Source organism: Erpetoichthys calabaricus, chromosome 3, assembly GCF_900747795.2.
Source record: "Erpetoichthys calabaricus chromosome 3, fErpCal1.3, whole genome shotgun sequence".
Classification (NCBI taxonomy): Eukaryota; Metazoa; Chordata; class Cladistia; order Polypteriformes; family Polypteridae; genus Erpetoichthys; species Erpetoichthys calabaricus.
In genome coordinates this window covers 311,999,209-312,071,297 of record NC_041396.2, presented here as the reverse complement: position 1 = coordinate 312,071,297, position 72,089 = coordinate 311,999,209, and positions in this window count along the sequence as shown.

Sequence of the window (72,089 nt, the reverse complement as noted above, 5' to 3'; positions counted from 1 at the left end):
CGAGAAAGGCGGACAAAAGAGGGCGAGAAGAGGCGGATGAGGGGCCGCGAGAGGCGCAGGCGCAAAAAGAGTCCGCGAGAGTCGGAGAAAGGCGGAGAAAAGAGGGCGACAAAGGCGGATGAGGGGCCGCGAGTGGCGGACAAGACCACAGAAAAAAGGAGTGAGCACATACAAAAAGGAGAAATGAGGCGCAAAGTCAAACGCAGGAAAAGCACGAAAACACATTGCACACGAAACTAGACCCGAAAAAAAAAAAAAAAAAAAAAAAAAGAGGCTCGCGCACAACAGCAAGGCACCCCCCCCCCCCCTACAGGCACCGGACGGGACACACACCAAGAGGGGGATTCAACAAGCCCATGGAACACAAAAAAAAGAACACAAAACCACCCCACAGACCCTACAAGCGAGGGACGGGACACACACAAAGAGGGGGATTCAACAAGACACAGGAACACAAAAAGAAAGAAGACGCTCGCGCAACAACAATCCTCAACAATCCCCCCCCCCACCCACATCCATAAGAAGTCACACCCAAAGCCACATATTCTAAAGTGAACGTCAGCACCTTCACACTAGACAGCATAGGTGTCAGCATTGGTGGATCTCCTTACAATAAAGCACTATTAACCGTTCAACTGCAGAAAAGGAAACATATTAACAGTGACTGCGACCCTCCTTAGAAAGAAACAAGTCATGAATACACGGTCACGGGTACAAAACGAAAAGGAAAGGATAACAGGAACAAACACACGAACACGAAAGAGACAACAAAATAGACGGCTATGCGGCATAGGTGGATCTCATTACAATAAGGCACTATTAACCGTTCAACTGCAGAAAAGGCTCCATATTAACAGTGAGTGCAATACTCCTTATTACTTATCCATATTTCTAAAAGAAAAAATGTCTCGACTCCAAAAACGCAAAGCTCAACTAAAGCTTCTAACTAACGATGTACCTAAAAGTAAAAACTTTATGAACTGCGTTAGATCCTACAATAGTTCATTTGCTTTTAGTAAATATCAGGCCACCAAAAGGCAATGGCCCATACTGCTTTCCCATATGTGCACAAATACTGCATCGCATTGGAACAGTGCACCCTGAAACAAATCAACAACGCAAATATGCACAAATCTACATCCTGGATCCACATGATGCAAACTATCAATCAAAGTGCTGCATCGCAACAGGCACAGATTCAAAATGAAACACCTCCCGTCTCAGACATACGTTAACGGCAAGGAAGGCTACAACGGGCTTCTCACACAGCACAGGCAAATCGATTACAGCTCCAAAACAACACGTCCCAAATACTACACATGCAACAACGCGCCTCTCAAACGGCACAAGCAAAACATACACCGGGAAAATTCATTCGGATTAATGAATGTCATTTGCAATCATTGTCATTCAGTTCACTTCCCTGAAGAAACAACTGGCAATACAAGTAATACATTTAGACGTTGTTGTCAAAAGGGTCAAATTAGACTGCCTTCTTTACATTCATATACTGAATATCTACAGAAGATTCTAACTGACGATGTACCTGAAAGTGAAATCTTTATCAACTGCATTAGATCCTACAAATCGGTATCCACTATGAACATTAACGGTGGCACTGCACGTGACATCCGTCTTGAAAAAATGTTGTTTATTGATGAATGTTCAATGGCATGAAGTCACTTACTCAACACCATTCATAAACTTCTACAAACGTTTATGAATAATAATATTCGATTTGGAGGAAAGGTACTTTTATGAGGAGGAGATTTTAGACAGTGCTTAGCTATTCTTCCAGATGCCATGCACTCAGCTATTGTTCAGTGCACCTTAAAATACGCAGACAATTGGCATTGCTTTCAAAAGATACAGTTAGTAAAAAAGATACGATGTCCAGAACCAGATCATAACAATTGCTTATTACAACTGAGAGATGGTACACTCACCAATACAGATGGACTTCACCCAGATATTATTACAATTCCTCAAGCCTTTATCTGCGACGACTTAGTTACAGACAGATTTGGAACAGCAATCTCATTAGACCAAATGCCCCTTTTAACACAACGCACTATATTATGTCCAAAAAATATTAATGTGGAAAACATAAATACCCAAGTCATTCCATTACTTCCTGGAGAGACACAACTCTTTCTAAGCTCTGACAAAGTTGACTCTGATCACGATAATGACCATCTTCATTGACCTTACAAGTTCTGACCTGGAATTACCTTTTACACTTAAACGGCGTGTACAAAGAAATTTTCCAATAAACCTTTACACTGTGCCACACACTTTATTGTTTGCTTTCTATTTGCATCATCTACACCGTCACACTATTCTATATCTCATTCATACATCACGCTCTTTGTCATTCCCAACACCAGGGGTTGGCGAGCGAAGCGAGCAGGGGGCGGAGCCCCCTAGTACTGTATATATTACACACATATATACAGTATGTATACAGCATATGTCTCCACCTTAATGGTGCAGTGCAGATGTTAACGCTGAGGTCTATTTAGATTTCAATATATCTTAGATGGGCAGTATAACTAGTACTTATATACATATATATATATATATATATATATATATATATATATATATATATATATATATATATATATATATATAAATATATATACACACACATACATATAAACTAGGGTATTCCCCCTTGCTTGTTTTGCTCGCCAACCCCGCTGCTCGCTTCACTCGCCAGGCACTTCTTGTCTCTGCCGCTAGCATTGCGAACAGGGGTGCTGAACTCACCCCAAGGAGACGAGGTCGCTCCTCCAAAACCCGCTCTTACATGGTGACATAATGGGAAACAAATACAGTTTTTTTTTACCTCCTCTTTGCTCGATCAGCTGCTGGATTGCTGCTGCTGCTGAGCTGCGTGATCTGCATCGGCCCCGGGTCTGGTTAAATCTTTTGGCAGAAAGTTCTGTCTCGCAAGAAGTGAGTTCTTGATATTTTTTAGTTTATAACTTTAAAATTTAATAAAAATCTGAAATTCTAACAACATCACATTAAAGTTCGATAAATTCTGAAAAGAATGATACCAATCATATATTTGTAGGTTTTAAAATAAGCCCAATTTAAAGCGTGACAAAAAACAACATTAAAAATATCATCATTGCACTTTTAGGCTTAGGATTTTATATATAGAGAGTAGATATATGTATAAATATATATATATATAAACAGCTGTGTGTTTTTTTCTCTTATTTTCTTTTCAGAAATGTGATATGACACATACAGTATACATGATATGAAGAAAGGAATGTTGTGTTGTGCTTTCAAAGTGTAACCACCACAATGTTCAATAGCCAAACAAAAGAAAGTGAATGAAAAAAATGATGAAATCTGTGGTTTTACTCATTTTATGTGACCAAAGTAAATTAAGGTCAGGTCAGGTGAGGTTGGGGAGCATGCATTGGTAAGGAGTTGCCGCACCCACCACACAACGAAACAGCCCAGGATCCTGGTTGTCAACCCCCCTGGTCCCACCCTCCAGAAATGACCATCTATCTGCATGTGAATTTCCCATTGGGATTAATAAAGTATCTATCTATCTATCTATCTATCTATCTATCTATCTATCTATCTATCTATCTATCTATCTATCTATCTATCTATCTATCTATCTATCTATCTATCTATCTATCTATCTATCTATCTATCTATCTATCTATCTATCTATCTATCTATCAGCCAAGTGTTATTTGGGCGTCCACTTGGCCTGGTCCAGAAGCTCGTATCCTCAACAATGAGGATTCTGTGAACTGGATCACCCTCGGAGAATCAGGCCACATAGTCGTAATGCCGTACCCGATGCTCTCTCACAATGCAGGTAATTTGCCTCATTCGGGACTTCATGAGCAACATAAAGACAAACCAGCAGTACCCAAGGATTCTCTGAGGAGACGCAGTACCGGAGGAGTCCAGTACTGGACCTTTGTCCTTTTAAATAGATATCGGGAGCACCACATACCCCTTTCCAATGAACTCATGACACCCCATGCTCTCCCAATCCATCTACTGACTTCATAGGAAGAGTCACTGCCGAGGTAAGTAAGCCTCTCGATGAGGTCGACACTCTCTCCGCATACAGACAAACTGCTGATGGCTGTGCCTAAGTGGTCATTAAAGGCCTGGATGTTGATTTTTATCAGGACACTCTCAAGCCCAGACACTCAGACTCCATGCTCAGTTTCTTCGCAAAGATCACAGCATCGTCAGCAAAGTCAAAATCAGTGAATCTTTCTTCACCAACAGATGCCCCACAGCTGCTGGACCTCACGACCTTGCCGAACATCTAGTCCATACAAGCATTGAACAGAATAGGAGCAGAACACACCTCTGACGAACCCCAGAATCAACTGGGAAAAACATAGAGGTTCTGCCTCCACTCAGCACAGCACTCATAGTACCAGTGTACAAGCTGGCCATGATATCCAGCAACCTCGAGGGGACGAACCCTCAGGATGTTCCACAGGTTAGCTCGATCAACTGAGTCGAACGCTTTATGAAAATCGACACCTGTGACATCTCAGTGAGATTGGGTGGTTCACAGCTAATTGGACGATCAGCCTCAAGGACCGTGGACCCAGAGATATCCAACATCCTAGCCAGAGAATCAGCTTTGAACAACTGCTCAAAATAGCCAGCCCAGCGAGTCACAACTGCAGTGTCATCCGTTAGGACCGTTCCATCAGCTGCCCTGACTGCGACACTCCGAGGAACAGATTCAGATGTGCATAATTCTTCGTTTCCTCTGTAAGCAGGACGTGGGTCGCTAGACCATAGATGGCGTGTAACTTGCTCACAGTTTCCTCTAACAAATGCCTCCTTATATGCCCACAGAGCCCTGGTAGCCATCCTTCTCAGTTCCCGGTACAGTCCAGAGTTGCCATCAAGCTGTGTGCTGTGACTCCTCTCGATGATATCCAGGTTGCCCTGCGAAATAAAACACCGGCAACACCAACACAACCCTCAGCAACCTTCAGTGTCTTGTCATGGTAGGTATCCCTCATCACTTTAGGATCAGCAGTCACACCCAAATCTGTTAATCTATTCCTCACACAAACTCGTTAGAAACAGCCTGGTCTTGGATTCTGGCCTGGTTATTGTTAACTGGTTAAAAACAGATGGTTAGAAAGGGTAGAAAATGCATGGATTACTGCATAAACAACAAATTCACATCACTGTGTGTACATCATGCTTTTTATCTATGGTACTGTATGTATGATCAGCACACACTACTGCACAGTCTCTCTTACATCGCAGTACTGGAGTTAAAGGACATTTTGGCTCAGGCTCTGTGGACGTATCAAAAACACTTGAAATTTAAAAAGCCATATTCTGTTACGTCCTAGAAGAGGTGACATCTTTGATACATTGTGGCATGTGGTAACGTACTTGGTGTGAATTGTTAATTCAGCTGAACACTCAAACAATTTGACAACTCTGAAGTCTTTTTTAGACACAAAATGAAGAGTGACCTCTAGTGGTGAAGGTACCAGGGGTGGTTGAGACGTTCTGAGCCGCTCCTCTCAACAGAAGCACCAGAACAATAAAACAGTTTTGTTTTTCAATTTACAGTCCCTGTGGTCAGCAGTAAGATGTTTGTTATAACGTTCAAAAGCTTTGCTATGCCACTCAAACAAAATATTTTTCTTGGATGAGGTAAAACTTCAATTGAGGTTTCTTTATCTATGGCGAGTGCAGGCTGGGGATGTGAAGTTCACAGAACAAAAAGACAATTTCAGATAAATTTACAAATGACTAATTACACAACTGCACACACAAAGACGCAGATGGGTTTGAACCACATGTCTGTAACAGACGTCATGTCAATTGTTAACACAGCCTGTCCCACAGCAATAGCCCTTTATGCTGGGAATACTGGTAGACCCTAGGTACTGGGTACTGGGCCAGGTCAGGGAAAGCGGATGAGTGTGTGATCTGTGCAAGTCCTCAGTTTCACACAACAGCCTTCAGAATAGCAACAACAACAACAACATTTATTTGTATAGCACATTTTCATACAAATGATGAGCTCAAAGTGCTTTACATGATGAAGAAAGAGAAAAAAGACAAAATAAATAAGAATTAAAATTAGGGAACACTAATTAACATAGAATAAAAGTAAGGTCCGATGACCAGGGAGGACAGAACAAAATAAAAAAAAACTCAAAAAAAAAAAGAGAAATCTGCAGAGGTTCGAGGCCACAAGACCACCCAGCCCCCTCTGGGCATTCTGCCTAACATAAATGACCTCAATCAGTCCTCGTGGTATTCAGGGTTTTCATGGAAGAATTTGATGATGATGGTCATGTGGATTTCTGGCCTTTAATCCATCAATGTACGGACATCATGGTGCTTTGATTAGGTGGTGGTGGCACAGATCTCCACCTTAGAAAATCGGAAAAAGAACAGAAGAGAAAGTAGGGGTTAGTAGGGATTATGAAGCCACCATTAATAATAATGATAATTAATTGAATATACAGAGCATCAGGATTAAACTAAAATGAAGCTATAAGAAAGCCATGTTAATGTGTTTTTAGCAGTTTTTTAGCCTGGTGAATTCCTATTGGCAATCCATTCCAGATTTGAGGTGCATAACAGCAGAAGGCCGTCTTCACACTTCTTTTAAGTTTAGCTCTTGGAATTCTAAGCAGACACTCATTTGAAGATCTAAGGTTACGATTTGGAGTGAAAGGTGTCAGACATTCCAAAATATAAAATGGAGCAGATTATTGAAGGTTTTGTAAACCATAAGCAGTATTTTAAAGTCAATTCTAAATGGCACAGGTAACCAGTGTAGTGACATCAAAACTGGAGAAATGTACTTGGATTTTCTTTTCCTAGTCAAGATTCTAGCAGCTCCATTCTGAACTCGTTGTAATCGATTTATGTCTTTTTTGGGTGGTCCTGAGAGGAGTGCATTACAGTAATCTAGTCAAATGAAAACAAAAGCGTGGATTAATTTCTCAGCATCTTGCAATGATATAAGTGGTCTAACTTTTGTTATATTTCTTAAATGGAAAAATGCTGTCCTAGTAATCTGATTAATATGTGATTTAAAATTCAGGTCAGAGTCAATAGTTACCCCTAAATTCTTTACCTCTGTCTTGACTTTTAATCCTAATGCAGCAAGTCTATTTCTAATAACCTCATTATATCCATTATTGCCAATCACTAAAATTTCAGTTTTCTCTTTATTTAGTTTGAGAAAATTACTACTCATTCATTCAGAAGCACAAGTAAGACATTGTGTCAGTGAATCAAGAGAGTCGGGGTCATCAGGCGCTATTGATAAATACAGTTGTGTGTCGTCAGCATAGCTGTGGTAGCTCACGTTATGCCCTGAGATAATCTGACCTAACGGAAGCATGTAAATCGAAAAGAGCAGCGGACCCAGGAGAGAGCCTTGTGGACCACCATGTATAATATCATGTGTCTTTGAGTGGTAATTACCACAGCTAGCAAAGAATTTTCTACCTGTCAGGTAGGATTTAAACCAATTTAAGACACTGCCAAAGAGGCCCACCCATTGACTAAGGCAATTTCTAAGAATATTGTGAACAGTGGTATCAAATGCGGCACTCAGATCTAAGAGAATGAGAACAGATAAAACGGCCTCTGTCTGCATTTACTCGCAAGTCATTTACTACTTTAATGAGTGCCGTTTCTGTACTGTGATTTGTTCTGAAACCCGACTGAAACTCGTCAAGAATAGCAGATTTATTGAGGTGGTCATCAAGCTGCATGATGACTGCCTTCTCTAGAATTAGTAATATTATAGCAGTATTAATAAGAAGTTGAATCAAATGGAAGTCTATACTTTGATATTTCTACTCCATTATTTAATATTACTGGTCACAATGACACCTGCTATCACTGGGATGTTTGTGTCCTGTGAAGGGGTGGCGTCCCATCCAAGGTTTGCTCCTGTCTTAATTTGCACTGCCTGAGTGTTGCTGTGTGAGACTGGCATACAACTCACATATGTGAGTTCATTAAATGGACGTGTGGACTGTCTGCCACACATAGTGACTGACATTCTAGTGTAGAAAAGAAAAGAACTGAACACGACAGTAGAATGAGCTGTGCCAGTTGGCCAAAATCTCAAACATGCCAAGTTCCGAGGGCTGCTGCAGTTAACTTTTGTGTAAATCAGCATATTTGTAGTGCAACACAAAGATGCTCCATATTTAAAATGTGATGGCTAAACTGACAGGAGACTTTTTAACGGGCGTCTTGAGAAGGTGTCTTACAATGGGTGGTCTGCTTGTACAGCCTGCTGACCTGCTGTCCTCAAAATCAACAGCATTGTGCAGACAAATAACATAAATGAGTGACTAAAGACTTCACAAGGTGCTTCACTGAAACAAGGAGAGACGAGGGGACGTCACGTGAAGTCTGAAGTAACAAGACACAAAAGGAATGGAACACTTTGTGTCAGTTAGGACAGCAACAGGAATGACACAAAGCACACAAACTCTTAGTGACTTAGTGACTCTAAGTCAGACGTATGACATCAATGAGTGGCCTCACTAACTGTTAAACATGAAGAACACCATTTGTTGTTATTGTAAAAAAAGTGCTGATTTAATATTAAATATTGTATCTAAGCACTAAAATATAATTGGAGACTGTTTTGGAAATGTCATGATCTCATTTTCTCTTTATTAAGAAGTTTTATTGTCCTTATAGTGATAATGGCTAACAGACTAATGCAGTGCTGTGCTCCTCTGTGGCTCAAAATCTGACAAGCAGCCGTTAACTTTCATCATCATTTATTCATATCATTATCACATTTAGTAATTAGAAGATTTGTGAAACAAAAAGACCTACTCCGAAAATAAGCCCATGTTTTTCAGGCTGCTCAGTAATATAAGCCCTACCCCAAAAAATAAACCCTAGTCAAGATCGTCAGCTGAAACGTAAGGCGCCTAAGGCCAGGTTTATACTTCATGCGATGCAATGAAGTTCCCAAAACATCCATTAAATTCCGAGTACACCTTGCCACAATATCTCCGAAAAGGATGTTTAATGATTACATCCATCAGTTCGGGGATGTGCCCTTTCCAGCAAGCATCAGGCGCAAGACATAAACAAAATCCCTGGACTGGGAACACAAGCACACAGACATACACTGGTGTCATTGTAGCTTCACCAAATCCCCAACCCTTCATGTCTTTGGATGGAAAACTGAGCCCACTGTGGAAACCCACCAGGAAAACATGCAAACTCCAGGCAGGGAACACAAGGGACGTGACTCCCTGCGAGACAGCAGTGCTACCGCTCTTCCACCGTGCCACCCTGTTAACTGTAGGGGGCGATAGCTCCCTAGTTGGAATAACTTCTTTTGTAATTATTGTATTTTAAGTAACTATATAGATATAATATTAAAAGGCGATATCCCTCCCATAGTGATATGACGGTAAGAAATCACATAAGAGAAAATAACATAGCTTTCTTTAATGACGATTTACGCGGCATTACAGATGGGAAGCCATGACAAGACTTTATCAATATCTTGATGTATATAGTCTGCCATTTTTCGTTGCTGTGTTGGAAGGCTTTTCAGGACGGATGACAATATCACCAATCTGTCCGTCGGCTTCGAGGTGTTTTGGCTGCTGTCCAAGTCTTTTATACTGGTTCCTCCACGTGCAGGCCCTTACTTAGGTTCCCAAAAAGGTAAGGAGAGGATTCAATTTCATCTCTAACATACAGAAATAGTACAATGCCCATTTTCGTACCTTCTCTCTTCAAATGCTTTCCTAGCAGTTCTACATGCTGAGAGCCCCTGGGTGCTAACTTTGGCCTGCCCTGTACATGTGAGTGGATTTATAAAATAATTTTTGTACAGAGAACAATGACATTAAACTTATATTCTTATTACACACCCTATATGTGTAACTATTAACAGTATTCAATATTTAAACAAAGTTAACGATTTATCTGTAAAATGTAACATACATTACATACTTTAATGCATTTCATCATGAAAGTGATATCAAGTATAAATCTAAGGATTGTAAATGTGCAGAGAGTTGGAATATTATACATTTAATGTGTTCTGTGTGGCGATCTATTGCTGCTTGCCGCTGCTGTCAGGTCAGGAGGAAGCCCCAGAAGCGCCTAATTGATTAACAACGTTTACGACGCTCTACTTTAATGATAAAATAAACTATGAGATTAAATTGGACATCCATCCATCCATTCATCCATCCATCCATCCATCCATCCATCCTCTTCCGCTTAACCGAGGTCGGGTCGCGGGGGTAGCAGCTTGAGCAGAGATGCCCAGACTTCCCTCTCCCCGGCCACTTCTTCTAGCACTTCCAGGGGAATCCCAAGGCGTTCCCAGGCCAGCCGGGAGACATAGTCCCTCCAGCGTGTCCTGGGTCTTCTCCGGGGCCTCCTCCCGGTTAGACGTTCCCGGAACACCTCACCAGGGAGGCGTACAGGAGGCATCCTGATCAGATGCCCAAGCCACCTCATCTGACTCCTCTCGATGCGGAGGAGCAGCGGCTCTACTCTGAGCCCCTTCCAGATGATTGAGCTTCTCACCCTATCTTTAAGGGAGAGCCCAGACACCTTGCGGAGAAAACTCATTTCAGCCGCTTGTATTCGTGATCTCATTCTTTCGGTCACTACCCACAGCTCATGACCATAGGTGAGGGTAGGAACATAGATCGACTGGTAAATTGAGAGCTTTGCCTTATGGCTCAGCTCCTTTTTCACCACGACAGACCGATGCAGCGCCTGCATTACTGCGGATGCCGCACCGATCCGCCTGTCGATCTCATGCTGCATTCTTCCCTCACTCATGAACAAGACCCCGAGAAACTTGAACTCCTCCACTTGAGGCAGGATTTCGCTCCCAACCCTGATAGGGCACTCCACCCTTTACCGGCTGAGGACCATGGTCTCAGATTTGGAGGTGCTGATTCCCATCCCAGCCGCTTCACACTCAGCTACGAACCGATCCAGAGAGAGCTGAAGATCACGGCCTGATGAAGCAAACAGGACAACATCATCTGCAAAAAGCAGTGACCCAATCCTGAGTCCACCAAGCCGGACCCCCTCAACACCCTGGCTGCGCCTAGAAATTCTGTCCATAAAAGTTATGAACAGAATTGGTGACAAAGGGCAGCCCTGGCGGAGTCCAACTCTCACTGGAAACGGGTTCGACTTACTGCCGGCAATGCGGACCAAGCTCTGACACCGATCGTACAGGGACCGTACAGCCCTTATCAGGGGGTCCAGTACCCCATACTCTCGGAGCACCCCCCCACAGGATTCCCCGAGGGACACGGTCGAATGCCTTTTCCAAGTCCACAAAACACATATAGACTGGTTGGGCGAACTCCCATGCACCCTGCAGGACCCTGCTAAGGGTGTAGAGCTGGTCCACTGTTCCGCGACCAGGACGAAAACCACACTGTTCCTCCTGAATCCGAGGTTCGACTATCCAACGGACCCTCCTCTCCAGAACCCCCAAATAGACTTTTCCAGGGAGGCTGAGGAGTGTGATCCCTCTGTAGTTGGAACACACCCTCTGGTCCCCCTCCAGAGGCACTGTCCCTGATGTCCATGCGATGTTGCAGAGACGTGTCAACCAAGACAGCCCTACAACATCCAGAGCCTTGAGGAACTCTGGGCGTATCTCATCCAACCCCGGGGCCCTGCCACCAAGGAGTTTTTTGATCACCTCGGTGACCTCAGTCCCAGAAATGGGGGAGCCCACCTCTGAGTCCCCAGGCTCTGCTTCCTCATTGGAAGGCATGTTAGTGGGATTGAGGAGGTCTTCGAAGTACTCCCCCCACCGACCCACAACGTCCCGAGTCGAGGTCAGCAGAGCACCATCACCACCATATACAGTGTTGACACTGCACTGCTTCCCCCTCCTGAGACGCCAGACGGTGGACCAGAATCTCCTCGAAGCCATCCGAAAGTCGTTCTCCATGGCCTCCCCAAACTCCTCCCATGCCCGAGTTTTTGCCTCAGCAACCACCGAAGCTGCATTCCGCTTGGCCTGCCGGTACCTATCAGCAGCCTCCAGAGTCCCACAGGACAAAAGGGACCGGTAGGACTCCTTCTTCAGCTTGACGGCATCCCTCACCACCAGTGTCCACCAACGGGTTTGGGGATTGCCGCCACGACAGGCACCGACTATCTTACGGCCACAGCTCCGGTCAGCCGCCTCAACAATAGAGGCACGGAACATGGCCCATTCGGACTCAATGTCCCCCACCTCCCTCGGGACATGGTCGAAGTTCTGCCAGAGGTGGGAGTTGAAGCTACTTGTGTCAGGGGGCTCTGCCAGACGTTCCCAGCAGACCCTCACAACACATTTGGGCCTACCAGGCCTGACCGGCATCCTCCCCGACCATCGGAGCCAACTCACCACCTGTGGTGATCAGTTGATAGCTCCGCCCCTCTCTTCACCCGAGTGTTCAAGACATGTGACCGCAAGTCCGATGACATGACCACAAAGTCGATCATCGAACTGAGGCCTAGGGTGTCCTGGTGCCAAGTGCACATATGAACACCCCTATGCTTGAACATGGTGTTCGTTATGGACAATCAGTGACGAGCACAGAAGTCCAATAACAAAACACCACTCGGGTTCAGATCGGGGGGGCCATTCCTCCCAATCACGCCCTTCCAGGTCACTGTCATTGCCCACATGAGCATTGAAGTCTCCCAGCAGAACGAGGGAGTCCCCAGAAGGTATGCCCTCTAGCACCCCCTCCAGGGACTCCAAAAAGGGTGGGTACTCCGAACTGCTGATCAGTGCATACGCACAAACAGTTAGGACCCGTCCCCCCACCCGAAGGCGGAGGGAGGCTACCCTCTCGTCCACCGGGGTAAACCCCAATGTACAGGCTCCAAGTCGGGGGGCAATAAGTGTGCCCACACCCGCTCGGCGCCTCTCACCGGGGGCAACTCCAGAGTGGTAGAGAGTCCAGCCCCTCTCAAGGAGATTGGTTCCAGAGTCCAAGCTGTGCGTCGAGGTGAGCCCAACTATTCCTAGCCAGAACCTCTCGACCTCGCGCACTAGCTCAGGCTCCTTCCCCTTCAGAGAGGTGACATTCCACGTCCCAAGAGCCAGCTTCTGTAGCCGAGGATCGGACCGCCAAGGTCCCCGCCTTCGGCCACCACCCAACTCACAGTGCACCCGACCTCCTTGGCCCCTCCCATAGGTGGTGAGCCCATGGGAAGGGGGACCCACGTTGCCTCTTTGGGATGTGCCCGGCCGAGCCCCATGGGTGCAAGCCCGGCCACCAGGTGCTCGCCATCGAGCCCCACCTCCAGGCCTGGCTCCAGTGGGGGGCCCCGGTGACCCGCGTTCGGGCGAGGGAAAACGCTGTCCAAATTTTTATTCATCATGGAGGTTTTGTTGAACCGCACTTTGTCTCATCCCTCACCTAGGACCAGTTTGCCTTGGGTGGCCCTACCAAGGGAATAAAGCCCCGGACAACAGAGCTCCTAGGATCATTGGGACACGCAAACCCCTCCACCACGATAAGGTGGCGGTTCGAGGAGGGGTAAAGTGGACATTACAAGTTTAAAGCCAAAATTTACACTTTAATCAGAAAATACACATTTTCATTATGTCCTTATTTTTTTTTTTTTGTGTCTCGAATACACTGCTCTACATTCAAAAAGACGGCACAGAAGATGTGAGACTTTTAAAATGTATCGTGTCATTACTTTGGGGAATATGCAACACTTGAATATCAAAGCAACCTGAATACATTAATATGTCGGCATTTTGCTTCACCTCATCAAACCGTTCATCAAACATCAAAGTGCGCACCTCGACCCTGGAGGATCCTAAAAGCAGTTGGAGTAACAAGAAATTCAGGCTGGAATTCAGGGTTGAATGTGGAAAGTTATGACAATATTCCAGAAGAAGATGACATGACTGTATTTGGGTAAATGTATATTGTTGGACATGAATAAATATAAGACATCCCCTGAAAATAAGCCCTAGTGCATCTTTTGGAGCAAAAATTAACATAACTTATTTTTGAGGAAACACGGTGGTAGTGTTGCTGCAATAAAGTATTTTTGTACAAAGTTAGCACTCAATTAAAATGGAGACATTGATTTGTTGATTACATTGTGGCAGGTGGCCGGGTGTGGTCATCAGCCGCCTGCCTATTTAAGGAGCCGCCTCCCCTCACTCAGAGCTGGAGTCGGGTGAGGAGGTAGACGAGGTCGGAGAGGAGGCAGCAACGAGAGACCTGGAGAAAGAGAAAGAGAAAGAGGTGGCTGAAGGAGAAGCCTGGACTTTGGGAGACTGCTGGGGTTTGTGTGTGTGGCGGTGCACTTATAGAGACATTGTAAATATTGTGTAAATAAACGTGTGGTGATGGCTTTAGTCGTGCCTGCCTGTCTGTGTCCGGGCCATCCAATTCACAACATTAACACGGTTCAAGTTGTCCCTTAAGCAGTTTATTGATGAGAACTTCTTGTTAAAACACCGTTTTGAGGATTGTACACTGGCTTAAAGTAAGATTCAGTGTTGTCACGTTGCGGCCTGATAAATGTCTGCAGTTCTCGTGTTCTCCCCGTGGCCTGTGATGGATGAGCACCCAGTGCTTTGGTGGAGGTTTGGGGCTCTGGATTGTCCACTCCATGCCTGCTTCATCCCTTTATGGTGGACATGAGGAGACAAAATGGTCCTCTGTGGTGATGTGAACAGCAAGAAAGTGAAATATTTGCAAAATAAAACAACTATTTTATGTAAAGATGAGTTTATTTCTTTATTTTTTCATGTGAGGTATGAGTCCACCAGTAAACGTGACCCATAAATTGTATTTTAAGGTATTATGGTCTGCACTGTATAAGACAATTCCTGATGGACTCTCAGCTCCTTTATTTCTGCTCTGATCAGCTGATGCTTTACTTGTTCCACTTTAAGAGTTGCCCCCTCATTTCAGACCCCCTTGTGTGTTTATACAGGAGGTATTATGATGTGGTGGTCTGCACTTCTGCCCTTCTGATTTAGTGTTCTTGTTCCAGTCCTTCGCCCGGTCACTGCTGGTGTTGTGTCTCCATGTTCTCTCTTTGCATGACTTTTATTATCCCAGAGGGAAATATGTGAGCAGCAGGAATGACACGTAGGACATTGTTAAATAGGGACAAGTTACTCTAAGAGAGCTGGACAGGGCCCCTCGTAGAAGGTCCTTAACCCATCAGCAGGACTGGTATCTACTCCTTTGGGCAAGGAGGAACAGGATGAGCACTGCCAGAGCCCTACAAAATTACCTCCAGCAGGCAGGCCACTGGTGTGAATGTTTCTGACCAAACAATCAGAAACAGACTTCATGAGGGTGGCCTGAGTGCCCGATGTCCTCTAGTGGGCCCTGTGCTCACTGACCACCCGGCACCGTGGAGCTCAATTAGCATTTGCCATACAATACCAGAACTGGTGCCCTGTGCTTTTCACAGATGAGAGCAGGTTCACCCTGAGCACATGTGACAGACATGAAAGGGTCTGGAGAAGCCGCTGTGAACGTTATGCTGCCTGTAACATCGTTCAGCATGACCGGTTTGGTGGTGGGTCAGTGATGGTCAGTCTGGGGAGGCATATCCATGGAGGGACACACAGACCTCTACAGGCTAGACAACAGCACCGCAGGACTGAGATTAGGTATCAGGATGAAATCCTTGGACCCATTGTCAGACCCTATGCTAGTGCAGTGGGTCCTGGGTTCCTCCTGGTGCACGACAATACCCGGTCTCATGTGGCACCTGACCTCAATCCAATAGAACACCTCTGGGTGGGACATTATGTTTCCGTCTGAGGTTGCACCTCAGACTGTCCAGGAGCTCAGTGATGCCCTGGTCCAGATCTGGGAGGAGATCACCCAGGACACCATCCGTTGTATGATTAGGACGTTGTCAGTCATGAATACAAGCACTTGAGGGCCATACAAACCACTGAGTATGATTTGGAGCTGCTGCAATGACATTTTGGCAAAATAGACTCACCTGCCTGCCGCATCGTTTGTTCCCTTTGATTTTCGGAGTGTCTTTGAATTCAGCCATCTGTAGGTTGATCATTATTATTTCCATCAAGCGATGTGCCACCTTTTCATTCCTAACACATTACCATACCAGTCCATATCAGCAGAGATATCCAGCAGAATTTTTTTAACAACTGAGTTCTGATGTATTTTCAAAGTGTTCCTTTAATTTTTTTTAGCATTATATATATATATATATATATATATATATATATATATATATATATATATATATATATATATATATATATTATAAATGCCACAAGGGCCGGACGGGCATCCTGGCCAGGAGAAGGAGCAGACCTGGAAGGAAGGACCGGAAAGGGTGGATGAACAGCCCATTAAAAAGAGACATTATATATATATATATATATATATATATATATATATATATATATATATTTATCATTGTAAATCTATGGAGATTTTGGCCTATGGGATTTTATGTACATTTTGGACATAATTGTGTTTTGGTATTTGAAAATGTCCGTCTGTGAAAATCTCCGGAAGGGTACCACACTTCTGGGTGGGATACTAGGTCAACCCCTGGATTATGACCAAGTCAAAGGCTTGAGGCCCTACTAAAGGCTGTTGCTGCTGAACTCTTAGGAGGAGGTAGATTTCTGAGAAAGTTTGGGTGTCATCCTGCAAGTCACATTTCATGTCTACTGGTTGCAAGCATATTTTGCCAGTGGTTGACAGAGCACCAGGTGACCACCAAGGCATGGATTCGGTCTATAAGTACTTCCATGAAAAATTTATGCAAGTAAAGGGTTGCATTTGACAGGCACCAGCCAAAAGGGAGTTATGTCGGTCCATTAGCACTTCCAAAAAGTGCCACTTTAGACACAAGGTTAGCAGTTTTGGCACGTATCAGCCACTGGGTTGAGGAGGAAAATAGCAGACCTCCTCAGTTCTTCGCCAGGCATAAAGGGGCCGATTTAACTTTCCTAGCACTTCAAGGGAAGTGCCATATGACCAGATCAGCACTCAAAAATACATTTGTGGGAGAGATACCAGGATGTCCTTTAATTAGTGCCTAGACATCGGTTCGCCATCCAGCATGAAGGGTGCTCTGCCAACCCATGATTTTTCTGCTGAACCAGTGTTTCAGGAGGGTCCATGGGGAGCCCTGGGGTTTGCTCAGGCGTTTTGATTCAACACCTGGCATAAGGAGTCCCCACTCAACCTCTTAGGACTTCAGTGAGAAAGTCACTGATTGCACTTTGCCTAGGACTTAATTATTTGCACTAATGTTTAAAATGCCCATTGACAATGATATTCAGACCTCAACTCCATGAAGTGTACCAGTAGATCCAAGAGACTTACCAGAGAAAAGTGAGGCTCGGCTCAGCTGTAAGGGCGTGACTTTTTTCCCTTAGACCGGGGGTGCATTTGACTGCCACTCTGCTTGAAGGGGCTGTCGCTGACCTCTTAGGACTTCTAGTGCCCCCCTGCCCACGACAAAGGGTCATACAGCTGGAATCTCTTACAATTTGTCTGTTCGTGGACTTTGTTATTTTTTTCGAGATTTTGCTGACCTGACAGGAGGCTCCTGCAAGGGGGTTGGGGGAAGGGGGGTTTAACATTTTTAACATTTTGGACACCTTCACATCTATGACTAGATGCTTTGTATGGCATTTTTAACTTTTCAAGACCCCCCCAACCTAGGTCCTAGGGATGTGAAGTAGGGGAAGAGTAGTGGGGGTGGTTGCACCCTCCAGTGATTCAGTTTGTGTAGCCGATCAGAGTTTAAGGGTCATTTTGAATTCAGCTGCATTATGGGAAAACAGAGTCCCAGTGAGGGGTGCATCTTGTAGAGGGGGCTGAGTCCTGTCATTTGACACCTCACTTGGACCCCCTGCCACTCCAGCCTTAATGTCAAAAACCCCCTTGAAGTATCAGATCAGGTTTAACCGTGACGGTTAGTCCTCATTCTCAGGGCTGTGTTGCCTTGGGGATCAGGCAGAAATGCCCTGAGACTAGGAAGGTGCTAGGCTTAGGAAAATCTTGGGGCTTGGATCCTGGCTGAAGGGTGGGCATTGTAGATGGGCATCAAGCCCAGCTCCCTATGGTCCCGACTCCCACCCACCCTGCCCAACTTTGCTTTACACCACTCTCACCCTGCCTTTGGGGGGAAACATGGCCTTGAACCTTTTAAGATAGATAGATAGATACTTTATTAATCCCAAGGGGAAATTCACATACTCCAGCAGCAGCAGCATACTGATACAAAAAACAATATTAAATTAAAGATTGATAATAATGCAGGTAAAAACAGACAATAGCTTTATATAATGTTAACTTTTACCCCCCCCCCGGGTGGAATTAAAGAGTCGCATAGTTTGGGGGAGGAACAATCTCCTCAGTCTGTCAGTGGAGCAGGACGGTGACAGCAGTCTGTCGCTGAAGCTGCTCCTTTGTCTAGAGATGACACTGTTTAGTGGATGCAGTGGATTCTCCATAATTGATAGGAGCCTGCTGAGCGCCCGTCGCTCTGCCACAGATGTCAAACTGTCTAGCTCCATTCCAACAATAGAGCCTGCCTTCCTCACCAGTTTGTCCAGGCGTGAGGCGTCTTTCTTCTTAATGCTGCCTCCCCAGCACACCACCGCGTAGAAGAGGGCGCTCGCCACAACCGTCTGATAGAACATCTGCAGCATCTTATTGCAGATGTTGAAGGACGCCAGCCTTCTAAGGAAGTATAACCAGGGTTAGGAAAACAAGGGGGCTAGACACATAGTGAGTGGTGGGTTTTGTCGAAGGCAAGGTGCCCTCTTCTTTGACAAACCTCTCCAAAAGGTTTTAAAGCACTTAGTCATTTTGGTGCTCTGCTGTCTTTATGACCATCTGTTCCTGTGGTGACTGTGGTCTTGGGGCACTTATGAAAAAAAAAATCATTTCTGCACCCTTTGGAACTTCCAGGACATGACAGCCTGGTGCCTGACAGGGACACGCATGGCACCCCAGAGCTGGATACGTACATTATAAAATAAACACTAGAGAAAAATATTTCAATCAATTTAAATAAACTTTATGTAAGAAACCCACTAAGAAAGTCAAAATCTACATATTTCAAAACCCAATAGAGGAGAGAAGAATAAAACTGACATTCTCAGCACATCATAACACGCAGACGTCCAGCATCTTCTGGAAATCTGAGCTTTGAGAGAAGGACAGTGCAGGTGAGCCATGGCTGTGGATGGAGGGTTTGCAGTTCATACAACAGGCTGGGAAGAGGAAATATTAGAGACGACATTTCAGATAAACTTGTGTTCATATGTGACACAGTGAGACATAAAGCATGAGTATAACTGAGTCTGGGTGGGCAACAATAACGACATATTGTGTGCCCACTTCATCTTTACCAGCACTGGCATGGGTCTCAATCATGACTGACTGTCACTGTGACCTCGGAAATGCAGATCTGAAAGTCACCAACATGTGGATACCACAGCAGTGCTGCATGATGGGGTTTACTGTGAACTCCACCAGCACGGAGGACTCTGAGGTTTGGTGCACTTTGTTGTGGACCCCCTTTATCATTCTGTTCAGTTGTTAACAGAAACAAGAATAACAACATTGTTTTAGAAATTGACAACATTCTTTATTTTATACAGCAACTTCCAAAAGTGAAGACAAGTGAGTAACTTTACTAATATATGAATAAAGACAATGACTTACATTAACAGAGTTACACACACAGCATATTTAATAAATGTCAGTCAGCCTGGAGTGACGTTAACAGACCTCCTGTACATGTGGGGTTAGCCAGTGTGCTGGGCTTTCAGGTTTAAATAAATGTGACATAAATTGTCATTTCACAGAAAACCAAGTGTCATAAATTTGTGAAGTGACCAGCAGCATGGAGTATAAATAATCCATCAAGAATATCATTTGAACAATCAAACACAGCGAGAAACAAGATACTCCTCGGGAATAAGTGCTTTACAGAGAGTTTAGATTTTAAATATTTACTATATTACATTTATTTTTTAAAGGTGTGTATGACCAGCCCACCAAAAACAGAGGTGAAGGAACTGAAAATCCACAAATATAACAGCAAAGTGAATTCACGTTTACAGATATCTTCATCTTCAAATACATCTGGCTGACCATGGAGTACACTTGTCTGCTGTCACACAGGCTGCTCGCCGCTCACTCACTGACATTTCTCTTTATGTCTCACAGTTTACTGTTTTATTCATCTATGCATTGTCTGAGACTTAACAATAGAAGTAAATCAATGACAAACAAATTTAAATAATGAAAAGTGTTGTGTTTGAAAAGCTTTTTTGGTAAACTGACCTTTTCGACATACTGTAGTGTGTGTCTGGCTGGAATGACCAACAACCAAACGTAAAACTGGCATACAGGAGTCGTTAAGAAAATGGAATTTGAAGAAGCTGCTCAGTGCTGATTATTAATAATCAGAATGTAAAATATACAACATCAATAAATTCAAATTGTCAGCACTGAATATTACTGTGCACTGTCAAGTCATCAAGTTTTAAAACTTATAATAAATTAATCACTTGAGAAGCAGGGCTAAATATTTTAAAACTTGAGATTATTTTAAGTGCTTTTCTGAACCAGGGATAAAAAAAGCATAAATAATTGGATTAACTCCAAAGCTCACCTCACTGACCAGAACTAAGAAGTTCCTTATTTCAACCAAGAGAACTGAATATTCATAGACAGAAAAATCAAAGAAAATGAGAGGTAACCAGCAGACCATAAAGACGCCCACCACCAGTCCGAGGGTCTTTGCAGCTTTTGTTTCAGACGCTTTAGGTGTGTTTGAATTGCTGCTCTCCACCGACTGTGTCTTTTCAATCAAACATTTAATGGCTTTAGAATGTCTTTTGGCAACTAAAAATATTCTTGTGTAAGAACATATCATTACTAAATATGGGATAATAAAAATAAATATTAAAAAAACATAAGCTCCAGAGTCGTGTTCATAAAATGTACATGCTTGTTCACATTCCTCTGTTTCTACATAACCAAAATATACAAAAGTGAATGTAAATACAAATGAATACAACCACATCACCACAATACTGACCTGGGTGACATTCAGAGTTATTTCTGAGCTGTAAAAGAATGGATTACAAACAGCAATGTAGCGATCAATGGATATTAATGCCATATGAGTAACAATGGCCACATCAAACAAATTAGCAAGTGACTGATAGACGTAACAGTAAATCACACCAAAATACCAGCAGGTTTCAATTTGTAAAATCAAAGAAAAGGGCAACACAAACAAACCCACCAAGAAATCAACCCCTGCAAGTGAAAGGAGCAGAAAATTAGTCGGCGTGTGGAGCTGCAAAAAATGAGAGATAGAAATGATGACAAGAAGATTTCCAAAGATAGTGACTGAAGTCAAAAGAACAAAGAAAATATAAAGACCTACATAGACTTCTGTTTCAAAAATTAATTTATGGCATGATATATTATTATTAGGATAGCAGTAACCAAGTTGTGGCATCTTAAATTCCATTTTATTTCCCTCAGCAGTTCCACGTTTACCCACAGACATGCTAAGACTGTTGTGCCAGACCGCAGGCGTCTGCAGGTGATATTTATACAGTCTCTAGACGGATTACAGCAGCCTCTCTGACATCTCATTATTGTCAAACGTTCTTTTCAGACCTAATGAACCCCAGGGGACTGATTAATCCTCAATGTGTGTTTTTAAACAAGTAACCGGTTACCAGCGACACACACACACAGACACTCTGCAGTGCACCCCAAACTGCTGTTATTTGTGATCTTCAGCACTGCTGTTAGTTTTTACAGGCTGACCTATGATACTCAGTGAAAGGCCTGCTGTGATTTTTATATTCAGTATGTATTTGGTGCATGCAGCTTGTGTTTAATAAAAGTGACAGGACACAGCAGGTGTGATGATAAGCGTCCATTGCCTGTCTGTGAACTGAAGTCATTTTCCAGTCTGTGCCCAGCCACACTCAAACATGGGGCAGCGTTTCAAGGCCAACACTCAGCCAGCTCTCTTAACCTGAACTCCATTTCTGTGTACGTCTCCCTGTGAGCTGAGAGCAGCCATTGACCGCTGGCAGCTCCTGTGGATGTGCTCAGACACACATGATTTTCAAAGGCTTTGTCCAGCCTCAGACATATGAGCTTCTCCACCACAGGCGTCTCCATGAAGGAATATTTAGGGCTCACTGGTCACAACGTCTGCTTTCTTTGTTTCTGTCAGGCACTTAGGAGCTTAACTGATCATTTATAGAAATGCAATGAAATCATTAAAGAAATCTCAAAATTACTTGAAGGTGTCCATGAAGCGTTTTAAGAAGTCGCTAATTATTTTAAGGTTTGTTTAAATGATTTAGAGATATTTTTAATAAATTTACAAATATCTATTAATGTATTACAGACGTATTTCAACCAGCTCCTCTTTTTTGAATCATATCTTTAAAGGACTAACAGATAAATTTAAATAAATCATGTATCTTCTTACCACCCCTCCTTATCGTGGTGGAGGGGTTTGCGTGTCCCAGTGCTCTGTTGTCCGGGGCTTTATGCCCCTGGTAGGGCCACCCAAGGCAAACTGGTCCTAGGTGAGGGATGAGACAAAGAGCGGTTAAACAAACCTCTTATGATGAAAAACAATTTTGGACGGCGTTTTCCCTCGCCTGGACGTGGGTCACCGGGGCCCCACTCTGGAGCCAGGCCTGGAGGTGGGGCTCGATGGTGAGCACCTGGTGGCCGGGCCTGCACCTATGGGACTCGGCCGGGCACAGCCCGAAGAGGCAACGTGGGTCCCCCTTCCCATGGGCTCACCACCTATGGGAGGGGCCAAGGAGGTCGGGTGCAGTGTGAGTTGGGTGGTGGCCAAAGGCGGGGACCTTGGCGGTACAATCCTCGACTACAGAAGCTGGCTCTTGGGACGTGGAATGTCACCTCTCTGAAGGGGAAGGAGCCTGAGCTAGTGCGTGAGGTTGAGAGGTTCTGGTTAGATATAGTCAGGCTCACCTTGACGCACAGCTTGGACTCTGGAACCAATCTCCTTGAGAGGGGCTGGTCTCTGTACCACTCTGGAGTTGCCCCTGTTGAGAGGCGCTGAGCTGGTGTGGGCATACTTATTGCCCCCCGACTTGGAGCATGTACATTGGGGTTTACCCCGGTGGACGAGAGGGTAGCCTCCCTCCGCCTTCGGGTGGGGGGACGGGCCCTAACTGTTGTTTGTGCGTATGCACCGAACAGCAGTTCGGAGTACCCACCCTTTTTGGAGTCCCTGGAGGGGGTGCTAGGGGGCATACCTTCTGGGGACTCCCTCGTTCTGCTGGGAGACTTCAATGCTCACGTGGGCAATGACAGTGAGACCTGGAAGGGCGTGATTGGGAGGAATGGCCCCGCCGATCTGAACCCGAGTGGTGTTTTGTTATTGGACTTCTGTGCTCGTCACGGATTGTCCATAACGAACACCATGTTCAAGCATAGGGGTGTTCATATGTGCACTTGGCACCAGGACACCCTAGGCCTCAGTTTGATGATCGACTTTGTGGTCGTGTCGTCGAACTTGCGGCCACATGTCTTGGACACTCGGGTGAAGAGAGGGCTGGAGCTGTCAACTGATCACCACCTGGTGGTGAGTTGGCTTCGATGGTGGGGGAGGATGCCGGTCAGGCCCGGTAGGCCCAAACGTGTCATGAGGGTCTGCTGAGAACGTCTGGCAGAGCCTCCTGTCAGAAGTAGCTTCAACTCCCACCTCCGGCAGAACTTCAACCATGTCCCGAGGGAGGTGGGGGACATTGAGTCCGAATGGTCCGCATTGCCGGCAGTAAGTTGAACCCGTTTTCTGTGAGAGTTGGACTCCGCCAGGGCTGCCCTTTGTCACCGATTCTGTTCATAACTTTTATGGACAGAATTTCTAGGCGCAGCCAGGGTGTTGAGGGGGTCCGGTTTGGTGGACTCAGGGTTGGGTCACTGCTTTTTGCAGATGATGTTGTCCTGTTTGCTTCATCAGGCCGTGATCTTCAGCTCTCTCTGGATCGGTTCGTAGCTGAGTGTGAAGCAGCTGGGATGGGAATCAGCACCTCCAAATCCGAGACCATGGTCCTCAGCCGGAAAAGGGTGGAGCAAGATCCTGCCCCAAGTGGAGGAGTTCAAGTATCTCGGGGTCTTGTTCACACGTGAGGGAAGAATGGAGCGTGAGATCGACAGGCGGATCGCTGCGGCGTCCGCAGTGATGCAGGCTCTGCATCGGTCTGTCGTGGTGAAAAAAGAGCTGAGCCGTAAGGCAAAGCTCTCAATTTACCAGTCGATCTATGTTCCTACCCTCACCTATGGTCATGAGCTATGGGTAGTGACCTAAAGATTGAGATCGCGAATACAAGCGGCTGAAATGAGTTTCCTCCGCAGGGTGTCTGGGCTCTCCCTTAAAGATAGGGTGAGAAGCTCAGAGTAGAGCCGCTGCTCCTCCGCATCGAGAGGAGTCAGATGTAGACCTTCCCTTTCACTCTTGCTGATACCCGTCTGTCACCAATCACTCCTGACACACTTCTCCACCCAATCCACCCTGCCTGCACTCTCTTTTTCATCTCTCTTCCATAATCCCCATTACTCTGTACTGTTGATCCCAAGTATTTAAACTCATCCACCTTCGCCAACTCTACTCCTTGCATCTTCACCATTCCACTGACCTCCCTCTCATTCACACACATGTATTCTGTCTTGTTCCTACTGACCTTCATTCCTCTCCATTCCTCTGTAGAGCATATCTCCACCTCTCAAGGGTCTCCTCAACCTGCTCCCTACTATCACTACAGATCACAATGTCATCAGCAAACATCATAGTCCACAGGGACTCCTGTCTAATCTCGTCTGTCAACCTGTCCATCACCATTGCAAATAAGAAAGGGCTCAGAGCCGATCCCTGATGTAATCCCACCTCCACCTTGAATGCATCCGTCACTTCTACTGCATACCTCACCACTGTCACACTTCCCTCGTACATATCCTGTACAACTCTTACGTACTTCTCTGCCACTCCTGACTTCCTCATACAACACCACAGCTCCTCTCAGTCACCATGTCATATGCTTTCTTCAGGTCCACAAAGACACAGTACAACTCCTTCTGGCATTCCCTAAACTTCTCCATCAACATCCTCAGAGCAAAACATCCTCCTCAGAGCAAACATCACATCTGATGCTCACTAATCATCACCTCACTAACCTTGCTTCCACTACTCTTTCCCATAACTTCATGCTGTGGCTCATCAATTTTATGCCCCTGTAGTTACTGCAGTCCTGCACATCCCCCTTATTCTTAAATATCGGCACTAGTACACTTCTTCTCCACTTCTCAGGCATCCTCTCACTTTCCAAGATTCCATTAAACAATCTGGTTAAAAACTCCACTGCCATTTCTTCTAGACACCTCCACGCTTCCATAGGTATGTCATCTGTTTAAACCAACAAATAGTACATTTTTCTTTGCCTCCACTTGGTATTCGCTGAAATTCTTCTATTTCCCCCCCATGCTTTTGCCATTGGCTTTTCACAGAATGCTGAGCTTAAGGGCTATTTATATTTATTTGCATATTCAAAGAGGAGGAGTTAGGGAGTGGCAGCAGGCACGTGCATGTGCGTTACTTTTCGCACTGACTGGGATTTATGGAGTGGAAAAACGTGGAAGTTGACGTTCGCACAGGTTTATGCATCTGGACTTTTTTGTGCATACGCACATTTCCACTTTTGTCCGTACACCATGTTTTAGTGTGATTTCTATACATGGTGTTATGCATGAGGCCCCTGGAGAGCTACTGTGGCTGCAGGTTTTCATTCTAACCCCTTTTCTTAATTAGTGACCAGATGATGCTGCTAATTAACTCTTTACCTTAATTAATTGATGCACAACTTAATACTCAGGCTCCTTAATTATTTCTTTTGTCCTTAATTAGCAACCAAACAATATTAAGACACAAAATTAACCAACACATAAACAACAACCTGCATCCATCACACAATGACTGAAAATAAAGAAAGGCGAAGGCCTCAGTAATGTTGATCTGCTCAAGTCCACAAAATATTTTGACAGCCAGAGCTCTTAAAGTAGAAAATCAACAGTTTTGGAAATGTCTGTCATGGCAGAATGAGCGCCATGGAATTAAATAACGGATTTAATTAGCAATGAAAATTGGCTTCAAATTAAGAAACTGATTGAAGTGAAGTTGGAGTTTGAGGCCCCAAGTTAGTTGGTCATCTGTTGGCTCACCTCACATCAAATTTATGTTTAAGTGCCGTTTAAGGAAAAAAGAATCAATTCAGCAGTCAGAGTCTCAAGAAAAGTCAATTAAAATAAAGGGAAATAGTTAATGAGTAGTAAAAACTGGTCACTGATTAAGGAAAGAGTTAGGATGAAAACTTGCAGCCACAGTAGCTCTCCAGGACTGGAGTTGGAGACCCTGCTACAGACAGTTTAGAAACTGTAGAGACTGAATTATCTTGTGGTTGATAGAATCACAGCGTGCAATGGGATTGCTGGGTTACTAAAAGTGTGCCAACTTCGAAAAACAGTTGGAAAGCACTACTCTACATACACCTTTGGTCCTGGGATGCTAAAAAAGTTCTTTGTAGCAGCCATCCTGCTTAAAAACTAACACTGTGCATTACTTGGGTGGTAATGTTATGTTCTTTGCATAAATTAGAAAAAGATTCTGCAAACTGGAATAATGAGTAGGGATAATCGTTACACTTCTGTTTCGTAGAATTTTGTCATATTAGGGCGGTCAGCACTGTAATGCTGATTGGTGAGTTAAATACAGAAGTACTAATGACTTATTTAGAGCCACTCAAAGAAAATGCATTTTGCACGTATGTGATATAATATGAATTAGATAGATAGATAGATAGATAGATAGATAGATAGATAGATAGATAGATAGATAGATAGATAGATAGATAGATAGATACTTTATTAATCCCAAGGGGAAATTCACATACTCCAGCAGCAGCATACTGATAAAGAAACAATATGAAATTAAAGAGTGATAAAAATGCAGGTGTAACGGTCTATAACTTTGTATAATGTTAACGTTTACCCCCCCGGGTGGAATTGAAGAGTCGCATCGTGTGGGGTCTCCTCAATCTGTCAGTGGAGCAGGACGGTGACAGCAGTCTGTCGCTGAAGCTGCTCCTCTGTCTGGAGATGATCCTGTTCAGTGGATGCAGTGGATTCCTCATGATTGACAGGAGCCTTCTTGTAGAAACAAGACATGAAATAAAGAGCGTAATTTTTACCGTCACTACTTTTTTTTTGTATTGCTCCAGGACTGCCATAAACTCCACTTCATCCCACTCTCCTGCACCTCCAGTATGTCGGTAGGTTTAAATCAGAGAAATGAACACCAGTAGCACATACTGGCATGTGAAATGTGTAATTGGACACTTTTAAATGTAATTTTATTTAATATAAAAATAATATATATTAGTTTATATGTAGTATATAAATATGGTACTGGATGTGTGTGCAATTCTTTAGGTTAACACTTTTTTTTTTTTTAATATTTTTGTAATATTGATTCTTAATGTGAAAAAAATATATATTAATAATAAAAATAATTTCATGAAATTGCTGTCCTTACTAAAGCATTGCCTGATGTAATTGCCTCATTGCTGGCCTAGGATGCAACAATGTTTTTTTAATGCGTTAAACAGGCCACATTAATCACAAAAGTTAACAGGCCTACTATATAAATATATATAACGTACACGTGTACTGAAGTGACGTTAGCTGCAGGTGAAACCTCCTGTCGCACTTTACACAACTATTGTTAAAGTTCTGCCTTTGTCCAGTAACAGCTCCATAAGCTTTATGACCACAGACTCGGAAAGTCTTTCTCCAGTGGGATGACTGGGATCTTTACCTAAATAAGGAGTGACATTGCACATGGACTTTGTCAGCAGGCCCGTGTCGATCCATCACAGGAATGTCTGCGGATATATTTTGTTGGGTTGTCGTACCCTATCCCAAATTCTTTTACTTTGGTTAAATTCTAGAAAAAAGCACACTTATTTTGTTATACTTGTGTCTTTTGTGTGTGTTTATTTGACATTTGGACTTCACTCTTCACATTTTATACACTTCACTTCAGCATTTGGCCAGTTATTAGTAGAACATGAAAACATTTTCTGTTTTAGTTATGTGTCCAACATTTCTTGCCTCACATTTCCTGTCATCCTACATTTGCACAGATCGTTGCTGACACAGAACGCTGGTGAAATGCATGTGCTCCAAATAAAGAGATATTATTTACCCAATACAACTCCAGGCACCTCACACCCAGATAAACAGACTTGAGCTGGGAGAACTTCAGCTGCGTCGGTGTGGTGATGGGATATTAGGCTGCTTGCTGCTTGTGCTGATCGACACATTTGCACATGGAGAGGTGCAAAGGAATTTAAGGTGGGCCAGGATTATGAGTTTTTTCGTTGGCTTCAGGGATTCTCGTGTTAAAATGATCCACAGTCCAGTAATATGACTCTCCCCTTCTCCACTCCACCAGATGAGCTTTGTCCCACTGCTGTCTTGACTCAGACTCTCTGGGTGAAGCAGAGTACTTCTGGTGCTACCACGTTGGATCCAGGAAGCACTTTTGGGTCAGGCAGAACCTCCCTGTGATAGGAGAATTGGCCTCCAGCAGCTCCTCCTAGCAGCACCCGGTGACCCCAACAGGGCTGTGTGATATCCCGTGTAGTGGGAAAGTGGCCCCAACATAAACTCTGGATATCTGATCGTTCAGGATCAGTGGAGAGAAGAAATACGGACTAACATTGAAGGGTGAGAGGTGCAAGTTCATTTACAAGAGTGCTGTACATCAAAAACACAGGAGTGTCAGGCCGGCTTCGTTTCACAGTCCTTAAGCACTGACACTCCTTCAGAAAGTCAATAAAAACAAAAAGGACAGGAAAATGGTATGTTTACAACAAAAACAGTGCACTCCTACAAAAACTACACACACGCACACTCCAGAAATGAAGGTAGTCTTCCTTCTTTCTTCATCCTGAGTTCAGGAAGCTCCAATGGGGAGAAAATAACGTAAAAAAAAGCACAATAAAAAAAAAAATCAAATGTGTGTATATACAAAAAGAAAAAAAAACCAATTGCACCAATCCCAAAAGAAAAACTATCCTAACACCATATAAGTATATAAACCTCTACCAAAATTATCAAAAAATCTATATTTACAAAGCCGTCAAATAACACAACTGCCCCTTCAATAGCTCAGCAGTGCCTACCTCTGCCTCATGTTTAGGTCCACTGACCACCCCTGTTGGCCGGCAACTCCTTAAATATATCTGACGAGATTATCCAGCCAATCCGCCACCTCCGTCCACCCCACGCACCTATCCAGGTAGACGCTGGCACGTTCACGCCCTGAGCAACTTTCTATTTAATATCGAACCCCTGAGAGTCGTGTGCACGTAAGGACCCACTGGATGGCCAACGGCTACGCTGAGCTCAAACACACCAGTTGTCGACTCATCAGTAAGCAAACCTGATTTATTTAAAACATGGGAGCTCCATCTCTGACTCAACCTCGGTTACAAAAGCAAATGTTGGCTTTCTCTTCCAGGTGTGCCACACCTGTGAGGACCCCGGCGTGTAAAACTGAACGCGTGCAGTGGAGCCCGTACTGTCCATTACAGTGGCTCCATGTACGTCTAGACCCACCGTGCCTCACTGCACACACCCGCCGAGACGGCCCTGCATTCCCGTAGCAGCGCCCTTAACACACCAATGGTAAGCACTCTTCCTTTATGATGGCGTACTTTACCCTTATTAATAATGATATTAGGTTTAGTGTTTCTTTAACTTAAGTTTGGTTAAACACGGAGTCGCGCATTACCACAAGCTGCCCACCAAAGCTCAACTCCCACACAGCCCTGCGTTTGTCCATCACCAGAGGGATGTCGCCATCCGGTTTACTGGCCCTGAGAAGAGGTCTCCCCTGTCCATCCATTATAACGGCCTCCCAAACTCACCATCCAGGCCAGGAGGCCATCCACCCTCACCCTTCCATTCTAATCAGGTAAGGAGCCATCCATCCCAGCCAGAATGTCTGCCAACCTATGTGGCCCATTACACATAATGAAGATGTTTCTGTGTTACCTCCTTTGTGTTTTTATGATTAATGTGCTCTTTGCTTTTGTTCTCCCATTTTCTGTAAAGCTGTCTGTCTATTCCAGGATCTTAATATTTGTAATTAGACATTCAAAAGCATCAAGCACATAAAACATGAAGGTGATGCTGTGCTAAAAACAAAGGCTTTCTTTACAGGAAGGTAAAATAAAACTGCAGTCACAGTAAACCTTGTAGTCGGCACGTTTTTAAATTCCTTTTTCTTTTTACAGGTTTTTGTTTTTGTTTACACTCCACATTCTCTAAGATGGCAGATATAGAATTGAACAGCTGCTTTGATCTATTAATGATTAATGATTTAGAAGGCATTCAGATTAATGGTGACGTGTTAAATATTCAAGCCTTAATGTTTTCTAATGTGTCTCGTTTAATTCTGATATTTACAGATCCACAAAAGATTCATTTTAGAGATTCCAAGGACTGCTGAGAGCAGCTCTGCACAATTTGGTCAAAGGGCAGAGAGAGATTTGTATATAAAGATATGCAGAATTTAAAAGAATTGTCACTGAGCAAAATACAAACCTGACAATTCAAAATGAAACAAATTAAACTAAATTAGGGATTTGATTTTATTTTACCTTTAACTGACACTTGATCCTAAAATGACTGAAAAAATATATTTGACATTTGTTTAGCCATCTAGACAGGCCAAGTGAGACCCTCGAGGTTACACAGAGGGTCTCTGCAGGGAGCTGAACTGGACACTTTGAACAATAGACGGCCCTCCCTGCATTTATTGATTTATATTAATAACAAAATCCTCCTCCTTTGATTTTAATTGTTGAAAGGTTGCTGATGGACAGACTCAAACGTGTTTATGTGTGTGTCTTTTTATTTATTTACAAAAGAATAAACACAATGAACAAAGAGTTTCAACAATCAAATATCTAAAAACAAAGAGATTGTATTTGTGATATTAAAGAGGCTCACTGAGGATGAGTTGTTGTGACATGAAGCCTGCAGCCTGAGAGACTCAAACCCTCAGGCCCAGAGCAGCAGGAGCTGGAAGCGGCTAATGAGCGCCTGGCTGACACCTTTAAACGGCTCCACCGTCACCTCTAATTGACACGACTCTCTGGGTTTGGAGTCTTTGGCTTTTCTTATCATCTTTAGAGCAGGTCAGCTGAAGATGTTTACTGCCTTTGGAGGTCCTCCAGAGCCCACCTGTCACCAGCAGAAGGTGCCACACTTTGGGGTCTCGTTTGTCGACTGCTAATTAAGGCCTGCAGACTCCTTGGTGTATATTCCTTTGTTGTGCTTGCAATTTAAAAATGTATTCTTTAAGATCTGCTGTTGCAGTTAAAGTGTGTGGGGGGGTTAAGCTTATTTGTTTCAAGCATTTTAAGTTATTTCAAAAAAATTACCCTTCCTTTAAACTCTATGAAGTGGGAGACAAAATGTATTTCATATATGCTTAACAAAATAACCTAAAATGATCAAGAAGTACAATCTAATATTTTATTATTTTTTAAACAGATGAGCTGATCATGCAGGCTGATTTTATCAATCAGTCGTCTCCTTAAACCCCTTTGGTAACCCTGACATGACACATTACATGTAGATGCTCTTCTCCTAAGTCTGAGAGGGTGCTGGCCCTCTAAAATGTCACCACGGCACTGGGGACACAGCAGGTCACCACTGTCACAGGTCTGGAGCAGATGGGACAGGATTTACTTTTGGTACCTGCAACAAGGAACTAGTAAGGGGGAGGCAATGCTCCATATTTCAAAGTGGGCCTGCTAGTGTTAGTCAGAATTTCTTAGAACAAAGTGTGAACGTCAGAGCATATCAGGTAGCTGTGGCCCACCACACAAGACAGTGAAAACACGGCCAGCTGTAAACATGACACGTATGGCAGAGTACACTTGGGTTAAGCAACAAGGAAAAAAAAGGACAACAACCCCTCACCTACGCTCACAAAGTGTGTGTGTGTTAATCATTCAGTAGAGCAGGGCTGTCCAACTCCGGGCCAGGTGGGCCGCAGTGGCTGCAGGTTTTCATTCTAACATTCTTCATAATTAGTGAGCCATTTTTACTGCTGATTAACTTGTGTTGCTACTTGACATGACTCAGACCCCTTAGCTGTTTTTTTTTCCTTAAAGAGCAGCCAAACAATAATGAGACATAAAACAAGCTGCCACATGAACAGCAAACCTGAAAATAAAGAAAGGTGAAGGTCTCGGTCATGTTGATCTCCTCAGGTCACCCAAAGATCTTGATGGTGGTCTTAGAAAAAACAGAAAATCAACCGCCTGCTGTGGCAGAATGAGAGCAGCAACAGGTCATGATATTCAATAACGGCTTCTCATTAAGAAACTGGTTGGAGTGAAATTGGCTGGAGGTTGACCTTCCAATTTAGCTGGTCATCTGTTGGCTCGTTTCACATCTCATTTCTGTTTGGTTGTGTAACAGACGGCCGGCAGCTCAGCCCGGCTGGGACGCCCCTGAGATGAAACGACAGGGGAAGGCCGCTTTTGTAGGACACTGCCTCCCCCAAGACGCTAGATGGCAGCTCCCTTGGAGTATAGGGGTGCTCCAGACTCCCACAGGGTATCTTGGGACTTGGAGTTCGCTATTTTAGCCCTGTTGGGTGCCATGGATGCTGCCAGGGGCTGCTATGAAAGGACCTGGGGAGTCATGCTGCACTTATAGCCCGGAAGTACTAGGAAGTCATGAGGACAGAAATCCCAAAGTACTTCCGGGCTGATTAAAGGACTGGGATTCTAAATCAGACCTGGAAGTGCTGGCAGGTCACATGGACAGAAAAGCAGAAGCACTTCCGGGTCAAGGACTATTTAAAGGACTGTTGGGAACCCAGCAAGCGAGCCAGAGTCGGGAGGAGGTGGACAACGCTTGCTGGGAGGTGTGGAGGAGAGATTTGAGATTATTGTGCTTAATAGTCCTCACAGGTGGCGCAGTGGTAGTGCTGCTGCTTTGCAGTAAGGAGACTGTGGAAGATTGTGGGTTTGCTTCCCGGTTCCTCCCTGTGTGGATAGCGCTTTGAGTACTGAGAAAAGCGCTATATAAATGTAATGAATTATGGTGAGATAATTAGTTCTGTCTCAAAATGAAGGAACTCAGAATAATCATTTTACAATAGAAAAAGAAATAAAGCATGAGTTACATCAGCTGCAGGAGTCTCCTACATTTACAGTGCTGTTTATTTCAGATTCTAATAAACAGAAGTTTTTTGAAGGTAAGTATGGTGAAATAAGCAATACTCAAACAGTTGTCACACACATACCTGCACATGGGAGGCAGCTGAACGGCCTAAAGGAGGGTAATTCCACGCCAGACCAGGGGGTGGTGAAGTGCTCTGACCATTTTCCCCTTTTCTCTGCAGACCCATTACAGGAAATTCTACCTGACTCTGATGACATCACTTCCGCTTCCAGCCCAGTTGACATCACCCCTAGTTCCAGCCCTGTTGACGTCAGTTCCTCTGCCTCACTATAAAACCGCCATTTTTGCATTATGAAAGACAGTTCCTTTTCGACCTCCAAAAGATTTGTTTTTCTTTGCTTCAACAGCTACCTACAATACATGAGGCGGCTACCCCAAACCTTTTTTGGCTTCTTTTTGTTTTTCTTGTCTTTTTTGTCTTTTTGTCTTCTTTTTTGTCTTTTTTGTTGTGACATTGACATAATTGGTAGGATGGTGGGCTCCCAGAACTCCCAGGAGCAGGACCTAGAAATCCAGGAAGGACCAACATCCGTTAACAATCAGGTGTGAGAGTACCGTCATCGAGTTGCTGGAGGTAGGATGTGTGCCGCGGTTTGGGAAGACCAGGTGCAACCCCAAGGGTTATAACTGAACAAAGTAGATCCCAAGAGAAGGGTGCGGAAAAGACCCGCAGAATTGGGCTGGTCCAGATGGGGAAGACCCAGGGGACTCTTTATGGCCTCTTGGAGGAGAGTGCTGCCCTCCCCACCAAGGCAGAGCCCTTGACTAAATGTGGGGGTGCCCCAGACAAGCAAGTGAGAATAATAACATGGTGGAGATTTGACCCGGTGCAGCCAACCCACTCACAGACATTCTCTCTATGAGCCAAGGCAGGACATTGGCTAAAAGCAAAAGAAAACAGTGCCCGCCAAATAGTGGACCAGGTCGCCTGCTATTTGTTCCTAAATGGCCTGCCTGAGCATATCACCCTGCCAGTTTGGGGACAACCAAATACAAACATGACCGAGCTGACAGAACTCGTCATAATGTGTGAGGCTTGTCTGTCTCTTAATGGCTGTATGGCTCTGTGTGTTCTGCTTCTCTTCCTTCCTGGTTCTTCTCTTCAGTCCAGCAGATGACAGAATGAATACTTTAACACTTTAAGCTGATGACGTCTTAAAGCCTGTAAGGGCCAATCTGGACACCCCAGCCCCTCTGTGTCTAATGTCACTTTGACAGACCATATCAGTACACATCCATGAGGAACACAAAGAGCGTGGACTATTAGATATGTTTTCAAACAGGAGATGGCATAAACTTTACTGACCATATTTAACTTGCTTCATGTGCCTCAAGTACGACTTTATGACTAAACTTAGACAAATGAAGCAAGATATATAAGCCTTAAGCCACATTTCTCTTAAACAAGAATTTGCATTTTCTTTAATATAATTTTTTTCTCTATTTTTGTGTAAACTGTTTAGCTTTGAAATTTTACTTTTTAATTTAAAATATTTTGTTTGTGGAATTATTTGGAACACACGTCAAGAGCATCACTTTAGTACATGTGGAGAGTGCAGTACATGACAACTCGAACATCACCCTTGACAAATTCCTCATCCACATCAGTGCATCTGGCGAATAAAGCGAATTCTCTGAAGGGAGACACTTCAACAACTTCATCAGTGGAGCGGATTGTGTAACCTGCAACTCGTCAACCTGTGGTTAGGGGAAAAGAAAAGCCATCGGGGGTATAAATTAAATTAAGCTCAATGCGAACTGCAGAAACCTGAGACGAGAACTGACACCAGAGAGTAAAGTCATGGAATTTAACACAAAATGACTTCAGCTGTGTGTATTTATATAATGGCATTTCATCTGAACAGACATCACAATCAGGAAATTCGATGAACTGAATCAAATTTAGGATCTGAGTGGACAGTCACAGCATTGTCTGGGATTACTGACACGACTTGACACAAAGAACTGTCACTTGTTGAAATTAACAAGCTAACGTTTATCTAAATGCACAGATATAAAACATAAAGGGCCTCATATATAACGCCATGTGTAGAATTCACAGTAAAACAAAGTGTACAGACAAAAGTGGAAATGTGCTTATGCACAAAAAAATCCAGATGCATAAATCTGGGTGTATGCCAACTTCCACGTTCTTCCACTACATAAATTCTGGGCAGCATGAAATGTAACGCACGTACATGCGCCGACTCCTCCCAGAATTATGCCTCAGGAACAGTAGCACTGCTTTGACGCTGGGTGCCGCCAGTTTGGAAAACCAACTGGGAAAGTGAGTACGCAAGGGGATGTGCTGGCATGAGAATGTGTGTGGCTTTAGACCAAGTTAAGCGTGGAATCAGGCGTACGCAGCATTTTTGTACATACGCACCGTTTATACATGAGGCCCCGGGTCTTTGTTAATGATCACTTAAAGATACTTGTGTTCAAATTCTCACTAAAGCATTCATTACAAAGAAATAAAATATCAAAACACATGAATGAGCGCACACCTCTGTATTGTGTTGTTAGATTTTTAAATGACTTACCAAGATAGCCGAACACTTTCTGTGTATGAAGTAGCAGGAGCCATTGTGTTCTACAACAACCGTGCAGCCATTTGACAAATGCAAGAAAAGGAAAGCCAGAACAATTTGTGATGTGCCTCTCAAAAGGAATAAATGTAAACTAACGCAATATTTATATGAGCTTAAATAAGAACAGAGAGAAACAGCAGGGCTGAAAAGTGAAGACGTTCAGTGCAATCTGCAGAAATCCAAGAGCAGAACTTGACATCAGAGAGAAAAGGAACATTAAGTGTGACAGTCGCCGTGATGTCTGTAATGCATTTCACTACAATACACGTCAATATGTAATAATCAGGAATTGAGATGAACTGAATCAAATTGATTAATGTCAAAAAATAAGAATGTTCAGCAGATAGTTAAAGCATTGCTTAACATTAATAAAATACAACTAAGAATTCATTTAAAGCATCAAGACCCTAACTTAATAACATCGTTGTGATGATAAATTCTCATGTCGGCTTTTCCTATTCAGTAATTTTAGATAACTTGATGCTTCATTGTTTTATTGATTTTCTTTTTGTGTTTTTCTTCCATCCTTTTTCTAACCTTGTGTTTCAAATAAACAGTGTAAATGTTATTGAATAATATTTAATGGAAAGTTCATGTTGTAGATAATGGATTTTATAATGTGTTACATAACCTTATAAATATATAGTTTTAAATATCTAAATTTAAAAACGTGATGTATATAGTAAATTTACATGTTCCAATTTATTTGTTATTAAGTGACTTTAATATGTACTGTATGTAAAGTAATGTCTCGCGAGAGCGCACTTAGGGGCTATCAGGAGAACATGAGAAGGAACCTGCCCCATGAAGCGCAGGTGGGCGGATGTCTCTCGCGAGGCTCTGCCATGTTGCAAAAAGGGGTTTCATACTGAACCGTCTAAAGCTAAAACCAAAGTGATTTAAGGACCTCTTTTCATGACAAGCGGCCAACGAGGTATTTTATTTGTAAAATGTCCTTTGTTTCATGTTTGCACTAAATGTTTTGTATTTCGTCGTATGTGTATGAAAGTTACTGTGTATTTGCTGATGTATTTTGTACTGATTACTCACTATATAGTTCTCACGGCGTGGAGGCGCGGAGGCGTGACGGAGTGAGTAACAAGGGCCCAAGCAATAAACGCCCGTTTAAAAGAACCGACCTGTGTCTGTGTTGTTGTGAAGAGCTACAGTGAGAACTCGACTGCTCAATACGGGTAGGAGAAACGACGCGACGAGGATCCGATGCAGCAGATAAGCAGAGCCCATAACGCATTGTCCGCATAGTGATTACAAACAACGGTGATTAGACTGTGTTAAAGCGCAAATTTTCAAGCCAAAACCAGTAGGAGCTCTACCACAATAGTAAAGTTGACTTGGTGTGAGAAGTGGTTTAGCTTGGAAACTGCAACTAAGGACTCAGATCTGTTAACCTTGCATTCTGTGCTTAATGTGGAGATAAATCCAATGTGTTTGCATTCATAGTCGTTGCGTGTTATAAAGCTTAAAGAGCAAATGGTAGTAAAGTTAATGATTTTTAGTAAATGTTGAAAAAAGGTACCTCATTACAAGTGAAAACTAAAGATTTCTAAGTAATTTTGAGTTTTATGAGAATTAATCTAGTTTAAGGAGCACTTTCAGTGAATATAAAAGGGTACAATACTGACGTGAAAACCTATTGTTATATAAATGATAAGTTATTTAATGCATTTCTAACCATATTCCTGCTGTGATCAAGGTTTTACTTATATTTGTGCCAAGCAAATATTATTTTTCTTATTTTGTTTTGAAACTAAAGTTAATGTGAAGTTTAGAGAAGTTTAAATTCTGACAGTTATCTTGATGTAAATTTGATGTCTACAATGTATTTGGAAGATTCCTACACACATATGTGAACTTTCATGGCTGTTCAAACTAAGTTTACTGTAGCTTTCACTTACACATAGTGTAGAAGAAGCCCAATTTGAGTTTAATATCTGCATAGTTGTACTACCCTTATCTCAAGATGTCTGACATAAGCACTGAGACCTGCCGTAAAAATGTTAAACCATCTGCTGAAGCTACAGACACCGAATCTACAGAAGTAGAACAGCTACGAAGAAGTGAAAGAATGCGCACCCTAACAGAAAAGGGAAGAGAATTTCAAGGAGAAAGACTGAAGGGAATACAACGTCGATATAAAATTAACTATGAAAAGTGGAGGTGTCATGCAAGAATAGGCAAGGAATTATTAACTGATGATGCTTCTGAGGATGAATTGAATGAGCTTATTGAGAACATGAAACGGACCTGTTCTGATGTGAAGGTCATTTATGAAGAGTTGCGTCAAGTACAAACCCCTGAACCAGACCTGCGGTGCAGGGTTGATACGTGCATATCACTCTCATGTTTCATTATTCAAAGGGCAGAGAGACAGCTTAAAGGGCATAAAGCAGATAAAGACGAAGAACCTTGGCCCGATGTTGGATCAATCTTAGACTCAACAGGTTCTGTATCTAGGCCACTGTCTCGTCGATTAAGATGTAGTTCCAACCACTCTAGCATCCACTCAGTCAAAAGAATAGAGGCTGTGGCTGAAGCTGCTGCATCTCAGGAGGTCTTGGCTGTACTGGAAGAACAAGACAGGGAAGAAACAGAACTTCAAATGCTAGAGGCTGAAAATAAACAACGGCTAGCACAATTTGAATCGGAGAACTTAGCTAGACAACAAGCAATCCAAGATAAACACAGAAAGCTTGCACGCCTAGAAGAAATAAAGAAGCTGAACGCTGCTAGAGCCCGAGTAAAGGTTTATAATGAAGTTGAAGAGAATGTTGATATGACTGACATGTTGTATGATGTGGAAGTAGTAGGAGAACTTCAAGTCCCTAACCCCACAATCCCTCCAGTCACAACCCAAGCTCTCAATGCATCAAGTCCCTCATTCATTCCTCAAGCCACAGTGTTCAGGCCCCAAGAGCAGAATAGCTTAGATCTGGTTAATGTGCTAGCAGAAGCTATAAGTGCTAATCGTCTTCCAACACCAGAGCCTGCAGTATTTACTGGAGATCCCTTGAAATTCAGAGACTGGCAACTATCTTTTGAAACATTAATAGAACGGAAAAACATTCCAAAGAATGAAAAACTTTATTACATAAGAAAGTACTTGGGTGGCACAGCAAAGAAAGCTGTAGAAGGATTTCTTCTATTAGGCACAGAAGAAGCCTATGACTCGGCTTGGAAACTGTTAGAGAAACGTTTCGGAGACCCATTCGTAATCGGGAAGTCCCTCAGAGACAAGCTGCATGCATGGCCAAAGATAAGCTCTAAAGATGCTTGTGAACTAAGAGAATTTGCAGACTTCCTCAAGAGCTGTGAGGCTGCAATGTCCCACATTAAGACACTGGAAGTCCTTAATGATTGCATTGAGAGTCAAAGGATTCTGCTGAAATTGCCAGATTGGTTGGTTTCCAGATGGAACCGTAAAGTGATGGAAGTCAGGCAAGTAAGGACTGCGTACCCACAATTCAAAGAGTTTGTTGACTTTTTATCAAAGGAAGCAGATCTAGCTTGTGATCCCATATCCTCAATACAAGCACTCAGGAGTGTGGAAGGTGAGAAACAAAGGCATCCACGAAATCAAATAATTCAAGCAAAGACTCTGACAACAAACACAAAGCAGTATTCCATCATGTGTCTTCTGCAAAAGGGCAGGACATGTCCTAGACAAGTGCAGGAGGTTCACTGAAAAAACAGTTCAGGATCGCGTCAAGTTTGTGCACACAGAGAAGCTTTGCTTTGGATGTTTGAAGACTGGTCATCACTCAAGAAGGTGTGATGACAAAAGCACATGTGAAAAATGTCAAAAGAGACATCCGACATGTTTGCATGACGACAAGTTCAAAGAATGTCAGAAGCCAATGCACCTAAATGGAAATGACATTTCAAAGGACGAGGCAGACACTACAGAAAAGACTGCAACAGCAACTACCAACAGAGTCATACAAGAGGGCCTATGTACACAAACGTCCTCTATCTTGCCAGTCTGGGTATCATCTACCAAGCATCCAGATCAAGAAGTCCTTGTCTATGCACTCTTAGACACACAGAGTGATACAACTTTCATTCTAGACGAAGTTGCCAAAGACCTCAACACAAACAAAGAAAATGTCAGTTTGCGGCTATCCACAATGTCTGCCAAGTCAACGGTCGTACCATGTCAGAAACTGACAGGTCTACAAGTGAGAGGATACAGCTTAAAGAAAAGAATTCTGCTACCACCTGTTTTCACACGAGAGTTCATTCCAGCAAACAGGTTACATATTCCAACTTCTCAAACGGCTCTAAAATGGCCTCATCTGGAGCAATTATCAGAAAGGATTCCACCACAGTTAGACTGCGAAGTAGGCCTTCTCATTGGCTATAACTGTCAACGAGCCCTTCTTCCAAGGGAGATCCTGTCTGGTGATGAGGATTATCCATATGCACAGCAAACTGATCTCGGCTGGAGCATTGTTGGTTGCTCAAATCCAGCAAGTGATGACAGCGATGCAATAGGAACAAGTCACAGAATCATGGTGCGACAAGTGACACCAGCTGTGCATTCATCAGTCCAGCTAAAGGAAGAAGTACACTTTGTGTGCAGAACTCAAGTCAAAGAGGTAATCCCACTTGACATAATTAAGATCCTTGAATCGGATTTCATAGATCACACTACAGACGATAATCCAGTTTCTCAAGAAGATCTCCTCTTCTTGTCCAAAGTGAAAGCAGGAATAAGGCACAAGGAAGACGGCCACTATGAATTCCCGCTACCTTTTAAGACAGACAAACCTAATCTTCCAAACAATAAACAGTGTGCAGTTCATAGGCTTAGCTCATTAGAGCGACGACTGAGGAGAAATTAACAATATTACAAGGACTATGTCAACTTCATGAATGACATCATAAACAGAGGAGATGCTGAGAAGGTGCCACAGCTTGAACTTGATAACCAACCAGCGTGGTATATTCCACACCACGGTGTCTACCATCCCCACAAACCCGGGAAGATCCGTGTGGTTTTCGACTGTTCGGCACGCTTCCAAGAAACCTCTCTAAATGACCATCTCTTGACTGGTCCAGACCTGACTAACACATTATTTGGAGTCTTGTGTCAATTTAGAAAGGGTCCAATAGGAATAATGTGTGACATTGAAAAAATGTTTCACCAGTTCCATGTTGCAAAGGAACACCAAGACTATCTCAGGTTTCTCTGGTGGAACAAAGGTGATTTGGACTCCAAACCCTCGGTATACAGAATGAGGGTACACCTGTTTGGGGCAGCTTCATCCCCCGGCTGCTCCAACTTTGGACTTAAGCACCTGGCATCACAGGGTCATGGGAAGTTCAGTGAAGAAGCCATCAAGTTTATCCTAGGCTGCTTCTATGTGGATGATGGCCTAACTAGTGTAAAGACACCTGCTGAAGCCATACATCTGGTGGCAGAGTCCAGAGCTCTGTGCAAAACAGGAAATCTGCGCCTGCACAAGTTTGTATCCAATGATAAAAGCGTGATTGCAGCAATACCAGTACAAGAACGTGCCCAAACCAAAGATTTAGACATGGCCCTAGCAGAACTCCGTATCAAGCGAGCACTTGGAGTCTAGTGGTTCGTCGAAACAGATGAATTCCAATTCAGGGTCGTAGTAAAAGAAAACCCACTGACAAGGAGAGGGGTTCTCTCAACTGTCGCCTCAGTCTATGATCCACTAGGGTTTGTGGCTCCAGTCATACTGATCGGCAAACAGATCCTTCAAACACTGTGCAGAGACAAGGTAGGCTGGAACGAACTTCTCCCCGAACACATCTTGCCACAATGGGAGTCATGGCTCAAAGATCTGCCTCATTTGGCAGCTCTGAAGATTTCAAGGAGCTACCTTCCATCAAACTTTGGTGAAGTCGTACTGTATGAGCTTCACAACTTTTCCGATGCAAGTTTCAAAGGGTATGGCGCATGCTCATATCTTAGAGCGATGAGTGAAACAGGACAGATCAGTTGTTCACTTGTCTTGGGGAAAGCAAGAGTGGCCCCTACCAAACTAACAACTATCCCAAGACTTGAGTTATCATCAGCTGTGACTTCAGTTCGCATTGGTGATGTCATCAAACGTGAGCTTGATATTAAAACCCTGCAAGAGTATTACTGGACTGACTCAAAGGTGGTCCTTGGCTATGTGAACAACGATGCTAAAAGGTTTCACACATTCGTAGCCAACCGGATCCAGCAAATAAGATCTAGCACAAAACCTGAACAATGGCGACAAGTCAGCTCTGAAGACAACCCAGCTGATTACGCCTCGAGGGGACTGAGTGCAATTCAACTGAAAGAGTCCAACTGGCTGAAAGGACCCAACTTTCTTTGGCAGCAGATTCTCCCACATGAAGAGAGAATGGTGGGAGAAGTAGAAGCAACTGATCCCGAGCTTCGCAGGGCACACGTTCAGGCAGTTAAGGCAAGAGAACTGAATTCAGTGGTGAACCGCTTTATTAAATTCTCTGACTGGTCTAGAATAGTTAGAGCTGTTGCCAGGCTTAAAAGATTTGTCAGAGAGTTCAAGGGATTTCAGTCAAGAACGAATGAGTCAACTAACCTTGAAGAACGAAGAGAAGCAGAAATCTTCATCATCACGATGGTACAAGAAGAAGCATTTGCTGAAGAAATAAAAAAGATTAAAGGCCTGAAGGAAGACACCTTGAACAAGCACAACAGGCTACGCCAGTTGAATGCCTTTTTGGACAAAAACAGTGTCCTCAGAGTGGGAGGACGGCTATCTCAATCAGCCTTACATCATGATGTAAAACATCCTGTGATACTTCCGAAGAAATCTCATGTTTCAGCCCTTCTCATCAAACATCATCATGAGCGCATACACCACCAAGGAAGAGGCATGACCATGAATGAGTTGCGTGCAAATGGAATATGGATTTTAGGATGTGAAAATGTGGTCTCCTCACACATTTACAAGTGTGTAAAATGTAGGAGATACAGAAGAACAACAGAGGTTCAACACATGGCAAATCTGCCTGAAGAGAGAACTGAAACATCCCCCCCTTTCACTTACTGTGGCCTTGATTGTTTTGGACCTTTCATTGTGAGGGAAGGAAGAAAAGAAATAAAACGATACGGATTGTTATTCACTTGCTTATGTTCCAGAGCAGTGCACATTGAAACGCTTGACGACTTGACGACTGACGCATTCATAAATGCACTTCGAGCATTCATAGCTATCAGAGGACCTGTGCGCCAATTGAGATGCGATAGGGGAACAAATTTTATTGGTGCTAGAATGGAGCTTTCTAAGTTGCTTGGAGGAATGGATCAAGATCGTCAAAGGGCACTTGGTTGTGAATTTGTGTTGAATGTTCCATCAGCTAGCCACATGGGTGGAGTCTGGGAGCGCCAGATTCGAACAATTCGAAGCGTCCTGACTGCTATGCTCGACAAGTCAGCCAGCAGACTTGACACCACAACTTTGAGAACATTGCTCTACGAAACAATGGCAATAATCAACAGCAGACCACTAAGTGTTGAGCATCTTCATGATCCTACTGGCCCAGAACCCCTCACTCCCAACCATATTCTAACCATGAAATCATCAGTTATTCTTCCACCTCCTGGACAGTTCTGCAAAGAAGATCTCTATCTGCACAAAAGGTGGAGAAGAGTGCAGTTTCTGGCCAATGAATTTTGGCAACGATGGAAACGAGAATACCTGCTAAATCTTCAACAACGACAGAAATGGCAGAAGACATCACGAAACTCACAAGTAGATGACATTGTAATTTTACAAGATGACAGTGCACCAAGAAATGAGTGGAAGCTTGCCAGGATTGTGGAAGCTCAACTCGGCGCAGATTAGTGACACTACATTTGATAAAGGAGAACCACTCACTAGATCAGTTTATCTTGAGAGACCTATTCATAAAGTAGTTACGTTACTTGAGGTCAACTAAGTCACACATAAAGGTACACAGACTCACACACTTCTCTTATAGCTTGCCTTTGAAGAAAATCTCTCAATTCAGGTCAATGAGTGATTTTGGTGGGAGTGTAAATGTTATTGAACAATATTTAATGGAAAGTTCATGTTGTAGATAATGGATTTTATAATGTGTTACATAACCTTATAAATATATAGTTTTAAATATCTAAATTTAAAAACGTGATGTATATAGTAAATTTACATGTTCCAATTTATTTGTTATTAAGTGACTTTAATATGTACTGTATGTAAAGTAATGTCTCACGAGAGCGCACTTAGGGGTTATCAGGAGAACATGAGAAGGAACCTGCCCCATGAAGCGCAGGTGGGCGGATGTCTCTCGCGAGGCTCTGCCATGTTGCAAAAAGGGGTTTCATACTGAACCGTCTAAAGCTAAAACCAAAGTGATTTAAGGACCTCTTTTCATGACAAGCGGCCAACGAGGTATTTTATTTGTAAAATGTCCTTTGTTTCATGTTTGCACTAAATATTTTGTATTTTGTCGTATGTGTATGAAAGTTACTGTGTATTTGCTGATGTATTTTGTACTGATTACTCACTATATAGTTCTCACGGCGTGGAGGCGCGGAGGCGTGACGGAGTGAGTAACAAGAGCCCAAGCAATAAACGCCCGTTTAAAAGAACCGACCTGTGTCTGTGTTGTTGTGAAGAGAGCTACAAACAGTCATGTTGAATCCGACTCTATCCTGGCAGCACTGGGCAGTAGCCCGCTGTGAGTGCCTTGTGCCAGGAGGACATCTGCTGGGATTTCAACGTTAGTTATAACAAATCAACTCACAGACATGTCAGACAATTTACAGACACAATCTGACAGAGCAGAGCCAAAGTCACAGCAGTGCTTAACAGTCCTGTTGATTTATTATGGGACTGATTATCAGACATTTTAATAATTAAACGCAATTCATATAAAGAATATCGATGTGGAGTAAGGAACACAAGCAGTTCACCAGTAACAATATGAGAAACAAAAGAGTACAAATTATTAGTACAGAAAATGCTTAATTTACAAAATTGCTGACAATGTACATGTGTTCTGAAGTGACTTTAGCTGCAGGTGGAAGCTCCTGTCGCACTTTACACAACTGTTGTTACAGTTCTGCCTTTGTCCAGAAACGCCTCCATAAGCTTTATGACCACAGTCTTGGAAAGTCTTTCTCCCGTAGGACGACTGGAATCTTTTCCTGAATAAGGAGTGGCATTGCATGTGTAGTTTGTCAGCAGGCCTGTGTCGATCAAACACAAGGAGCTCTGCAGTAGGAAGATAAGTAAATAAATCAAGGTAAATAACATTCGATCTGGCTTTTACATAAGTAACATATACATTTTTTTTATATAAAGACCATCACAAATCAAAATCGCAAACTGAATTTTTCAAGATACGTTGGCGAGCTCTGTAAGCCGTGCTGTTTCGTTTAAGGACAGGTGTGGGGCAGACTGACTGGCAGGATGACGCCGGACCTCATCCTGTATCCAAACGGTGCCATCTTTCACCTTTACGCCTGGTGCAGCTTATATGTTAGTGGATGTTTCTTGTGTGGAGGGTTTCTGTTTTCTTTCTCTGATGTAGAACCCTGATCCTCATCTGAGTTCACCTCTGTTATAGCTCGTCTTTATTTGAAAACAAGCAGTGTCATATTGGGAGGAGCGTGAACACGACTGAGAGAATAAAACTGAATGATGAAACAACATGCTAACGTTTACAAGTGCCATATATTTACAGCGGCTGTTACAGACGCAAATCAAATGTATGTTTTTATTCTATAATAGTCATAATAAGAGATACTCACTACTCAAAAAGCTAAATCTAGGAAGGACCTGGAATCAAACACCCAACCTCTTGATTATGAGTCAGCAGTTCTTACCGCTGCACCACTCAAGCAATCATATCAACGTTGTACCCTAACCTGATTTCTTTTTTCTTCAGTTATATTCTTGAATAAAAGCGCACTTGTTATATTTGTACCTTTTGTGAAACTCTTTATTTGATATTTGGACTTTAGGCTTCTCACATTATACACTTCATGTCTACATTTTGACAATTATTACTAAAACATGAAAAACGTTTCTGATTTAGATATGTGTTCAACAATCCCTGCCTCGCATTTCTTGACATCCTACATTTACACAGATTGTTGTAGACATGGAACACACGTGAAATGTATGTATTCCAAATAATGATATTTTATTTTCCCTCTACAGTTCCAGGCACCTCACACCCAGATAAACAGACTTGAGCTATGAGAATCTGTGCGACTTGAGCTGCATCGGTGGGGTGATGTGCTAGCAGGCTCATTACTGCTTGTGCTGATTGACACATTTACAAAACAAAAGACACAGATGAAGAGGTGCAAAGGAATTTAAGGTGGGCCAGGATTATGAGTTTCTTCGTAGGCTTCAGGGATTCTAGTTTTAACCATCATTTTGTATTTTTAAACAAGTAACCGACTATCACCAAGACACACAGACAGTCTGCAGTTCTGCCCAAGCTGCTGTTATTTGTGCTCTTCAGCAATGCTGTTAGTTTTTACAGTCTGACCTGTAATGCCCAGTGAAAGGCCTGTTGAGGTTTTTATATTCAGTATATTTTCTGTATTGGCATCAGTATGCTGCCTCAACTTTATTAATTTATTCAGTGCAAACATCTCATGTTTATTAAACAAGAGGACACAGCAGGTGTGATGATTAGCTTGCATTGTATGTCTGTGCCCACCGTAACTCAAACATGGGGCAGCATTTCAATGCCAACCCTCAGCCAGCTCTCTTAAATTTATCTTAGAGAAACTCACAAATGAGGGAGGATGAAGCTTATCTCAATTTGCCATGAGGCCAAGAAACTGTCGACCGTGAGCAGCCACTCTGTCACTCTGGTATAATTGAGTTGCTCAGTACACATCTCAAGAGTCGGAGGCTGTGCATTGCTACCAGCAGGGCTTGAACTTAACAGTTACCAGGTCACCATTACCCACCATTTTCAGGCAGGTGGTATCAACTTTTTCAGCCCTGATACCAGGAATGTCAGCCATTATAGTAATGCCCTGATTGGTTGCCATTGTAATGAAATTGGACAGTTACATATTTTTGAAGTAATAGCTCTAATACAAAGTGAGACGTCTCATTGTTCCCACCTTCTTCTAAAAGAAGTCACAGTCACAGTCATGGCATATATGCAGTTCTCATGTGAGATTGCATTGCATAAGGTTATGTGCTTTCTATACATTTAAAAAAAAGACATGGAAGAAATTCCAAATGTGTCCATTTTTCAAACCAAGTCATTTGTTAAGTATTGATATCTTGTGATTACAAACACATTGTAAAGTAGTTTATATATGTTATCTTTGAATAAAAATGATGAGATTCAGTCATTTTAAATGAAAGCCAGCTTTGCGCGATAGCTCAGCATTTTGTCTTTCTGCGCAATGACGTTTCACCCCCCGTGGGTGAGTTCCTCTGAAAAGGAAATGCCAAGGGTGGCACAAAGGCGGAGTGGTGGCTCTGAAGCTAGGGATCTGCACTGGCAATCAGAAGGTTGCCGGTTCGAATCTCGTAAATGCCAATAGGGACTCTGCTCCGTTAGGCCCTTAACCTGCAATTTGCTGAGCGCTTTGAATAGTGAGAAAGGCGCTATATAAATGCAAAGAATTATTATTATTATTAAGCTGGTGTGGTTGCCATGTGTTGAAGTGCCCTGGGAGTGCGTCCTGGAGGACTTTATATTTATGGGACAGCTTAGCTATTAGCTAAATAAATGAGGTTGATGGACTGAATGGTCTCCTCTCGTTTGACAAGTGTCTTGTGTATCTTATATATACGTATGAAAGACCAAATGATAGTAAACATTAAGTTCCACATTGTTGATTTTGTTTTGATTTACGCCCATATTTATGTGAATAGAAAATGTATTCTTACCATGAGAAAAATACTACCAGGAATATGTGATAAAATGATTATGTCCACATTCCTTATGATGTCACAAAAATGTGTTGTAAACATGGACAGTGCAGATCAATAGTGAGCAACTGTCTTGGCTTGAATAACGAATGTATTGGGTACATTTTTTAGTTTTTCCTCCGTGCCCCATACTCTCCATTATAAAGCACCAATAGATGATCTTTGAGAGGAAATCACTAGACTCATTTTCTCTCTAATGTTGTGTTTGTAAAGAGGCTGAAGTGTATGTGTGTGGTGTACCTTACAAGTAAACATTTCATCGTAGTACTCAGGCAAACAACAATAAACAAGGAAATAAATGTCAAATACACTGTAATATTAAAAGGAAACCACATTCTCATCTCCTTAAAGCTAAATAAAATCCAAACTGTGACTTGACACAAATTGATGAGTAACAGATGAACAAGCATGAAACAAAATAAAGTGGAGTCTACCCTTTCAGCTGAGTGTGAAGTGACGTTTTTCCACTTGATTAGATGTTAAAAGCACACAAACCAAACATTCTGAGTTTCACAGACTGATCGTTGCCACGGGGTCTTTGCTGTAGAGCAGGGGTATCCAACTCCGGTCCTGGTAGGCCGCACTGGCTGCAGGTTTTCATTCTAACCCTTTTCCTAATCAGCCAGCAGTTTTTACTGCTAATTAACTCCTTTTCCCTTCATTTTAATAGCCCTGTTTTTAAGGATTCAGTCCTCTGAACTGATTAATTTCTTCTTTAAATGGCAGCTGTAGATGCTAGAGTTTGCTTTTGCCCCTTTAAACCCAACAAACAGATGCACAGGACACAGTTTAAAAGCAATCAGAAGTATTTTAATGCTTCTTCTTCTTTGAATAGTACCTGTCAGCACCACAGCCACCAATAAACAAACAAATATTAATAATAATTCATTACATTTATATAGCGCTTTTATTAAGCACAATAATCTCAAATCTCTCCTCCACACCTCCCAGCAAGCATTGTCCACCTCCTCCCGACTCTGGCTCACTTGTTGGGTTCCCTAACAGTCCTTTATATAGTCCTTGACACGGAAATGCTTCTGCTCTTCCATCCATGTGACCTGCCAGCACTTCCAGGTCAGATGGATAATCCCAGTCCTTAACTCTTTTAGGGCGGATGTCGACTTTTGTCGACAGGAGGGGTTGAAGGCGAATGTCGACAAAAGTCGACATCCAGAGATAGAGGGTGACAATCAGCTGTTAATGGCGACAAATCTCACTGTCACGTCACAGGCATTCCCTCTGTGCTTGGATGAATGCTAGACTCGTTGACTCGGCAACTAAACCTTGCGTGCGCGTGAGTTGCAAAATGTAAACAATGGCAAGATGGCATCGACATGTGAAAAGGGAGCGAAGCAAGTGCAGAAAAGAAAACACTCGGCAGACGATGTTTTGCACATTATCGCGGAGTCGGACTCTTGATTTTTCAGAATCGGATTTTATTGGCAGTGATCAGGAGATCGAGCAAGAGAGTGAGAAGCCGGCATCAGCTCATCAGACACCAGCCGATGCCGCGCCAGCGGATCTGCTGCCAATTGAGTGCCTTCACGCAGCCGATGCATCTACGGCAAGGTTCGCATGGGATAAATACACAGACATTGATCCGTTGAGAGCCGATCTGGCTACCGGAGTTTACAAGACGGCATGGCTTGCTGTTGGACACGACAGATCACCAGCTGCTGTACTTCAGGCTGCTCTCTCCTGATGCTGCTTTTCAGCTACTGTCAGACGAGACAAACAGGTAGGCAGAGATTTTTGTTGAATCGCGGGCTGCGTTTGCATCGCATTCTCGTTTTTCAAAGTGGAAACCCACAACGAAAGACGAGATGAAGCACGCTGTGGCATTACAAATAGAGATGGGACAGAACTGGTGATATAACTTCAGGGAGCATTGGTCCAAACGTGTTTTGTCCCCTGGTGGCTTAGGTACATGCTGCTGCAAAGTTTTATTCACTTCTGTAATAAACAGAAGCAAATCCCATGGTGTGAGCCAGGCTATAATGCCATACATAAAGTTCATAAAGTTTCAGAAGATGAAAAGAGGTGACAATACGGTTTTCATGCAGGCAGAAAACTTGGTGGCAGTGGCATGGCACGATGGCAAATGGGTGACTTGTCTCTCTACAGTACACACTAACAATATATGTTAGAAAGTGCAGCAACAGACAATTGAAAAATAGGCATCAAAGCAACACATATTGTAAGGAATGCAATGTGGCAATGACTGAAATTGGCTGCTTTGAGCGAGATCAGACTTTGCTGTGTAAAATGTATGTGATATGTATGTGAAATCATAGAGTATGCAGGCTCATACAACATGCAAGACAGTAACATTTGTCAAAAGGAAATATTTTTTGTTGATTTGATATGTTAAACAATTGCTGTGTGTTCTTTTTTAAAAAATGTTAGTTTTTGGAAAAATATTCAGCCCTGGGAGAAAAGAAACAAAAAAAAAATTAGCCCTAAAAGAGTTAATGCAAGAAAACAGCCTTTTCGGGAATTTTCCAGTTGCATCTAAAGCACGTTCACTGAATTTGAACTTATGTTTTTAAACAAGCTGTTATGTGCTGAGTGTATTTTGCATTTTTGTCTGTGTCCTCGAGGGTCATGAAAGGCACTTATAAATAAAATGTATCATTAATATTATGATAAAAGAATCTGACAGTCAGTTGTTGGAGTTTCAGGAGGGAGTAGCAGTTCACATTTGTCTTTGTCCTTTTGCTCGTGTCCTGCCACCACCGCCCTCTCAGCATTACATTCACTTGATTGTAATCATTCTGTAACAATATAAGGGTGAACAGAGTGGCCAAACTATTTTAACTTCCATGGCAGCTTTAGCGTTGCTAGAAGACATCGTAAATGGAAGAATTAGAAGCACACCACGCCAGGATGACCTGAGATGCAAACCCATAATCTCTATATTGTTAGGCAGCTGCAATACCTTTGTGCCATTTGTATTGATATCAAAAGTAAAGACTTTCACAAAAGGCCTGAACCCCTTCATAGCAGTGTCATGTGACCTGGTGGCGGTGAACGCACACGTACTGTACAAGACAATCATGGGGTCCACTGAGAAAAGACGATGGTTCTTGGCTCAAATTGCAGAGGAACTTTGTCATTGCTTCCTACAAGAAGGTATAATAAAGTTCTTGGGCTTTTATTCAGTAATAAGACTGAATTAAAAAAAATCATTCAAATGATGTTGTTGTGAAAGGGTCCGATCAGATATACTTGATATGATAAATACATTTCATTTGAGTAATAGTCTGTGTCTGTGCTCTTAAGTCATTATTCACTATCCACTGTACTTTTGTAATTGCATTATTTCTGTTACTGTATATAATTTTGATTTTGCTAGTTAATATATTGTTAACTACTGCTATCAGAAATATTAACATTGTAAAAATCGAGACCTTTCTCCCTGCAGACACATGTTGAAGAATCAGCCTCTGAGGTTCACAGTTTAAATATTTATATTTGAGGAGCATTCAGTTAATAGTTGGGCTTTGAATTATATGTAGCACACGTTAAGTTAGGCCGTCTAGCCACCGAGGCTTCATTCCTCTGGTTACAAATAAAACATTACTCTAATACAAGCGTTACCTAAAGCTTTACAAACAACAGCAAAGAAAAGGCGACTTTACAGTAACTTATAATCAATTCAAATCTTACAGCTAAAGTAATCTCTAAATATTAATAATAAACTGGGGTCAGACTAACAGATCTGAACCCTTATTCCATCATTGGCTAATTTATTTAACAACTATACTCTGATAAAAAACAGTTAAAATAATAACCATAAATGCATAATTAATGCATAAATTAATATTAAGCTTTAAAGACCTACAATTCACAATGAATCAAATTTAACAATCAAAGTCAAACATGAAGCTTTATACTTGTACAGGCTATTTATTCTGCTTTTTTCGACTATACTCAGTTTTTATTTTTCTCCAGCTCTATTGTCTTGCAGGGCCAGACGTGATTCTGAAACAAGAATAAATGCTTGAGGACAACCAGTTAAGAAGTTTGTAGTGAACAGCAGCCAAAGGCTACACCCACGGGGCTTCTCCTGTAAACTCCTGCCTTCAATTTCTCCAGTCTGCGCACTTTAAACCACCACAGGGACATAAAGGTCATACATTCAGTAGCTCAGTAGCACAAGGTAACTGACGCCGAATGATTCATTTGTACTTTTTAACGAGGGCTGTGATAGAAGAGACAGATACTTGGCTCCACGCATTTGAGAAGTGCTTCTGTCTGCTGCAATATCTGCCTGTCATTTTGACGATTGCATCTCTAGATGACATAACAGCAAACAGAGTCTAGATAAGCATTGTGGTCTATAAAGGACATGTTAAAACACTGTGGCTATTCTGACATGGCTTGTTTGTATTTCTGATTAGACAGTAATGTTAACTTTCTTTAGTTATTCATTTAGACGTGTAGTCAGAAGGTGGATTCTGTTGATTCAGGTGTGTTGAGTACAGAAATCTTCATTGTCTGTGACTCTTCTTCATCAACTATCTTAACGATATTCTTTTTAACCTCCTTTTGATTGGCTGTGACACATCGTTTATGTCAAATGCATTTTTTACAATTCATATTTTCATGACTGTGGTAGGCTGGCACCCTGCCCGTGATTTGTTCCTGCCTTGTGCCCTGTGTTGGCTGGGATCGGCTCCAGCAGACCCCCGTGACACTGTGTTTAGGATATAGCAGGTTGGATAATGGATGGATGGATATTTTCATGAACATAGCTGCCTATAATTCAGCCTCACATTGACTTTGACACTATCGTTGTGACTGAACAGCGGAGGCCACACTACGACAACATATCATTCACTTTTGCTGCTAGTCCATTGACGTCTTTTAAAGCCAATGTCTATTCGGAGTGTAAAGAAAGGTTTTTCTCCTTACAACAGGTTACGTTAATTTTTAACACTGCAGTGTGCTCTCTGCACAGACAACACACGTATGGTTCTTATTGGTCTCTTTAGGAGACTTTTTGGCTTTATTCAGATGTTTGCTCTCTGACGGAGCAGTTTAACACGAGCACCGCGGCTCTTTGCAGTTAACAATCATCAGCCCCTAATTTGATTGAGGCATTTGATTGGTTTAGAAATGTGACACGCAGTGAGACGTCTCATTGTTCCCACCTACTTCTAAAAGAAGTCACAGTCACAGTCATGGTATATATGCAGTTCTCACGTGAGATTGCATTGCATAAGGTTATGTGCTTTCTATACATTTAAAAAAAGACATGGAAGAAATTCCAAATGTGTCCATTTTTCAAACCAAGTCAGTTGTTAAGTATTGATATCTTGTGATTACAAACACATTGTAAAGTAGTTTATATATGTTATCTTTGAATAAAAATGATGAGATTCGGTCATTTTAAATGAAAGCCAGCTTTGCGCGATAGCTCAGCATTTCGTCTTCCTGCGCAATGATCTTTCACCCCCCGTGGGTGGGTTCCTCTCAAAAGGAAATGCCAAGGGGGGGCGCAAAGGCGGAGTGGTGGCTCTGAAGCTAGGGATCTGCACTGGCAATCAGAAGGTTGCTGGTTCGAATCTCGTAAATGCCAATAGGGACTCTGCTCCGTTAGGCCCTTAACCTGCAATTGCTGAGCGCTTTGAGTAGTGAGAAAGGCGCTATATAAATGTAAAGAATTATTATTATTATTATTAAGCTGGTGTGGTTGCCATGTGTTAAAGTGCCCTGGGAGTGCGTCCTGGAGGACTTTATATTTATGGGACAGCTTAGCTATTAGCTAAATAAACGAGCTTGATGGACTGAATGATCTCTTCTCGTTTGACAAGTGTCTTGTGTATCTTATATATAGGTATGAAAGACCAAATGATAGTAAACATTAAGTTCCACATTGTTGATTTTGTTTTGATTTACGCCCATATTTATGTGAATAGAAAATGTATTCTCACCTTGAGAAAAATACTACCAGGAATATGTGATAAAATGATTATGTCCACATCCCTTATGTTGTCACAAAAATGTGTTGTAAACATGGACAGTGCAGATCAATAGTGAGCCACTGTCTTGACTTGAATAATGAATGTATTGGGTACGTTTTTTAGTTTTTCCTCCATGCCCCATACTCTCCATTATAAAGCACCAATAGATGCTTTTTGAGAGGAAATCAGTAGACACATTTTCTCTCGAATGTTGTGATTGTAAAGAGGCTGAAGTGTATGTGTGTGGTGTACCTTACAAGTGAACATTTCATCGTAGTACTCAGGCAAACAACAATAAACAAGGAAATAAATGTCAAATACACTGTAATATTAAGAGGAAACCACACTCTCATCTCCTTACAGCCAAATAAAATCCAAACTGTGACTTGACACATATTGATGAGTAACAGATGAACAAGCACGAAACAAAATAAAGTGAAGTCTACCCTTTCAACTGAGTGTGAATTGACGTTTTTCTACTTGATTAGATGTTAAAAGCACACAAACCAAACATTCTGAGTTTCACAGACTGATCTTTGCCACAGGGTCTTTGCTGTAGAGCAGGGGTATCCAACTCCAGTCCTGGTAGGCCGCACTGGCTGCAGGTTCTGACTCTAAACCTTACCCTAATCAGCGAGCAGTTTTTACTGCTAATTAACTCCTTTTCCCTTCATTTTAATAGCCCTGTTTTTAAGGATTCTGTCCTCTGAATTGATTAATTTCTTCTTTAAATGGCGGCTGTAGATGCTAGAGTTTGCTGTTGCCCCTTTAAATCCAACAAACAGACGCACAGGACACAGTATAAAAGCTATCAGAAGTATTTTAATGCTTCTTCTTCTTTGAATAGTACCTGTCAGCACCACATCCACCAATAAACAAATAAATATTAATAATAATTCATTACATTTATATAGCGCTTTTATTAAGCAGAATAATCTCAAATCTCTCCTCCATACCTCCCAGCAAGCGTTGTCCACCTCCTCCCGACTCTGGCTCTCTTGTTGGGTTCCCAACAGTCCTTTACATAGTCCTTGACCCAGAAATACTTCTGCTCTTCCATCCATGTGACCTGCCAGCACTTCCAGGTCAAATGGATAATCCCAGTCCTTAAACCAGCCCGGAAGTACTTTGGGGCTTCTGTCCTCATGACTTCCTATTACTATAAGGAAAGTATGACTCCCAAGATCCTTTCATAGCAGCTCCTGGTGGAACCTACAGCACCCAGCAGGGCTGGGATTGCGAACTCCAAGTTCCAGGATGCCCTGTGGGAATCTGCGGCACCGCTATACACCAGGTGAGCTGCCATCTAGTGTCTTGGGGGAGGCAGTGTCCTACAAAAGCTTTCCCCATCCTTTCATCTCAGGGCATCCCGGCTAGGTTGAACTGCCGGCCGTCTCTAACATTGCCCCTCCCTCAGCTGAGCACCGTAGGGTGAAGCGTCCAGTCCCGCAAGGGTTGTCCTTCTCCAGGAGGGGCTATCTGCAGCAACCGGACTGTGGCTTGTCCTGAAAAACAATAACAGGACAACTGTAAGGAAATATTGCACCATTGCTTGCTTTTAATGACCTCCCCAGTTCTCCATGGTCATTCTCTCCATATATGGCCTGACCAGCGGCATTCAGAGCATAGCCGCCTCCCTCCTGACATTCATACCCCACGGGTTTGGAAGCAGGCTGGGAACGCTTCCTCAGCCCCTCAGCTCACTGAGGGTGGACCGTCTCTCCCCCAACGTGGAGACCATCCTTCTAACAGACGGAGCTCGCAGCTCTACAGGCTGTAATATCAGAAGGTTCCTGCTTTTCTCTGAGGACCTCCTTTTCTATCTGGGGTGTATTGCCAATCTTGTCCCAGCGGGACATCTGGAAGAAGGACGGACCGGGAGAGGGCCACTGTCTTTCCCTGGGTGCAAGAGAGCAGCCCCCCTGGGCGGTATTGGGGCCAGGGAAGCTTATGAGGAGGAGTGGAGGTGGCTGAAGAGTAGAGAAAAGGATTGGGTTTGTGGTTTGTGCACGATATTGTGTGGTGTATAATAAACGGTGCATGTTTTTGTACATCGGGAGTCTGTGTCTGCCGGTGCCAGGATATATAATATATATATATATATATATATATATATATATATATATATATATATATATATATATATATATATAATATATGATTATTTGTCACAACACTACACAGCACAAACACAGTACACAATTTAGCCCAAACACAGCTCACAGTCCTTTTTTCATCAGTCTGTTGCCACCTCCACTCCACTCCTTGCAAGCTCCGTCCTCTTCCACCCAACTCCAACTCCTTGAGTGGTGGCCACAGGCTTCTCTTATAGCCCACCCGGAAGTGCTTCAGGTGGTAATTAGCCTAATTAGGCTGCACTTCTGGGTGTGGGTCCATCACAGCCCAAACAGGCCCGTTAAGTCGTTCCGCTCCCCCTGGCGGTGGCCACGGAACCCAAAAGGCATGAGCTCCGGTGTTCAATGATTGTGGCCCTGATACCGCCCAGGGGGGCTGCTCTCTTGCGTCTAGGGAAAGATAGTGCCCCTCTCCGGGGGCCTCATGCATGACGCCGTGCGTAGAATTCGCACTATAACATAATGTAAGCACAAAAGCGGAAATGTGCTTACGCACAAAAAAATCCAGATGCATAAATCTGTGCATTTGCCAGCTTCCACATTCTTCTGCTACATAATTCCCGGTCAACGTGAAAATTAATGCACGTGCACATGCCTGCTGCCCCACCCCAACTCCTCCCAGAATTACGCCTCTTTGAATATGCAAATCAATATGAATAGCAAAAATAAATAGCAAAAGCACGAGGGAAAATAGAATTTCAGTGAATATGAAGTGGAGGCAAGGAAAAACGTACTATTTGTTGGTTTAAACAGTGGTATAAACAGCAAAAGGAAGTTGATCGAGTGACATAGCGTGATGGAGAAACTCGAAAGCTCAAGTTCACAAAGTCGCACAGTGACCGAAATTGTTAGATATCAAAAGGCGAGTCGTAGCCCACCATCTGAGTGTCATATGAAAGCTTATTAGGGTACAGAGAAAAAAAAAGGCACACAGTGGGAAAAAAACTTGAAATGTCAACTTTAATCTCTAAATTTCCACTTTAATCATGTGGTTTATTTTGTCATTAAAGTAGAACATCATAAACTTCATCTTAAAATTGTGTAATTTACAAGTTTCTCATATCCCATCGTAACTAAAGTAGCATGTTAAATGCTTTGTTTTGTATTTGATCTTCTATCTTTTCTATGTGTGTGAATCACTACATGCTTCCGGGCTTTCTCTTCATCCGACAGGACACAGAATCCATGACATTCGTGATATTACAGCTCTCTGAATAATTAAAATACTGAGATGTATACGTGATATCATTTTCATGAATGTTATGTTATTGAACATTGATTGTTCATGTCTCATGCAAGAAGCTTGCTGCGCCGTGTGCGACCTTCAATGAAATACTTTATTGTAGCAGTACTGTCTCTTTTCAAACGTACTAACCTCCAATTCCTATCCTTACTTTTCTTTCTCCAAATACCCAATCGCCATACCATAACCTCTGTAATAGACGTTAAGCCATCTGTAAGCTTAGAATGCCGATTCTTCAAAACTTTTAAGGAACATTGAAATATCTTCGTAATACGTGTTTAATTATTCTATCCATCTATCCTTCCAGTGATGCGTCAGCACCACAAAGAATACAGAGCGAGGCAGGAAAAATCCGTGAATATAGCACCAGCAGCTCGCTAGTGCTGCAGCACCGCATCATCACATGTTCAATTATTAACAATACAGATTATTTAAATATAGTTAAAGTTTTATCTCTATAATATAATAAACATATTTTGCTACATTTCATTTTAAAAATGATATCGTCATCATATGTAAATACGCGCTTTATAAAGTGGTGCAGGTTGTGCAATATTATAACTATATCGCAAGTTTACAGTGAGGTAATTGTACAGCTGTGATTCACACTCAGATACAGTGATATAAATACTCCGAGTGGTGCAGTGAGAGTAATATGGAAAAAGATGATCCGATGTGGCAATCCCTAATGGGAGCAGCTGAAAGAAAAAGAAGAAGAAGAAGGTGCAGTGAGAGTAACAACGCTAAAGCAGCTATTGTATTTAGAATAGTTTCACCATTCTGTGGAACATTATATTGTTACAGGTTAATTACAATCAGATGCCTTAAACTAATAAACAATATACGGTTAATTTCAGTGTATTTATAAAGCCGTGTCAGGGATGTGGATCTAAAAACGAAAGGGTAACCACACTGGAACAGTAGCACTGCTTTGACGCTGAGTGCCGCCAGTCTGCAAAACCGAGCGCAGAACTTGTGTATGACAGGGTATGAGCTACCGTGGAAATGGGCGCGGCTTTACGCCAAGTTCAGGTTTTATACATCGTGATTTGAGCGTGGAAATGTTCTTACGCAACATTTTTGTGCGTACGCACCGTTTATACATGAGGCCCCTTGTCCGTCCTTCTTCCAGGCGTCCTTGTGGGGCAAGATCGCTGGTCGTCTGCCACACTCTCTATGTCAAACAGAGAGACTCTTTACTGTTTGCACCACTTTTGATTTGTTTGTGACCATCGCCGAAGTCGTAAGGGTGTGACAACCCGGAAGTCAGCACCATACCACTGTTCCGACTTATCATTCCCCTCTCAACTGTATGGCTCGAGGTTACTTGGCACCCACTACTGAGTAACTGTGGGGCCATTTCACTCTTCATCCACTTTTCTTGTATGTTACTGGTTGAACTCACCATCATCATTTGGGTAAACTCCCACCCAAGTCGCCGTAGGTACTCTTCCATCTGTCTTATCAGTGCCTCGGCCATTGCTTCCAGCTCCTCCATTATCTTCTTCATGGTAGACACCACCTGTATAAAGTTCTATACGAGCTTGATTAACCTCTCCAACTCCCGCACATCAATAACATTTAGTTGTTCAGCCGGACACTGGCTTGGGCAATCCTCAGCTGTGTCTTCCAGCTGTGAGCCGGCGAACATGTCATCTTGGTGCACATGTGCCATCAGGTCTCATGTGGGCTTCTGGGAAATTGAGTTCCGTGGTGTGGCCACCAGCCGACTGTGATCCGCCTGTTTTAATTTGGCAGCAGACTGTTCAGTCATGTCCCAGACCTCCTTACCTTCGTATGTGGTGGGCGGTGCTTCGCTCGCCTCCCCTTTCCCCTTGTGGGCGTCCGTGTCCGTCTGGGTAAGGACAACCTCACAGATGGGATGACATTGACCTTTTCCTGCCCATAGTTCCTTGGGGCAGGTCACATATCCCGGTTCGACAAAAAATTGAAAACCCTCATGGTCACTCGGATGTCAGTTAGAAAGGCCATCCTCATCTTCGGGATAATTCCAGGCTCCTCGCCAGTCTTTGGGATCATCTTTGTCTGAGGGATGCGCACGGGACAAAGTTTACCAACTCGTAAAAATTCTTGAGTCCCTCACTGGCACATACCTCATCCTGGACATTGTCATCCGGACGATTTCTTCCCCGAAGACGGCTGCCCTTTCCCTTCTCTTCATGACTCCGACATTTCCAAGCTGCTGATCTGCCTTGTCTTTTTCTTCCCCATAATGGCTGGAAAATAAGGTGAAGGTCTGCTTGCGGCCCCTCGTGTTGCAGTGCTGTCTGTTGGATTTGCGCCCACGTTAATTTTTAAAGGTTTTAGAATCCTGACAACTATGCCAGTGTGGACACTTGAGTTTGCTGTTGCCCCTTTAAACCCAACAAACAGACGTACAGGACACAGGTTAAAAGCACTCAGAAGTATTTTAATGCTTCTTCTTCTTTGAATAGTACCTTTCAGCACCACGGCCACCAATAAACAAACAAATATTGTAATTAAGGATCAAGTATCTTATAGGATTTGATTCTTAAACAAGTCCCCACCCGCCTGACCAAAGCTGAACAGAATTCCTTCTGAACTCTGCTGTGGAGTTTTTAGTGGTGAAATCTGAAAGTCTTTCCAGACTATAACTCCTAATATGAAAAGATGTTTAAATTTTACAGATTTTGGGTAAAATTCTACACATTACTTAACAAGTTTTGTATCATGATAAACTTTTCACTTTAATGTTATGTTTCCTATTCCTGCACTTTAATCCGCACTCCTCCTCACTAAGGTAGCAGATGACAGACGAGTGCAGATGGAGCAGTCGGCCTTCACTCCTCACACTGCTGGCTCACTAAATGACACTGAGGTGACTGTGAGGAACTGAAATGAACGACTGAGAAGGTCAAATGAGGTTTGATGTCCACAATTAAACGTAGGATTTGCTCTTTAGACTGACGTTTGTTAATATTTGTGAAGTCTCATTAGCTGCAGCTGCTCACCTCATAGAGAACACAATTAATACTTCAGAGGACTGCATTGTGCTCAGTTTTATAAAAACAGAGAAACTTAAACCTTTAATAAAGGAATAACATTTGAATGTCAATAAAACTCTGCCTGTTATGGCTCTTTAAAAGTATGTTTTATAATTGTTAAAAGTGTTCACTTTCTTTTTGTAATCCTAAGTGTTATCCCAACTAGTAGGTTTGCTGCAGTGAAGTATTTTGTGCAAATTTAGCACACAATAAACACAAAGAAATGTATTTCTGTATTTCATTAACGCTTATCTCTTTAACAGTTTTTAATGATTCTACAATGGTGGATGTAAGATTCCCTGTCATCACATTGTCATATCAGTAAATAATAAAAATATTGTGACATCTCACAGTCCATGGCACACAATAAAACACATCAATAATCCATGAAGACGTAAAGCCAACGCTGAGAATCCAAAGGCCGCTGAGCGACTGTCCATTCAATGTGTCCATGCAGAGCCTTCATGGCGGCCTCTCCGTTCCAAAGCAGCCTGATAAATGTCTGCAGTTCTCGTGTTCTCCCCGTGGCCTGTGATGGACGAGCACCCAGTGCTTTGGTGGAGGATTGGGGCTCTGGATTGTCCACTCCATGTCTGCTTCTTCACTTTATGGTGGACCTGAGGAGACAAAATGGTCCTCTGTGGTGATGTGAACTACTAAAAATATTGAGAAAAACACAGTACTTTATGCAAACTAAAAGATTCATTTCATGAAAATATGCTTTTATTTATTTGTTCATGTGAGATATGAGTTCACTAGTAAATGTGACCCATAAATTGTGTTTTAAGGTATTATGTTCTGCACTGTATAAGACGATTCCTGACGGACTCTCAGCTCCTTTATTTCTGCTCTGCTCAGCTGATGCTTTACTTGTTCCACTTTAAGAGTTGCCCCCTCATTTCAGACCCCCTTGTGTGTTTATTCAGCAGGTATTATGATGTGGTGGTCCGCACTTCTGCCCTTTTGATTTAGTTTTCTTGTTCCAGTCCTTCGCCCGGTCACTGCCGGTGTTGAATCTCCATGTTCTCTCTTTGCATGTGTGGCTTTTACTCTTCAGGACAGCAGAAGACTTTTATTATCCCAGAGGGAAATTTGTGAGCAGCAGGAATGTGTGACATGTAGGACATTGTTAAATAGGGACAAGAAAATAATAAAAGAGACCACACATGACAGCCATTGTTGTAATCAGCACACACACCATAAGACTTCTACAAATCAGAAAAACGATTCATGAACAATAATAATGAAGAGCACACAATAATAATTCAGAACTCCACAGGACTCCTGCAGCTACTAGAATTCAGAAGGCTGAGAGCTCTGAGATAAAAGAGGACTTCAGTCTGGGGGTCTTCACCCTTGAGACCCTAAATCAGCAGCTTGATGGTCACAAGTGACACTTTGGAGACAGAAGATGGCTGCTGGGTGACAGAATCGAATTGTCCTTCTTTGTCACTTGTTTGTGAAGGTGGTCAATGACAGAAGGCTGCTGCGGACCCCCACTTTCACTGCTCATTTTAATGTTGTTAGTCACACAGACTCACAAAACAACACTCATCCATCCATTTTTTTCGTTCCTTATTCAGGTCGTAGGGTGGTTGGGGTCAATCCCTAAAGCATCAAGCGAAAGGCAGGAACAATCCCAGGACAGGACGCCACTCCAATGCAGGCTGAATACACACACACAGAGACACAGACACACACACACACACGCAGACACACACACACACACAGACACACAGACACACACTTATTGTAAAGTAGACAGGACTTACTCAATGCACAGACTGCCATCGTTGCCCGAGGTGTCCTGAGTCCCCTTATCTTCAGTATCTATGAAGTTTCTAAACTGCTTTTATCTCAGGACACTTTTCAAGGCTGACTTTTCTTTGTCCCTTCTTGGATGTATGTCTTTGATAGACTCTACCGTGCACTGGACACAGAAATCTTTCAGCCTGTCGATGTCGTGAGAAGTCAAGCAGAATGACCCCTTTGATTGGCTAACTCAGGCCCCCCCACCCGAGTACTACAGACATACAAGGCAGCCCGTCGATGTAGAAAGTCAGCTAGGTCAGCAAGTCGCCCAGCTTCGGTGTTCATTGTCTTCTATATCACAGGCTGTATTTAGCCACCGGTCTAACAGCTGAGAGTGTGGTATGTATGTTTGCACTGCTGTCAAATTGTTGTCCGTTCTTCACATTGGACATAACATTCATCCAGCTAGAAAGAACAGCATCATAGTCTCTCAGACCTGCACCATCATCTGACTTTATTTGCGGCCACTTCATTGTTTTGTCGAGGTAAACGTCGGCTATCTGAAGATGGTACCTGAATATGCGTGACATGAAGAAAGATGACAGACAAAGTTCTTTCACAGAATCCGCCAAGGAAAAAACATGCGTTCAGTGTCCCTAGTAGACACTGGCAATATTGTGTCCTCCCATTTGACTTGCACGGGGCACCTGCTGCCTTTCGACATCTGGTAGATGGAGTAGTACGACCCCTCAATGCCTATAGTGTGTCCTGTCTGGATTATGGGGTCACCTATTCCTGCACATGGGAAGACCACGTGAAGCACATTCGAGTCGTCCTTCAGGCTATGTGTGAAACCGTTGTCCGAATTAGAAACATGAGAACCCACATAAGAAATCTGACAAACAAGAGCAGACTATTCAGTCCATCAGGCCCGTTTGTTTAGCTAATAGCTAAGCTGTCACACCATCTCTTCCAGACACTTCTTGAAGGTTGTCCTGGTTTCTGCTTCAACTCCATGTCTCAGTTGTTTTTCCCAGAGTCCCACAACTCTTTGCATAAGAGTTTGCATACATGGTGGGAGGAGGGACCATTCGACCGCAGTGTGCCAAAGTCTTTGCTATTGTGCATTGGCTCCACTAACCAAGCGGCAGGATCAGACTTTCCTAAGCTTAGCAGGTTACTACCGCCAGTTCGTGCCCTGCTTCTCTGCCCTTGATAAACCTCACAAAAAAGCTCACCCCTAATAGAGTGGTATGGGATGCCTTTTGTGACCTTAACCAGGCCCTCACTTCGGCCTCCAAATTGATGACTCCTGACTTTTCTCTCTCTTTCATCTTCCAGACCAACGCTTTGGACTCAGGACTAGGTGCTGTGCTGAGCCAAAGTGACAATGGAATTGAACATCCAGTAACGTACCTGGGCCCAAAACTGTTGGACCAGGAGACCAAGTATGCTGCGCTGGAATGGGAAGCTCTGGCAATTAAATGGGTCATCCAGTAGCTGAGGTACAACCTTGTTGGCCGTGTGTTCACTCTGGTAATGGTCTGTACTCCTTTGTAGTGGATGTCCCTGCATGAGGAGCTGAACACACAAGTCACTTGATGGCTCTCGGACCTTCTCAGACTGTACTGTCTTCTGTGTTCAAAATCACCAGGGGCCTCATGTATAAACGGTGCGTACGCACAGAAATGTTGCGTACAAATGTTTCCACGCTCAAATCGCGATGTATAAAACCTAAACTTGGCGTAAAGCCACGCACATTTCCACGGTACCTCATACCTTGGCGTACGCAATTTCTCCGCTCGGTTTTGCAGACTGGCGGCACCCAGCGTCAAAGCAGTGCTACTGTTCCTGTGTGGTTACCCTTTCTTTCTTAGACCCACGTTCCTGACGCGGCTTTATAAACACACTGAAATTAACTGAATATTGTTTATTAGTGTAATGCATCTGACTGTAATTAACCTGTAGCAATATAATGGTCCAGGGAATAGCCATAGTATTCCAAATACCAGAACTGCTTTAGCGTTGTTACTCTCACTGAATCTTCTTCTTCTTTCAGCTGCTCCCGTTAAGGGTTGCCACAGCGGATCGTCTTTTTCCATATTACTCTCACTGCACCACTCAGAGTATTTATATCACTGTATCTGAGTGGGGAATCACAGCAGCAATTGATCGGAAAGAGAAATATCGGTATACTGTTTCAAGTACACACTACCACAACCACGGCAAAAAGCGTCAAAAGCCTTTCCTGTACGGACCTCGCGTTTCAGAAACAGTTTCATCCCAAGAACTATAAACGCACTCAATCAGTCCATCAAGTGTTCCTTGTAGAACTGTTTGTACTTATAAGTACAATCACCTCACTGTAAACTTACACTACAGTTATAATATTGCACAACCTGCGCCACTTTATAAAGTGCGTATGATGACAATATCATTTTTAAGATGAAATGCAGCAAAATATGTTGCTTATAGTATACAGATAAAACTTTAACTTAATTTAAATAATCTGTATTTTTAATAATTAAACATGTGAGGACACGGTGCCGCAGCGCTAGCTAGTTCACGGATAGCTCCTGCCTTGCGCTGTGTTATTGCTGGTGCTGACGCGACACTGGAAGGATAGACGGATAGAAGAATTAAACATTTACTACGAAGATATTTCAATGTTCCTTAAAAGTTTTGAAGAATCGGCGTTCTAAGCTTACAGATGGCTTAACGTCTATTACAGATCTGATTGTGTGGCGATTGGGTATTTGGAGAAAGAAAAGGAAGGACAGGAATTGGAGGTTAGTACGTTTGAAAGAGACAGTACTTCTGTAATAAATCATTTCATTGAAGGTCGCACATGGTGCAGCAAGCCTCTTGCGTGAGATATGAACAATCACTGCGCCACCGTGTTCCCATGTTTAATAACATGCTTTCATTCCTATCATCATGAAAATGATATCACGTATACATCTCAGTATTTTAATTATTCAGAGAGCTGTAATATCACGAATGTAATGCATTCTGTGTCCTGTCGGAGAAAGAGAAAGAATGGAAGCACGTAGTGATTCACACACATAGAGCACATAGAAGATCAAACACAGAACAAAGTATTTAACGTGCTACTTGAGAAACTAGTAAAATAAATGATTTTAAGATGAAGTTTATGATGTTCTACTTTAATGGCAAAATAAACTACGTGATTAAAGTGGAAATTTCGAGATTAAAGTTGACATTTCGTGCTTTTTTTCCCACTGTGTGCCTATTTTTTTGTCTGTTCCCTAATAAGCTTTCATATGACACTCAGACGGTGGGCTACGACTCGCCTTTTCACGGCGACTTTGATATGTGATTTCTTTTTTATTTCGGGCATTGTGCGACTTTGTGAACTCGATCTTTTGAGTTTCTCCGACACTCTGTCACTCGATCAACTTTCTTTTGTTGATTACACCACTGTTTAAACCAACAAATAGTACGTTTTTCCTTTGCCTCCACTTGGTATTCGCTGAAATTCTTATATTTTCCCCTGTGCTTTTCCCATTGTCTTTTCACAGAAGGCTATTTATATTGATTTGCATATTCAAAGAGGTGTAATTCTGGGAGGAGTTGGGGCGGGCCAGAAGGCGCGTGCACGTGCGTTACTTTTCACGCTGATCGGGATTTATGTAGTGGAAGTACGCGAAAGTTTGCGTGCGCACAGATTCCTGCATCTGGATTTTTCTGTGCATACGCACAATCCTGCTTTTGTGCTTACGCCATGTTATAGTGTGAGTTCTACGCACAGCGTTATACATGAGGCCCCAGGACTCTCACAACACTAACACTGATACTCTCTAATGGGCATATGACTCCTGGTTTGGGCTGTCTGACCCAATGGATCTGGGCTAAGGGGTGGCAGAGGGTAAGTCACACAAGTGCGATTTGGAGACAACCTGAGGGCTCATCTACTTGTACTGTAATTCCACCCCAAATCAAGGGTTGGCACTGTTACCTAATACTTATCCTCTGTCTCTTACAGATTGGACAACCGCCACTCCCCGTGACATCACTTCCAGGTTGCTGCCTCCTGGCCCAGCCCCTTCTGGTCTGGCTTCGTCTTAGTGGGGCTTCCATTTCTGTTAGTCATTATTCTGGCTCAAATCTGAAAAGACCCTTAAACCCTTTTTTGCTTCTTTCTTTAGTTTTGACCAGCAAAAATATGGGGTTCACCTTCGAGGTGCCCCGGGACTTTCTAACTGTCCAGCGTTTTCATTACATGAGGAGAGAAGCAAATGTCTGCTCAAGTCAAAGCCGTACCTACAAAGCTTGACATAAGTAATAGTCACAGAAGAAGACTGGTATTCTGGGACACCATGTGCCCTTGTTTTAATGGATGTTCTGTTCTTAGCTTCAGCTTCTGTCAGCAGCCTGCTTTTCATTTCCCTGGACTGCTCTCTTGACGTGTGCAGCCCTCTTTTTTTATAACGCTAGAGTAACAGAATATAAAGCTTTGTTTTTAAGTCGGCTCTCATGTCTTCTGTACATTCTAATGTATATTCCACCCGAGGGGTAAACGTTAACATTATACAAAGTTATTGTCTGTCTTACCTGCATTTTTATCATTCTTTAATTTAATATTGTTTTTATCAGTATACTGCTGCTGGATACGTGAATTTACCCTTGGGATTAATAAAGTATCTATCTATCTATCTATCTATCTATCTATCTATCTATCTATCTATCTATCTATCTATCTATCTATCTATCTATCTATCTATCTATCTATCTATCTATCTATATGAACAGTGAAGGAAATCACTTCAGTACAGACTGTGCTGACAACTGTCTGTCTGTCTGTCTACACTGGGGCTTGGCAGACTTTTTATTTAAATTTATAGTGCCTTCACTGCCATCTTGACATGTTTGCATGCCTAAATAATTATGTTAGCAAACAGACAAACCAGAGGTAACAGATTAACTAGAAAAAAGGAAAACTTAAGCCCGAGAAGAAAGAGCAAAATGTTCAAGTCCAAAAAGAAGGTCGTGAAGACATTATCCGTGTTGGAACAAATGACAATACATAAGGGTAGTCTGCGAGTTCTGTGATCCAAATTCAAGGAGTTAGGTGCCAAGTTGAGGAGCAGAACTAACAAGGTAGTCTTCTCCGAAGTTCTGCCTGTGCCACACGCCAGTCCAGGTAAGATTGAGGAGATTAGAAGGCTTAACGCGTGGCTCAAATTTTGGTGCAGCGTAGAAGGGTACAGGTTTATGGGGCATTGGGACTTCTTTTGGAACAGATGGGACTTGTTCTACTGTGACGGGTTACATCTGAACTGGAGGGGGACCGATGTATTGGGGAGGCATACGTGTAGGCTAGCCGAGGATTGGGGGGGCAGGGAGTTTAGGACAGGCCAGGTTTAGATCTATACATGGAGGAACAAACAATGGTGTAGAAATAAAAATGTGTAGTAATATAAATTCTAAGCAAACATGTAAATGTAGAAGGAGTAACACATTAAAAATAGCTTGTCTTAATGCTAGAAGTATCAAGAATAAGGTAAGTGAGTTGGAGTTATATGTAGCAGAGCATAATTATGATATTATAGCAATAACAGAAACCTGGCTAAATAACAAAGATGGGGATGAGTGTAACATAGAGGGGTACACATTTATTAGGAAGGACAGACGGAACAGAAAAGGAGGTGGGGTTGCTGTTTATGCCAAACAGGATTGAAGTGTAAGTCCTCTTCAGTTGGACGATGAGCCCCATCTTAGTGAGGACATGTGGACTTATCTGGAAAACATTAGGGAGAGAGGTCTTATTTTAGGAGTGTGTTATTGACCACCCAATGCAGACAGTAATTTCAATACATAATCTTTTTAGTAATATCAAAAAGGCAAGTTTACAGGGAGATATTATAGTCATGGGGGGCTTAAATTATCTGAATATTAACTGGGACAACCTTGAAGATGGAGGAGCACAAGAGTTTTTAGAAGTAATCAGTGACTGTTTTTTAACACAGCATGTTAAAGCACCAACACAGGGTGAAGCCTGTCTGGATTTTGTGTTTTATAATAATCAGGAGAGAATTGAGGGTTGTGGAAAAGTCTGAAGGGGACACACTGGGATAAGCTTTTAAGTGTGAAGACAGTCGAGGAGCAGTGGAACAGGTTTAAAAATGTTTGACATGTAATGCAGGACAGAAACAGACCTAAAATTGAATTAATAGGAAATTTTTAAAAAGTCCATGGTGGATTAATAAAAATTTAAAAAGAAGTTGCAAAGGAAAAAATCTGCTTTATAAGGCATATAAGACTAATGACTGCAAAGTGAATTGTAGAGCGTATGAGAACATGAGGGCAACCATTAAGAAGGATATCATGGAGGCTAAAAGACAGCTGGAGAGGAATAGAGCAGATAAGGAGAAAGACGACCCTAAGAGATTCTTTTAGTATTTGAGTAGTAAAAGAACAGTCAAGGAGTAGGTCAAGTGCATCAAAAATAGTAAAGGGGAATTAAAAGATACAGACAGTGAAATAGCGGATGCCCTAAACTTACCTAAACCTAAAGTGGATAACCTCCCAGAGGTAACAGGGACTAGTAAGGAGGTACTGAGGGATTTGGAAATTGTAGAGAGAGAAGTGCTGCTCAGATTAAATAAGCTGAAATCAAACAAATCACCAGGACCAGATAATATTTACCCTCGAGTTCTTAAGGAGGCTAGTGAGTACATATATAAACCCTTGACACATATTTTTAGGAACTCACTGCTGACTGGAGAAATTCTGAAGGACTGGAAAATGGCAAATATCATCCCATTATATAAAAAGGGTAAGAGGGCAGATCCAAGCAAATATAGGCCAGTAAGCTTATCATGCATCACAGGAAAATTAGTGGAAGGAATTATTAAGGATATAATTGAGCAACACATGGCAAGCACAGCAGTTATTAGGAACAGTCAGCGTGGGCTCAGAAGAGGGAGGTCGTGTTTTACTAACATGCTAGAATTCTATGAGGAGGCAACAAAAGGATACGATCAAAATGCAGCAGATGATATTATTTATCTGGACTTTAAGAAAGCATTTGATAAGGTGCCACATGAGAGGGTGGGCATCAAAACAAAAGAAGTGGGAGTTCAGGGTGATGTTTTTAGATGGGTGCCGAATTGACTCAGACACAGGAAGCAGAGGGTGATGGTGCGAGGAACCTCATCAGAACTGGCTAATGTTAAGAGTGGTGACCAGCAGGGGGCAGTGCTAGGGCCGCTGCTATTTTTAATGATTTAGATTGGAATATAAGTAACAAGCTGGTTAAGTTTGCAGATGATACCAAGATCGGTGGATTATCAGATAATTTCATCACAGAAAGACTTTGGATAGCAGACAGGCTTGGGCAGATTTGTGGCAGAGGAAATTTAATGGGCGGCATGGTGGCGCAGTGGGTAGCGCTGCTGCCCCGCAGTTGGGAGACCTGGGGACCTGGGTTCGCTTCCCGGGTCCTCCCTGAATGGAGTTTACATGTTCTCCCCGTGTCTGTGTGGGTTTCCTCCCACAATCCAAAGACATGCAGGTTAAGTGGATTGGCAATTCTAATTTGGCCCTAGTGTGTGCTTGGTGTTTGTGTGTGTCCTGCAGTGGGTTGGCACCCTGCCCGGGATTGGTTCCTGCCTTGTGCCCTGTGTTGGCTGGGATTGGCTCCAGCAGATCCCCGTGACCCTGTGTTCGGATTCAGCGGGTTGGAAAATGGATGGATGGAAGTAAAAATGTAAGGTCTGAATACACAATGGGTGGTCAGAAAATCAAGAGTCCACCTTATGAGAAGGATTTAGGAGTCGTAGTGGACTCTAAGCTATCAACTTCCAGACAGTGTTTAGAAGCCATTAACACTAGAATTACCAGAGCCTACGAAAAAACTCGTAAATCCGTCCCACCTTAAATCGCGTCTTAAATCCGTTTGCACCTCTTCGCCAGAGTCCTTTGTCATCTAAATGTGCTGATAAACACAAGCTACTAGCAGCCAGCTATTCCATCCCCCCACCGACTTAGAACGAATTTCTGCTAGCTCATGCCTTGCCTTGATTTGATTATCTGGGATTGAAGTGGAGTTTTAGAGTGGAAATCATATAGCGTTATTGGGAATACACGCATTTCATGTGTGTTCCGTTTCTATAGTAGTCTGTGCAAACACATTTTTAAAACAGAAACGTTTTTCATATTCTAATAGTAAATGACAAAATGTAGGCATAAACTATATAACGTATGAAGCCTGAAGTCCATATATCAAAGAAACACTTTCACAAAAGGTACAAATAAGAGAACACGTGTGCTTTTATTCAAAAATATAACTGCACAAAAAAAAAAAGCCATGTTAGCATGCCACATTGACATTCGTACTATAACCGCCGCGGTGGCGTAATGGTATCAGCTCCTGACTGGGAATCAGAGGGTGGCGAGTTTGATCCCGCATGGCTCCACTTCAAGAAGTGAACTGCTCTTATTTTTACAATTTTAGAATAACAACATAAATTTGATTTCAGTCTGTAACAGCCGGTGTAACTTATGATACTGGTAAAGGTTAGCTTTTTTTTTTTTTTTTTAATTCACTTTTCATTCTCGCAGTCGCATTCAGAATCAATCCATACAACCCCATCTGACATAAAGACGCGCTATAGGTCTGCAGTGTACCACGATGCATACTACCGCCCCCCTCCCCAAAAGGGTTGTGACACACAAACACTGGCGAAGCTGCCTTCTTCGTATCTCACCGTCACTTGAAATCAGCAGTTCTTAACATTGCACCACGCAAGCTGTCGTATCAACCACCAACTGTAACTTGCTTTCTTTATTCTTCGGTTATAGTCTTGAATAAAAGTGCACTTTTATTTATGTGAAAACAGCTGTGTCAGATGGGGTTGTATGGATTGATTCTGAATGCGACTGCGAGAATGAAAAGTGAATTAAAAAAAATTCTCGCGGTGAGATACGAAGAAGGCAGCTTCGCCAGCGTTTGTGTGTCAGAACCCTTTGGGGGGGGGTGGGCTGTAGTATGCATCGTGGTACACTGCAGACCTATAGCGCGTCTTTATGTCAGATGGGGTTGTATGGATTGATTCTGAATGCGACTGCGAGAATGAAAAGTGAATTAAAAAAAAAAAAAAAGCTAACCTTTACCAGTATCATAAGTTACACCGGCTGTTACAGACTGAAATCAAATTTATGTTGTTATTCTAAAATTGTAAGAATAAGAGCAGTTCACTTCTTGAAGTGGAGCCATGCGGGATCGAACTCGCCACCCTCTGATTCCCAGTCAGGAGCTGATACCATTACGCCACCGCGGCGGTTATAGTAAGAGTGTCAATGTGGCATGCTAACGCGGCTTTTTTTTTTTTGTGCAGTTATATTTTTGAATGAAAGCGCACGTGTTCTCTTATTTGTACCTTTTGTGAAAGTGTTTCTTTGATATATGGACTTCAGGCTTCATACGTTATATAGTTTATGCCTACATTTTGTCATTTACTATTAGAATATGAAAAACGTTTCTGTTTTAAAAATGTGTTTGCACAGACTACTATAGAAACGGAACACACATGAAATGCGTGTATTCCAAATAACACTATATTATTTCCACTCTAAAACTCCACTTCAATCCCAGATAATCAAATCAAGGCAAGGCATGAGCTAGGAGAAATTCGTTCTAAGTCAGTGGGGGGCTGGAATAGCTGGCTGCTAGTAGCTTGTGTTTATCAGCACATTTAGATGACAAAATACTCTGGCGGAGAGGTGCAAACGGATTTAAGACGCGATTTAAGGACGGGACGGAGTTTTTTTGTAGGCTCTGGTAATTCTAGTGTTAAGAAGGCTAACAGAATGTCAGGTTATATAGCGCCTTGATGTGTGTAGTACAAGTCACAGGAGGTTCTGCTCAGTCTTTATAACTCACTGGTTATAAAGTCCTGTATGCAGTTTTGGTCTCCAGGCTACTAAAAGGACATAGCAGCACAAGAAAATGTCCAGATTAGAGCGACTGGGC